At 36.8% G+C, this 72089-nt stretch overlaps 4 protein-coding genes across 4 annotated transcripts; 2 read left to right on the top strand and 2 right to left on the bottom strand.

Moving 5' to 3' along the window:
* The first annotated feature begins 34577 nt into the window (after positions 1–34577).
* LOC140888939 (uncharacterized) lies at positions 34578–35531 on the top strand. Its single transcript, XM_073296633.1, has one exon. The coding sequence runs from the start codon at positions 34578–34580 to the stop codon at positions 35529–35531; it is 954 nt and encodes a 317-aa protein (XP_073152734.1).
* Positions 35532–42544: 7013 nt separating this feature from the next.
* Positions 42545–43397, top strand: LOC140892872 (pectinesterase inhibitor 3). The gene has a single exon (XM_073301905.1). It carries the CDS (start codon positions 42656–42658, stop codon positions 43232–43234), a length of 579 nt encoding a protein of 192 aa, XP_073158006.1. The 5' UTR covers positions 42545–42655; the 3' UTR covers positions 43235–43397.
* A 3279-nt stretch (positions 43398–46676) lies between these two features.
* Positions 46677–49864, bottom strand: LOC140892474 (uncharacterized). Its single transcript, XM_073301374.1, has 6 exons — positions 49406–49864; positions 48670–48763; positions 47586–47704; positions 47375–47482; positions 47095–47193; positions 46677–46997 (listed from the first exon to the last, which is right to left on the bottom strand). Exons 1-6 carry the CDS (start codon positions 49703–49705, stop codon positions 46947–46949), a joined length of 771 nt encoding a protein of 256 aa, XP_073157475.1. The 5' UTR covers positions 49706–49864; the 3' UTR covers positions 46677–46946.
* A 725-nt stretch (positions 49865–50589) lies between these two features.
* Positions 50590–53675, bottom strand: LOC140891150 (20 kDa chaperonin, chloroplastic-like). The gene is made up of 6 exons (XM_073299482.1): positions 53522–53675; positions 53220–53419; positions 52490–52669; positions 52255–52410; positions 51168–51245; positions 50590–51003 (listed from the first exon to the last, which is right to left on the bottom strand). The coding sequence occupies exons 2-6, from the start codon at positions 53403–53405 to the stop codon at positions 50830–50832; spliced, it is 774 nt and encodes a 257-aa protein (XP_073155583.1). The 5' UTR covers positions 53406–53419; positions 53522–53675; the 3' UTR covers positions 50590–50829.
* Between the last annotated feature and the right edge of the window lie 18414 nt (positions 53676–72089).

Below are 72089 nucleotides of genomic sequence, written 5' to 3'. Positions count from 1 at the left end.
TATTGAAACACCAATTCTTGATTTGTATTTGTTTGTATACTGAATAATTATTTTTTAAAAATATTATATATTTTAATTCGTGTAAGGACCTATTGAGATAAAGAATTATATCATGAGTTCATATTTAAATATATAAAAATATTAGATTTGGAAAAGTTATTAATATATATATATATATATATATATATATATATATATATGTGTGTGTGTGTGTGTGTGTGTGTGTGTGTGTGTGTGTGTGTGTGTATGTGTGTGTTAATTAAATAATATACAGATGTTGAAATAAATCAATTCAAATATAGTCAAGTTTTAATATAAAATAATAAAAAAAATATACATCAACACACACATATCACATATATAAAAGTTGAAATTAAAAATTTAACTAATATTTCTTCACATAAAAGCTAAAACCATTATAAAAGAATTATGAGATGGTCTTGCAATTAAAACTATCAGATTTCTAATATTTTATAAAATATTATTTCTAAAGTCCCGTGAAATACCAAAATATTTTTTTAAGTATTTGAAATACTTATTAGTTGCAATGTTAAATATTATATTGATTTCATAACTAAACATGTAATAGTACTTCTTTCAAATAGTATATATATTACCATAATGACAACACTTCAATAAAGTGATGATAATGGACCAGATCTAAACTTAGTCTTGTATTAAACCCGTCCCGGAAAAACGAGTTTATATTCGCCCAAACGTGTTCACAAACAAGTCCAAGTGGATCTTCACGTTTGTCCAGACCCACCATATAAATTGTTGTTAATAAAGATGATAAGAATATTGATTTTTCCATAGAGAAAAAATAATGCATGATAAATGGAAAAAATTGTGAAATAGATAAAAATTCATTATATAGAGGAAAATATTTATTAATAATTTAAATTAAGGTTTAGAATGCATTATATATGTTATTATTTTTATTACATAAATTAATATTTTTAAAAAAAGTAATTAACAAATAAATTAGAACATTAAAAAATTAATATTTTATTTAATTTGATTAACATATCTCATTTATTAGCAAATACATAATAAATAATATATATCGATTCAGAGCAACATACATAATAAAAAAAATAAAACAAATTCATGGTATCAAAAATGTCATACTTGCTCAATATTAATCAACCAAATAATTAAAATTCGAGTTAATAATTGCATAAGAATCAATATCAATATTGTTCCAAAATAAAACTATATTAAAATTTAAACATTATATCTATAGGCTAACATGAGTTATTGATAATGTATTATTTTAATGATGACTGTAAATTGTAACTATAAAATTTTGGTAAAGTGACAAGCGATCGGTCATACAATTGATATCAAAGATAAGGTCATGTGTTCGATTCTCATTGATTACAAGAAGTGCAATGAAGATTGTTGAGTGCAATAATTGTTCTTGTTGTGTAAAACAATCAAACAATGACGCTTGATTGTTGTGCGGTTTAAAAGATTTGAGTTGCATTATTACCGTCAGTTATAACTTTTGGTAAAAAAGCAAACTCTCGGTCCTCTATTTATTAATAAAATCTTCTTTATTTATAGGACAACATTACTTCAAAATAATGCAAAATTTTAAAGGCACTAATTAAAAAGAATATACATTTATTCTCAAAATGGATAAGACAGTTGAAATACAAGATGAAATGTTAACATTTTTAATCAAAAACATTCAAAATTCGAGTAAAAATTTAGCAAAAAAATTATTGCAATAGTGGATTTTAAAAAACTTAACGTTAAATTAAAAATAGAAAAAACGTCCAATAACACATTGATTATTAACGATATTGACTTACAAGTAATAGAAGATAATAACACAAAAATGGAGGTTGGAAACAATAAAATTATTTATACTCTTGCAAAGAATTTTTTCAGCAAAATCGAACAAAATAATCAAAGAATAAAGATATAAAAATAAAAATAATTGATAGAGAAAATATCACAAAAATTATTATCGAAAATTATGAGGAAATTAATTTTTTTATAAATGGACTGTAAACGAAAAATCTTGAAATAAGGAAAAAATTGTTATGTAAACAAGAAAAGACGTTGTAATTTAATTTAAAATTTAGAATGCATTATTTGTATTATTATTATTTTCTCAAAACCAGTAGTTGTAAAATAATTTTCAAAACTATATATTATTTGGTATATTTTTTCTTAAATTTTATTTATTAAATATGTCACGACATCAAATTATATATTTTCATCTTTTTAAAAAAATTATATATTTTGCTTAATGTCTAATTTATAGGAAATTATAGTATTTGTTACAACTATTATTTGCAACAATATTTATAAATTCAATTAGACTTGTGACATAAAAAATCTTTCAACAAAGATTTTTCGCACTCATTTTATAATACATGTTGTAAATATCATATTATATTAAATTTAATATTTACTAAATATCATAAAAATTATTAACTAACTGCATATTTATCTCTTCTAATCTCAACTCATTTATTTAACAATGTTTATCGATAATAGAAAGCATTTTCACGTGCAACGCACGTCACTTTTACTAGTTAATCTAAAAACATCAATGAAAATTGAAATAATTTAATAGTGTATGGATCCAGTCACAGCTACTATAATTGGGCTGGAATAGTAGATAACTGGATTGGGACCCAATTGGGCCGATTCCAAAAACTTCTTTTGTATCAATCCCCACTAATTATTGGCAAGTAAATTATATATGTAAATTGAATTTTGATATAAAAACAATTTTGTATGTAGTAATTTTTTTTACGTAGATTACAATTTACAGTTACGTTGAATTTGAAATATTTTTTATCCCCTAATTTTACATTTGATCTTTCAATTTATTATTATGTTTATATGTATATGTATGTGTGTGTATGTTAAATCACTAAGTTTTGGTGATAATAAACAATAAATCATTGTTGTAGATCTTGCTGTTTTTAATGTAAAACAGGTTATCGATCGCTTACCTTGAAGACTACTCACCTGGTCATTTGAAGTGACTCGCCTGTTTTCAAGTAATTCGACTGGTCACCATAACAAAATATGCTCACCTGGTCCAGATAGTCCCTAGATCGTTCACTCTTACAAGTACATCTGTCACAATGGATTTTAAGAAAGTCTTCTGATCCAAGATACAAAGTTCTCATAGTTGTCTGTTGCATTTCAAAAAAAGTATATTGTCAAGACATGCACAACCAATTGACCAAATTAAAGAGACTGACAACCAGCAGCATTGTGTCTCTCAGGACCAAGGGCCAACCATCTGCCTCAAATGAGGAGGCAATGACTAAAACTGTAGTGACCCTGCATGGAATCACCTACTAACTGGCAACTAATAGCATGCATTAAACTTAATACAGCAAAATACTTAACAGAGTAAAACGTGCAGAAACATAATCCATAAATTACATATCAGCTTAGTAAAATATATCTAGGCTTAATACTGTAGTGATACAACCATATCGAAAAACTTAAAAGTAAACATTATACAGCTATATCGAATCCTACTGTATAATTAACTCCTCAAGGCTCCTGCTCCCTAGTCCTGCCTTGAACTACCAGCTCCGTCCATCCTGCTACCTGCCCCATAAAATAAGGTGTCCAAGATAACAACTAGGACGTGAGCGCTAACGCCCAGTACATAAACATGAGTAAACATATGTATATAGTGCATGCAACATGATGACTGGTAAAGGGTCATCTGAAAAGTCATGCTCAATTTCGCATACAACTGCTTATCTCGTAACGTCTGTAAAACAATCTTCAGATGTTGTGCATGCTCATCCTTGTCATGAGAATAGACAAGAATATCATCAATGAAGACGATGACAAATCTATCCAGATATTCTCGAAATACCTGATTCATCAGATTCATAAAAACTGCCGGTGCATTCGTCAAACCGAATGGCATCACCAAAAATTCATAATGCTCGTATCTGGTCCTAAAAGCAGTCGTAGAAATATCTGAGTCTCGTACCCGTATCTGATGGTATCCAGATCTCATATCTATCTTAGATTAGACAGAAGTACCTGTAATTGATCGAACAGATCATCAATCCGCGGCAAAGGATACTTATTCTTGATGGTGACACGATTCAGCTGCCTGTAATCAATACATAATCGCATCGATCCATCCTTCTTCTTGACGAACAAAACAGGTGCTCCCCACGGAGAAACACTCGGACGAATATATCTCTTATCAAACAGATCCTGCAACTGCTGTTTCAATTCTCTTATCTCTGACGGTGCCAAACAATAAGGTGCTCGGGATATAGGCGTAGTTTCTGGTACTAGATCAATACCAAATTCAACTTCTCGAACCGGAGGAAAACCAGGAATCTCATCAGGGAATACATCAGGAAACTCGCTGACAACCGGTAGCTGATCGATACCCGGACTACTCGTGGACATATCAACTGTATAGATGAGGTAGCCCTCCCCACCTGACTCCAAGACATGACATGCCTTCAGAGCCAAAACAAGTGGCATCGGAGGTCTTGCACCCTCACCATAAAAGTACCAGCTATCACCCTTATCCGGATGAAACTGTACCAGACGCTGATAACAATCCACAGTAGCGTGATACAAAGTCAGCATATCTATTCCCAAAATACAATCAAAATCTGTCATCGCTAATATCATCAAATTAGCCGATAACACATGACCCTCAAACTCTAGAAGGCAACCCATCACTAGACGCTTAGTTACTACCTCCTGCTCCAGCGGAGTAGATACAACTAAATTCATATCTAATGATACATAAGGTAATCTATGTCTCTTAACAAAACGGCTAGAAATAAAGGAATGCGATGCTCCAGTATCAATTAAAACAAGTGCAGGAATACCACATAATAAAAAAGTACCTGCCAACATGCGATCTCTTCCCTCAGTAGCCTGATCCTGAGACAGAGCAAACACCTGTCCTTGTGACTATGGACGGTAACCAGAAGAACTCTGTGGTGCTGGCTACTGACGTGGAAAATTAGAAGCCTGAGATCCAACCTGTGATCCCGATCAACTAGCAGAACTCATACGTTGAGGACAATCTCTCCGCAGATGTCTCTGCTCACCACAAATATAACAAGCACCAGTAGCCTTCCGACACGAAGCTGCAGGATGCTTCCCACCACAGTGACTGCAAAACTCCTCCTTCTTCTTCTTTTTCCCGAAATGAAATGTACCTTGTGAACCACGAGAACCAGATGAAGTAGTAGGAGTAGAAGAAGACATAGTTTCAGATTACACAACAGATTGAGCCCTAGGCTCAAAAGATCCACTAGGCTGTCCTGGCATCATCAACAGTGCCCGCCTATTGTTGTTCACCACTTGACGGCAACGGTTCACCAAAATCTCATAAGATGTCGGATCATCACAGACGACAACTTGTGAGTAGATATCTTGATTCAAGCCTTGCAGAAAGATATCATACTTGGACGCATCACTGTCATTAATATGAGGACTGAAAGGTAGCAGATCAAGAAATTGTTGCTGATATTGATCAATAGTCATTGATCCTTGCCTCAGAGTCAGCAACTCCATAGATCGTGCTTGACGAACAGCTGGAGGAAAATACAGTTTCTGAAACTGCTGACAGAAATCGCCCCAAGTCACCTGTCCTCTCTCAGTACGAGCCTGAGTAGCTTTGGCATCCCACCATAAGTGTGCTCGATCCTCTAAAACGAATTCTAGAACTTCCAGTTTCTGCTCTTTACTACACTCGAAAGCTCGAAACGCACTCTCGAGTTTAGACATCCAGCCTCTTTCCTGTTCCGGATTCTCGCCTCCCACCAAGGGTTTCGGTCCTACCTGCATGAACTTATTGATAGTGTAGCGACGTCTACCCTCATGAGGACGATACTGATCATCACGATGGCTATGATGACGATGATGACCACCTCCCTGGCCAACACTACCGTGACTCTCGTCAGCCATATCCTGAAAAGCATTGCACATTAAAATTCCAAATGCGCAATAATTACTCAAGACTAATTCTAAATCCCAAGTACTAATTCCCAAAATCTATGCATGTTCTGATACCAAAAATGTAGTGACCCTGCATGGAATCACCTACTAACTGGAAACTAATAGCATGCATTAAACTTAATACATCAAAATACTTAACAGAGTAAAATGTGCGGAAACATAATCCATAAATTACATATCAGCTTAGTAAAATATATCCAGGCTTAATACTGTAGTGATACAACCATATCGAAAAACTTAAAAGTAAACATTATACAGCTATATCGAATCCTGCTGTATAATTAACTCCTCAAGGCTCCTACTCCCTAGTCCTGCCTTGAACTACCAGCTCCGTCCATCCTGCAACCTGCCCCGTAAAATAGGGTGTCCAAGATAACAACTAGGACGTGAGCGCTAACGCCAAGTACATAAACATGAGTAAACATATGTAGTGACCCTTACCCGGATTACCTACTAAACAGAACTTAGGCATGCAATTAACTTAATTAACAGAAATCAGAATTCAAGCTGCGGAAACCATAAACAATATACAATCCCAAGAAAAGGAATCTGTAAATATCCAAAATAATATACAACCAAATCGAATAGCTGTATAAATCCAAAACAACAGAATAAAAACCTAAACAAAGCTCCAGCTGATCAACCACTGCCTAGCCCCTCTTGGATCCACCCGCCTTGTCCAATCGCAAACCTGCCCCATGGAATAGGGTGTCTAGAAACACAGAGTACGAGACGTGAGCATAAAATGCTTAGCACGAGAGTATGAGTATACATGCATGCAAATTGAACTCCCTATAAACTCGAGGTCAAGGATCAGAGAACAAAGACAGACCGGGCCCTGGTATGTAGCACGTTGTGCCATCGCTGTAGGAGGTGGCTCCCATACCAAATACCAGTGGATATTCCGGACCCAATTCGATGAAAGTCCATCCACTAACAGGATAGGGTACAATCCTACTAATAGACATCTCGAAGAAGATAACTCAATATGAAAATGTATGCATCATAAAATCATGTAGTCACATAATACATGCATACTCAGTCAGGATATCTCGAACAGTACTTTCGTACCTCAAATACTAGGCAAGTGCTATCAGCCCTAGGTCCACGCCTATAATCCGCGCTACACTGCCAAATGATACTACTATCATTATAGCGCTCTAAAAGCCTTAACTAAGCTAAAGCATACTCCTAAATTTTTTTAGGAAGCAAAAGCTATACCTTCGTCCGTCGTTAGCCCTTTGCTGTCGATTGCCTCAAAACTAGGCCACAGCTCCGCTACGACGCCTGGATCGCTATGCCACTTCCGGATTCCCAACGAGACGCCTAGAATTCCCTAGATCTGAGCTAAAAGGCTAAGGAATCGAGAGAGAAAAGGTGATTGGTGCGTCTAAATCTGAATCTCGGCCCTCCTATTTATAGACGGAGTTCGGATCGTCCGAACTGGACTTCGGAGCGTCCGAACACGATCGGACCGTCCGATCTCGACTTCGGGTCGTCCGAACCCAATAATACGTCATTGCTTACGTCAGCACAATGACATCATCCATGACGACTGTCGGCAGCACGTTCGGAGCGTCCGAACCACTCTTCGGTCGTCCGAACCCTGACTTCGGACCTTTCGAACCCTGACTTCGGAGCCTCCGAACTCGACGACCCTCGAACCATTTTCGAGCGTTCTGAATCCATTTCCGAACTCTGTTAATCCATCTGGGACTCCCTTAATCATGTTTTATTACATCTAAACATGATCGTATTATTAATTACTCATAAATCGTTAATTCTGGATACGGGTTACTACAACATATGTATATAGTGTATGCAACATGATGACTGGTAAAGGGTCATCTCAAAAGTCATGCTCAATTTCGCATACAACTGCTTATCTCGTAACGTCTGTAAAACAATCATCAGATGTTGTGCATGCTCATCCTTGTCATGAGAATAGACAAGAATATCATCAATGAAGACGATGACAAATCTATCCAGATATTCTCGAAATACCTGATTCATCAGATTCATAAAAACTGTCGGTGCATTCGTCAAACCGAATGGAATCACCAGAAATTCATAATGCCCGTATCTGGTCCTAAAAGCAGTTGTATGCAAAATTGAGCAAGTGTGAATTCTGGCTTGATCGGGTAGTGTTTCTCGGTCATGTGATTTCTAGTGAAGGGATATCTGTTGATCCTAGTAAGATAGAGGCAGTGCTGAACTAGTCTCGTACGATGACGGTTGCTGAGATTCATAGTTTCTTGGGTCTAGCTGGTTATTACCGTTGGTTCATCGAGAATTTTTCACAGTTGGCCAGGCCTTTGACACAGCTTACTCGGAAAGATATTTCCTTCATATGGTCCTCGGATTGTGAGGAGTCATTTCACGAGCTGCGTAGACGTCTTACTATTGCACCTGTGCTAGCTCTACCTTCTGGATCAGGAGGTTATGTTGTCTATACTGATGCCTCTGGTCAGGGGTTAGGATGTGTTCTTACACAGCATGGACATGTTATTGCCTATGCTTCTCGACAGTTGAAGACACATGAGAATAATTATCCAGTACATGATCTCGAGTTAGCCGCCATTGTATTTGCGCTCAAGATCTGGAGGCATTATCTTTATGGCGAGAAATTTGAGATATTCACGGACCACAAGAGTCTGAAATATTTATTCACTCAGACGGAGTTGAATATGCGACAGAGACGCTGGATGGATCTCTTGAAGGATTATGATTGTGAAATCAAATATCATCCAGGTTCTGCTAATCTTACTACTGATGCCTTGAGTCGGCAGGTGAGACTTTCTGCACTACAGACTAGTGAAGTATCTCATATGATTCAAGAGTGCTGTTCATTGAGTTTTACGCTCAAGCACAGGAAAGGAAGAAATGGGATTCGATTGTATACTATTCTATCTGAGCCAGCATTGTATTCTCGGATCAGATATGCTCAGATATCTGATGTTAAGACTCAGCGTTTGGCACGTCTAGCCAATGGAGTTAATACATCTGGATTCCATTATCAGGCAGATGGTTTATTGTGCTTATCGAATCGGGTGGTTGTACCTGATATTTCAGAGCACAGAAACAATATTCTTTCTCAAGCTCACAAGAGTCGATTATCTATTCATCCTGGTGTTGGAAAACTGGCGTTCAGATCAATCACGATTGATACCCGGTGCAGCGGAAGTTTAAAATTTTAGTATGGAACAATTCCATAGTGTGGGTATCAACCATACGATTAAATTATTTGTGTGTGTAAAATTAAATAACTATTATTAAATTTTACCTTCAATCTCGAAGCGAGATTATTGGACACCACACAGATTTCTCTGCGCTTCTTGTATCTCCCTGGAACTGATGAACAAGCTTTCCTTCAATCAGGTCCACGAATGGAGGTTTAATCCCTCTGATAGATTGCACTAGAAAATCTATCAGAAGTTTTCTGCGAAGAGAATAAACGAATTTGATTCGCTATTCCAGACTGCAATTCAAAATCACAGACCGGAATTTCTCAGACAGAGAGAGGGAGGGTGTTCAGCCGAAATATTTGAGAGAGAGGCTAGGGTTTCGAAATTTTTCTCTCAAAATTATGACCTGTTGTGTGTAATTTCTGTACTGCAATAACTTATTTATAATGCAGGCCACTAACACCTTAGGGCCCATTAGTCATAAGTTGAGGCCCGACAAGCAAAGCCCGCATGTTCAGAAATTAATATAAAATTCATCGTGACTCCGATTGATAAACCGATTTTACCAATGTGCACAGAAACCATTTCTGCACATTTTAAAGTCAAGATAAATTTTCCTGAATCCGAATTCAGTGGTTTCCAAAAATGTACATCCCTATATCATTTTAGGAAATCCTACTCCCTTACTCTTATTTAAGAAGTCCAACTTCTTTATTCATTAAATTTAACTCTTTAAATTTAACTATCTCAACGGGGATTAAAACTCCATTACACTGTGTGACCCTCAATGGTTCAGGGATACAGCTAGCCGTGGGCTCACAACTCCTTGTGACTCGGAACAACGATTTCCGACTTGCCCAACGAATCATGGTAAAGCGCCTAGCAACATCGCCCCATGATTCCCTAGGTATCACTGATAGTGCCTACAAGAACCAGTAGATTTTGGTTAGCGTACAGTACGGTCCCTTCATCCATATATCCCGATCGAATCAACAACCATTGGTATATCGAGAGTCGCTCAAGATTCGATAACTATGCAATACATCTTGAAGATCAAATTAGTGACATCGCATGTGCTACTAAGAAACCATTTCTTAAATCACATCAAGTACTCTGGCCAGAGATTCGTCACACTAATATCTCCTCAGATCGCATAGGATATCCACACTCGCAAGTATGTGGTGAATCCTTGACAACAATGCATCGACTCCTATATGTGTTGTAACTGTACCCAATCCCGACACCTGATGACCCCCATAGAGTCGGTAAACGAGTCAAAGCACAGTACTAGCATATAGAGTCTCCATGATGTTTCAAGTAGTAAGGACTAATGGTGTACAACCAAAACCGCGGACTTTATCCACTCGATAAGTGATAACCACTTGGAAAGTCCGGATAGGGTAGTTCGATTATTCATCCTATGAATATCCATTTGCATGCTTCGAACATCTCCATGTTCCCTACCAATGAAACGTGGTACTCCGCATCGCAAATGCTAGTCTCAAACTCGAGCGATCCTTATCCTTATTATCGGACGGCTCAATCGACTAGGAACAGTTTAGAATATACAGTGACTATAAGATGTATTTCATGATAGACATCCCCATGTTCTACCACATCTTACATACACTATAGTATATTCAAGGTCTTTATCAAAACAACAATAGTATATCATAATATAACAATATGAAGAAAGATAAAGTCATTGCCATTAATAAAAGTGTAAATTACATTAAACAAAAGATCGTTTGTACAAAGAGTCAGCAAAGCCCATAGCCACAAGTTGGCTCACTGGGCACCCACTCTTTCAATCTTCCACTTGCCCTATAGCCAACTAGTCATACTACATAGACCCATTGCTTCGCGATGTTTGTCAAACAATGGTCCTGGCAAGGGCTTAGTAAGCGGATCAGCGATATTGTCTGCAGAGGCCACTCGTTCGACAGTGATGTCTCCTCTTTCCACAATCTCCCGGATGATGTGGTATTTCCTCAGTACGTGTTTGGATCTTTGATGAGACCTTGGTTCCTTTGCTTGAGCAACGGCACCCGTGTTGTCACAGTACACCGGGACTGGACCAACAAATTCAGGAATGACGCCCAACTCTTGGACGAACTTCCTCATCCAAACGGCCTCTTTAGCAGCAGCTGATGCTGCAATGTATTCAGCCTCAGTGGTGGAATCCGCTGTGGTGTCCTGCTTGGAACTCTTCCAAGAGACAGCACCGCCATTGAGCATGAACACAAATCCAGAGGTTGACTTCGAGTCATCCACGTCACTTTGGAAGCTAGAGTCGGTATAGCCTTCCAATTTCAGATCTCGTCCTCCATATACCATGAACATATTCTTAGTCCTTCGTAAGTACTTAAGAATGTCCTTCACGGCTTTCCAATGCATTTGACCAGGATTAGCCTGATATCTGCTCGTGACACTCAGAGCAAATGCTACATCCGGTCTGGTAGATATCATCCCATACATGATACTACCTATAGCTGACGCATATGGTACATGTGTCATATTCTCTATCTCTGCATCAGTCTTGGGACACATAGACTTGGATAAAGAAACTCCATGACACATGGGTAGATGTCCTCTCTTGGACCCATCCATTGAAAACCGTTTCAATATGGTGTCGATGTAGGTTGATTGAGTGAGTCCTATCATTCTCTTAGATCTATCTCTATAGATCTGTATCCCAAGAATGTAGGATGCCTCACCCAAATCCTTCATCGAGAATCTACCTGATAACCATATCTTTGTTGACTGCAACATCCTACATCATTCCCAATGAGTAGGATGTCATCAACATAAAGTACTAAGAATGTCACAGCATCCTTAACTACTTTCTTGTACACGCACGGTTCCTCCGGGTTCTTGATGAAACCAAAATCTTTTATTGTTTCATCAAATTTCTGGTTCCAACTTCTTGATGCTTGTTTTAGACCATAAATTGATCTCTGAAGCTTGCATACCTTATGCTCGCTTCCCATGGATGTGAACCCCTCTGGCTGCTTCATATAGATTTCTTCCTTAATGTCTCCATTAAGAAAAGCAGTCTTCACATCCATTTGCCATATCTCATAGTCATACCATGCAGCTATGGCAATAAGGATTCTTATGGACTTGAACATTGCAACTGGTGAAAAGGTTTCATCATAGTCAACTCCTTGTCTTTGAGTGTAACCTTTCGCCACCAATCGCGCCTTGTAGGTCAATACCTTACCATCAGGCCCAAGCTTTCTCTGTAGATCCATTTACACCTATTGGAACAATTCCATCAGGAGGATCTACTAAAGACCAAACTTGGTTTGTATGCATTGAATCCAATTCAGACTGCATAGCTTCAAGCCATAAATTTGAATCCGCATCAGAAATTGCTTCCTTGAAGTTTCTTGGATCACATCCAATGTCGGGTTCATCATGATCCCCTTCAAGAAGAAGACCATATCGAACAGGAGGTCTAGAAGTCCTCTCGGATCTTCTAGGTTCAGGCGTGTCCAGTAATGGTTCCTGAGGCGTAGGATCGTTATTTTGTATTTCGGGTTCTTCTCGAACTTCTTCGAGTTCCATCATCTCGCCTTTCTTATCCAATAAGAACTCCTTCTCCAAGAAGGTGGCATTCCTAGAAACAAACACCTTTGTTTCAGCAGGATAATAGAAATAATATCCGATTGAATTCTTCGGATATCCTACAAAATAACATAAGCTGGATCGACTATCCAACTTATCTCCCACTGTTTGCTTCACGTAAGCAGGACATCCCCAAATCCTTAAGTACGAATACTTAGGAGCTTTGTCATTCCATAACTCGTATGGTGTTTTGTCCACTGCTTTAGTGTGGACGTTGTTCAACAACAATACCGCCGTTTCAAGCGCATAGCCCCAAAACGAAGGTGGAAGCTCAGTGAAGCTCATCATGGATCGAACCATGTCCAACAAAGTTCGATTACGACGCTCCGATACACCATTAAGCTGTGGTGTCATAGGAGGAGTCCACTGAGAGAGAATCACATTCTCTTTTAGATAGTCCAAAAAATCGGTACTTAAGTATTCTCCACCTCGATCCGATCGAAGTGCTTTAATACTTTTACCTAGCTTATTTTCTACTTCAGCCTTGAATTCTTTGAACTTTTCAAATGCTTCATACTTATATTTCATTAAATATAAATACCCATACCTTGAATAATCATCAGTAAAGGTAATGAAGTAGGTGTGGCCATGTTGAGTCCCAACTCTAAATGAACCACAAACATCTGTATGGATCAAATCCAACAGATTTTGACTACGCTCAGGTTTCCCCTTAAAAGGAGATTTAGTCATTTTCCCTTTTAGGCAGGATTCACAAGTAGGTAGAGAGTTAATATCAGACATATCAAACATGCCCTCTCCCACTAGCTTGTTCATCCTCCTTGAGGAAATATGACCTAGTCTAGCGTGCCAAAGGTTTGCCGGGTTTTGACTATCGATTTTCCTTTTGTTTGTTGTCGCCGGTTTATCAACATAATTTATTGGAACGTCTTTTAGTTTTAAGTTGTATAGATCGTTTTCAAGTTGTCTATTTTCAATCAAACATTCATTCTTGTAAATATTGCAAATCCCATTCACAAAATTGCAAGAATAACCATCTCTATCTAGCATAGAAACAGAAATAATGTTTTTAATTAAATCCGGAACAAATAAAACATCTCTTAAAAATAACTTAAAACCGTTCTGCAAAATTAAACAAACATCTCCAATGGCTGTAGCTTCTACTCTGGAACCATTCCCGAGCCTCAGCTGGGTCTCACCCATTCTAAGCCTGCGACTTCTTGTCATCATCTGCAAATCATTGCAAATGTGAGATCCACATCCGGTATCCAATACCCAAGAAGTAGTATTAAGTGAAATGTTTATTTCAATATAGAACATACCCTTTGCAGTTCCCAACTGCTCTAGATATTCCTTGCAGTTGCGCTTCCAATGACCGGGCTTCTTGCAGTAATGGCAAACATCCTTGGATTTTCCATTGTTTGAAGCCTTTGTCTTGTGCTTCTTCTCGGGCTCGACTTTCTTGGGTGGGGCAGAACGTTTCTTGCCCTTCATACTTGGCCCCTTCTTAGCAGAAGATGAGGAGCCCACCAAGAAAGCTGGCTTATCCTTCTTAAGTGTGGATTCATATGTCACAAGCATATTGACCATCTCTTCAAGGGTGGCCTCTATCTTGTTCATATTAAAATTTACCACAATCCGTCAAACGAAGAAGGAAGAGACAGAAGCAGTAAATCCACGTTGAGTTCATGCTCCAACACCAAATCAAGGGTCGCTAACTTTTGTATGAGCCAAATCACTCGTACCCCATGATCACGGACCGAAGTCCCTTCACGCATGCGACACGTCATCAGCTCCTTAATAGTAGCGAACCTTTCAGCCCTCGATTGAGCCCCAAAAAGTTCCTTGAGTTGAGCGTGAATGTCAGCAGCATTCACGGTGTCCTCAAATCGCCTCTGGAGTTCATCAGACATCGAGGCTTGCATATAGCATTTGGTCTTGATGTCATGGTCCCACCATGCATCAAGTTTGGCCAATTCCTCCGGACTTACGTCAGCTGGTGCTTTCTTCGGAGGTGATTTCTCTAACACGTAGAGCATCTTCTCCGAAGTCAAGACAATCTTCAACTTTCGGAACCATTCCGTATAGTTTGCGCCAGTCAACTTGTTTTGTTCGAAGATCGAGAATAATGGATTACGCGAATTCATTGTATGAAATACTGAAAAGAAAAACAGACATATATCAATGATTGTTTAAGCAATTTACTAAGACATAAAATAGGCGAATTTAATTTTATGAATCTCACTCCCACTATTTTAACGATTTCACTACCCTCTAGTGAAAGCGGGAAACTTTTTCCTTAGTGAGAACATGGAGTCCAATTGACAAACTTATGGTCCCGAATAATATCAGCCAACCATAATTCTCAAAAGGTAGAGCCCAATTGCTTCCAAAGCAACCCCCATGTATTTACCTCATGTCTAATAAGGCCCAATAATATGACGCGTTTTATAGTGACATGTCAAGATGACCCATCAATATTAAGTTGTGATGGACGGTCGCCATGTGGATCCCCCAATAATATGAGCCGATCCCATGGGAGTTCCACCCAACTTACAACATGTGTCGATCCAATGTACAGCTTTCCGACGGACGGGCCCCCCAATAATATGAGCCGGACCGTATCCGCGGGTAGCATCACATACATTGACCGTTGATGGAAGGTAGGAACATTTAAACAAATTCAAATTTCCTTTATTTATCTTGATATCAATTTTAAATCATATTTAAAATGAGGGATTTTTAATTATGAAAATTTGTCTCATCATTTTTCAATTTATTGTATGCTTGCCGGATTCATACAATTATGTCTAAAACATGCATACAATCATAATATCATATATTATATATAGGATGATCGATTCCATTTCTAATTGACTCGTGGTTTCCAATCACGAGTCTTAGTCCAATCCTAGGTAATATGCAGTATGCAATGCAATCCTATTACATTAGCTTCCAATTTACATTTCTTCGTCTTTATTGTCTGCTGGGCCCACCATCTTCAAATCTTGATCTCCCACTAAATCTAATGTATTTACAATAAATAGCAATGACAAGTAGGGGATACATTTTAGGGGTGGGAACGGGCCATAAACCAAGCCCACTTTTATTACATATGACATTCATATTGGGCCATAAACCAGGCCCATTAATAAAACCAACAACAATAAAACAAATGTAAATTCCTAACATACACCTACAAAATTGGTCATGGCAATCGATCATCCTTATCAATAACATTTAATTCAAAATTAATTTATTGGATATCATGCATATGGCAATTTAAATTTAAACAGGATAAAATCATATTTTATATATAAAATCATATTTTACATATAAAATCATATTTTACCTTTATTAAATAAAATCATATTTTATCTACAGAATCTAATTTTATAGATAAAATCATATTTTACTTAATATATACATAAGATCAAATCTTATCATCAATTGTACCAAAAATAATTGATTTCAAAATTCAATTTAAGGATAAAATATTAAAATTTTCCAAAAATTCAAATTTATCCAAAAATCAATTTTAAAATTTTCGGACTCGAACAATTCGATCCGATGCCTCGTGAACCAATCAAAAACAATTTTTGACCGGACCAAAAATAAAATTTTAACACATTAAAATTAATTTAAATAAAAAAAATAATTTTTCCCGCGGGCCGCCCGGGACACTCCCGGGTTGGCCCGCACCCGTGGGCGCGGGCCGGGGCAGCCCGGCTGCCCCTTTAGGGCAGCGACAATCGCTGCCCTGGCTGCGCCAGGCGCCGCCCGTGCGCTGCCCTGGGCGGCGCCGAGCGTCGCCCCTGGGCGGCGCCGTGCGCAGCCCTGCGCAGCGCTCTGCGCTGCGCTGCGCTCGGCGCTGCCCTGGCGGCGCTGAGCGCCGCCCCTGGGCGGCGGCGCTGTGCGCCCCCTTTGGGCGGCGCCGTGCGCCGCCCGGGGCAGCGACCGTCGCTGCCCCACCGGGCAGCGATCCAATCGCTGCCCGGGTTTTGCCCGAAAAAAAAAAAAAAATTTTATTTAAAATATTTATTTTGTTTTAAAAAAAAAAACAAGACTCAAAAATTTTTGTACAATCGATTAATTTAATCGTTTGATCTGAGCAACCTGGCTCTGATACCACTGTTGGAAAACTGGCGTTCAGATCAATCACGATTGATACCCGGTGCAGCGGAAGTTTAAAATTTTAGTATGGAACAATTCCATAGTGTGGGTATCAACCATACGATTAAATTATTTGTGTGTGTAAAATTAAATAACTATTATTAAATTTTACCTTCAATCTCGAAGCGAGATTATTGGACACCACACAGATTTCTCTGCGCTTCTTGTATCTCCCTGGAACTGATGAACAAGCTTTCCTTCAATCAGGTCCACGAATGGAGGTTTAATCCCTCTGATAGATTGCACTAGAAAATCTATCAGAAGTTTTCTGCGAAGAGAATAAACGAATTTGATTCGCTATTCCAGACTGCAATTCAAAATCACAGACCGGAATTTCTCAGACAGAGAGAGGGAGGGTGTTCGGCCGAAATATTTGAGAGAGAGGCTAGGGTTTTGAAATTTTTCTCTCAAAATTATGACCTGTTGTGTGTAATTTCTGTACTGCAATAACTTATTTATAATGCAGGCCACTAACACCTTAGGGCCCATTAGTCATAAGTTGAGGCACGACAAGCAAAGCCCGCATGTTCAGAAATTAATATAAAATTCATCGTGACTCCGATTGATAAACCGATTTTACCAATGTGCACAGAAACCATTTCTGCACATTTTAAAGTCAAGATAAATTTTCCTGAATCCGAATTCAGTGGTTTCCAAAAATGTACATCCTTATGTCATTTTAGGAAATCCTACTCCCTTACTCTTATTTAAGAAGTCCAACTTCTTTATTCATTAAATTTAACTCTTTAAATTTAACTATCTCAACGGGGATTAAAACTCCATTACACTGTGTGACCCTCAATGGTTCAGGGATACAGCTAGCGTGGGCTCACAACTCTTGTGACTCGGAACAACGATTTCCGACTTGCCCAACGAATCATGGTAAAGCGCCTAGCAACATCGCCTCATGATTCCCTAGGTATCACTGATAGTGCCTACAAGAACCAGTAGATTTTGGTTAGCGTACAGTACGGTCCCTTCATCCATATATCCCGATCGAATCAACAACCATTGGTATATCGAGAGTCACTCAAGATTCGATAACTATGCAATACATCTTGAAGATCAAATTAGTGACATCGCATGTGCTACTAAGAAACCATTTCTTAAATCACATCAAGTACTCTGGCCAGAGATTCGTCACACTAATATCTCCTCAGATCGCATAGGATATCCACACTCGCAAGTATGTGGTGAATCCTTGACAACAATGCATCGACTCCTATATGTGTTGTAACTGTACCCAATCCCGACACCTGATGACCCCCATAGAGTCAGTAAACGAGTCAAAGCACAGTACTAGCATATAGAGTCTCCATGATGTTTCAAGTAGTAAGGACTAATGGTGTACAACCAAAACCGCGGACTTTATCCACTCGATAAGTGATAACCACTTGGAAAGTCCGGATAGGGTAGTTCGATTATTCATCCTATGAATATCCATTTGCATGCTTCGAACATCTCCATGTTCCCTACCAATGAAACGTGGTACTCCGCATCGCAAATGCTAGTCTCAAACTCGAGCGATCCTTATCCTTATTATCGGACGGCTCAATCGACTAGGAACAGTTTAGAATATACAGTGACTATAAGATGTATTTCATGATAGACATCCCCATGTTCTACCACATCTTACATACACTATAGTATATTCAAGGTCTTTATCAAAACAACAATAGTATATCATAATATAACAATATGAAGAAAGATAAAGTCATTGCCATTAATAAAAGTGTAAATTACATTAAACAAAAGATCGTTTGTACAAAGAGTCATCAAAGCCCATAGCCACAAGTTGGCTCACTGGGCACCCACTCTTTCACCTGGAAGTATGAAAATGTATAAGGACTTGCGAACCAGATTCTGGTGGAAAGGGATTAAGCGGAGTATTTATCAATTTGTTTCGAGATGTTTGGTTTGTCAACAGGTCAAGGCTGAACACCGACGATCAGGTGGATTACTGCAGAATCTTGAGATTCCCAAATGGAAGTGGGAGCACGTGACTATGGATTTTGTCACCCACTTTCCTATGACTTCACATCAGTGTGATGCTATTTGGGTCATTGTTGACCGTTTGACGAAATCAGCACATTTCATTCCTTACAACCGGGAGTATTCTTATGATCGCATGGCACACTTATACATCCAGGAGATAGTGCGATTGCATGGGATTCCAGTGAGCATAGTTAGTGATAGAGACCCGCGATTTACCTCACATTTTTGGGATAGTTTTCAGCAGGCATTGGGCACCACTCTGAGTTTGAGCACTGCATATCATCCAGAGACTGACGGGCAGTCAGAGCGGACGATTCGTACATTGAAAGATATGCTACGTTCTTCTGTCATGAACTTTGGCTTATCTTGGCAGAATCAGTTATCTTTGATCGAATTTGCCTACAATAACAGTTATCATCGTAGTATTGATATGGCACTTTTCGAGGCATTATACGGTCGACGGTGTCGTACTCCGTTATTCTGAGATGAAGTCGGGGAACGACAAGTCGAGGGTCCTGAGTTGGTGCAGCAGATTGTAGAAAAGGTAGATTTGATCAAACAAAGGATCAAAGTTGCTCAAGATCGGCAAGCCAGTTATGCTAATATTCACCGCAGGCCACTTCAGTTTGAGCCTGGTGAATATGTGTTTCTACGAGTATCACCTTTCAGGAAGGTGATGAGATTCGGTGTGAAAGGCAAGTTATCACCTCGTTTCATTGGGCCTTTCCCAATACTGGAGAAGATAGGAGATGTTGCTTATCGTTTGGCGTTACCGCCATCTCTTTTCAGTATACATAATGTTTTTCATGTGTCATTACTTCGGCAGTACATAGCTGATGAATCACATGTGATTCGGTCTACTGATGTTCAGCTAAAGCCAGATCTGTCGTATGTTAAACGACCACTCCGTATCCTAGACAGGAAGGAGAAAGTTCTTCGGAATAAGACTATACCACTTGTGATGGTACAGTGGCAGCGCCGAGGCGTTGAGGAAGCAATTTGGGAAATCAAGAGTCATATGCGAGCAGAATATTCTGAATTGTTTGTCTTATACTTTTGATTACCATGTAAAGATATAATTACAGTTGTTGTAATAAAACATGGTTTGATGTTTTATATTGTTATCTTGATTTGTCTTTAGATTTTATTTCGCGGACGAAATGTCTAAAGGTGGGGAAAATGTAGTAACCCAGAACCCATTTTAAGGTAATAATATGTTAAACATGATTAAGGATTAGTAATTAACAAATTTTGGCGCTTAATAAACTAGAAAGATGATTTGACGAACGGAGCTTCCGTTGGCCATCAGACGCAATGATGGAGGGGCAGAACGGACGCAACATTCCTCAACGGACGCAACGTTACTTGAGATACATGCAGGCATGAGGTGGCTTGATGACTAAGCTACGAGTTTTGACAAGTGTCAAACATGCAGGAACGGACGCAACAAACCCGAACGGACGCAACATTCGTGTCCGGAAATTTTGGCTATAAATAGGGGTCTCCGGAGTTCATTTTCAAATACGAATTCCTAGTTTCCTTCTTCGATCAGTTATATAGAGTGAGTTATATACTTGAGGGCCCTATCGGTTATAATAGAGGTTCTGAAATAACCAATGTGTGGTTATAGTCATCCGGGACTAGCGACTCCAAAGGGCTATCTACGGACGAAGGTATGGTCCGGGAATCTATTTAAGTTTTGGGAGTACTTATTAGTTTAGTTAAGGCTTATAGAACTTGTGTAGTGATACGGTGAACTTTTGAATATAGGCTTGGAACCTAGGATCTACTATACTTAAACTAGCCTAGAGGTACGTACACATTGACTGAGATTGCCAGCGAGTATACATGTTTATATGTTGCATTTATTTGGCATTATTATATGGCATGATATATGATTTACCGCTTTCTATACTCATATGTCATGTGCATATACATGTTGAGCCTATAACTTGTTATACCTGATTATAGAGCCGCTCAACTCTATACTCGATAATCTGTCACTGAGAGTACCGCGACGGCGGGGACATGTATGTCTGACTACTCTGGTGTACTATACGAGTGTGGTTGCACCCAGAGGTTGATCCATGTGGTGGCAGCACTCATGTGGCGCCGGTACTGAGCATGACTTTTCAGATGACCCTTTACCAGTAATCATGTTACATGCACTATATACATATGTTTACTCATGTTTATGTATTGGGCGTTAGCGCTCACGTCCTAGTTGTTATCTCGGACACCCTATTTTACGGGGCAGGTCGCAGGATAGACGGAGCTGGTAGTTCAAGGCAGGACTAGGGAGCAGGAGCCTTGAGGAGTTAATTATACAGCAGGATTCGATATAGCTGTATAATGTTTACTTTTAAGTTTTTCGATATGGTTGTATCACTACAGTATTAAGTCTGGATATATTTTACTAAGCTAGTATGTAATTTTTGGATTATGTTTTTGCACGTTTTACTCTGTTAAGTATTTTGTTGTATTAAGTTTAATGCATGTTATTAGTTGCCGGTTAGTAGGTGATTCCATGCAGGGTCACTACAGAAAGAGCTAGAGTACCTGCTACCAAAGCCTCTAAGACCTCCAAAAAGGATAGTTTCCCCCAAGCCTAAGGCTCGTAGGAAACTGATCACTCATGAGAGTGAGGAAGAAGAAGTTGAGGATGTCACTATTCCACCACTTAGAAAGAAGCTTAGAACCACCAGGACCAAGCCCACAACAAAACCCTCTAGACTGATTCCAACAAGTAGGGAACTGTCTTTTAGTAATGCTGGAGCCAGAGATGACTGACTCAGTTGTCGTTCCATATAATTCAAAGGTTGCTGAGCCTCAGTCAAATCACAAAGGAAAGGATGGGAAAGTAGCTTCCAAGGCTCCAATACAAAGTGTTGATTCACCAGTCATTCTACCAGCTCTATGCCCAATTGGTCCAAATATGCTTTCTTGCTGACACCTCTCTATTTGTTTTTCGCTCTGGCAGCATTACTATGTATCTTATTGTCTACGTTGATGATCTCATTCTCACAGAAAATAATTCTGGTGCTCTCCAGGCCTTCATTGATCGCCTCAGCAGTCGTTTCTCTGTCAAGGATCTGGGTTCCTTATCTTATTTTTTAGATGTGGAGGTTGCTCCCTATGAAGGGGGCCTTTGTCTATCGCAACAAAAATATCTACTTGATGTTCTCACTCGCACTAACATGGTTGACTCCAAACCAGTTTCTACTCCGCTTGCCACGTCGACATCTCTGCACTTGCTGGGCGGTTCTCCACCTGCTAATGCTACACTGTATCGTCAAACGGTGGGCAGTCTGCAGTATCTATCTTTTACTCGTCCTGAAATTGCCTTTGCTGTCAACAAATTATCACAATTCATGCACTCGCCTTCTTCCATTCACTGGGGTGTAGTTAAATGTCTCATGCGCTACTTAAATGGTACACGCTTCTATGGTTTACTTCTTCGGAAAAGTTCCTCTCTGCTTTTGCATGCCTACTGTGAAGCGGATTGGGCTGGTGATCTTGATGATCGCACTTCCACTGGTGCATATATTGTGTTCTTTGGCTCTACTCCTATCTCCTGGAGTTCCAAAGAGCAAGGAACTGTTGCTCGCTCTTCTACTGAGGCTGAATATTCTGTCATTGCATCTACAGCTACCAAAATCCAATGGGTTCGATCACTTCTTAAAGAACTTGGGGTTGATGTTGGGTCCTCCCCAGTTTCTATATACTATGACAATATTGGGGCTACGTATCTCTGTGCTAATCCCGTTTTTCACTCCTGCATGAAACATATTGCCTTGGATTACCACTTTGTTCGAGAGCTGGTTCAGAGTAATCAAATTCGATGTTCTCATATCTCTTCTTCTGATCAACTGGCTGATGCTCTAACAAAGCCACTTTCCAGTACACGACTACGTCTACTTTGTTCCAAGATTGGTGTCTCTATGTGTAACGCCGCGATTTTATCTTAATTTACTTTATTTGAGATAATCAGAGATTACAGAGTATAAGAGCCGACTTGATTTTGACCAGGGTCCTTTTTGCAAATTTTGGATTTTTTAGGGACTAAAGTGCAAATTTGGGATTTTTTAGATATTTATAACTCCTTTGACTATTCTATTCACTCAACCCTCCTCCTCCATCGTCTCTCCATCCATTTAAGGCGAGAAAATGCCTCCCAAGCTTTCCAGATTTCACCCCGAGCTCGATCCGTCCGTTGAAAATTATTTCTGAAGAAAGATTAGCGATCACGGCAGCGAGAGCTTTGTTCTATTGTAAGTTTTTCTACGATCAGATACATTCTATTTTTTGGATTTTGTTAGAATCGATTCAGTTTCGAGTATGTTGTTCTTGACAGAGTTCTGATCGTTTATTCTATGTCGATTTTGAAATAGAGCGTCATTTGGAATTGTTATGATTTTTGGAGGGATTTTCGAAAAAGTGAGTTTTGTGATTTGTTGGAATCAGATTGTTTTGGTTGAATGTTGGTTGATTTGAGTTTATTGGATTGATATTATGTTGTCTGCAATTTTGGTTTGATTAGAATATAGTCGTTATGCCGCCGGTTTGAGTTGAGGGCTATAGTTGGGTTGAGTTGATTGAGCCATTTTCAGTCATGCTTGAATGTCGATAGTGATCTCGGGCCTTTATTACTTCTTTTGCAGATTCGTTTGAAGGCCATTGAGTTGCGAGGTTGCAGGAGTTGTATCGTTTTAGAGATTGTAGCCGGTTGGAGCATCGACATTTGAAAGAGGTATAAGACGACTTAGACTGGAATGGAACGAGTAACTTGAATTCGACTTGATTCGAGTGTTCCGAAAAAATCACATACTTGCATATTAACTGAATTACTTGAATTTATTGAATGAGTTATGATTTGCATTGCATTCATCTTGAACCAAAATCCTTGATTTCAGCGGGCAGGACGACCCTTTTATGTTAGATGTTTTGGGGGATTTTAAGTGAGTGGCCTAGGCGTAGAGGTTCGCCTAGTGCTAGCATACTCTTTATAATCGCACCAAAGTCTAAAAGATGGAGATACGTAGCACCACCTCGATCGGGAGAGTCGGTGAGTTGTTTACGTGATCTCATCCTCGGGATCCCAAAATCAAAAGCAGCAACTCTTTTGATTATCCAGACTTGATAATCCCGGATTTTAAGACATTCATTTCATTTTGATTTCTCTTGGAATTGCATGGTTGATATTTGAATATCTGGAAATTGATATATTTCGTTTTGAGATGCTTATCTGATATTGCATGCTAGTCTCTTTTACTGGAAATATTATTCTCACCGGATTATCCGGATGTTGTCTTGTCTTTGTATGTGTGCTTGGCAATAGGTGGGGCATGACCGAGTCAGAGATCGCATGGTTAGGTGGTCGAGTTGAGAGAGTGAGGCCTTGTTGTTGTAGAAGTCAAATATGTAATCGAACTTAGATTGTATTTGTATTGTATTGTATTGTATTGTATTGTATTGCATTGAATAAGCTAGACTGAAGTATATTCTATTAGTTGGAGATTGTATAACTCTAGAACTACCTTGTAATGTAATATGCATGTTGGATATGTTGATGCATGTGTTAGATTGAAGTTTTGGATGGTGTTGGAATGGTACAAAGCCTGCCCTGTTTCTGATTTTTTTTCTGGGCAGAGGGCGCGCTCGATTGCATGTGTTCGTCGGATCGAGCGCGGCCCTCAGTTTTGTTGAGGCAGAGAACTTTGCAGAATTGGTGCGCTCGATCCCATGAGTTCATGGGATCGAGCGCAGCACCTGAGTTTTTCCGGCAGAGTTTGAGGCATGGATGGTGCGCTCGATCGCACGAGTTCATGTGATCGAGCGCAGCCCTTTTAAAAAAATTTCTTTGCTTTTAATCGTGTATGCTTTATTATTGTTTATCCCGAGATTTGATGATTAGAATCGAGGTCTCACACTATGAGATCACCATCTTGAGGGGGTCTATTGAATATATTATATATCTTGGAATATATTCTATATTATCTTTTGTATATTTTGTAATTATATTTTTCCTTTTATCTCTTAGGTTTTCTAGTTGTATGGCCCTAGTTGTATATAAACATTTTTGTATTCATTCTTGGGAATATATTAGAGAAATATTATTCCATCAGTTTCTACATGTAATTGACGGGTTAGTCTATGCTACATCGGGAGTGTTTCTCCCCCTATTTCAATACCATTAGATCACGTGAGACCCTTATAGTTTTATGGAAATTGACATTTGTGTTGATTATCCAATGGTTATTATTTGACCACATCATGGGAGGAAAAATACTCCAGATGTAGCATAAAATAATCCGTAATGGACTAAACATATGAAATATTAGTACTGTCGAAATAAAAGCCAGGTAATTAATATTGTTAGATATGTACATACGTAAAATAATATTAATTAGTAATTACCAATGACTCAATGATGATTTCACATATCCAGTATAGAGATTTTCTATGAAAATATACAGATTCCAGTAATTAATTCTCATTACAAATTTCATATATCAAGTGAATTTTAAATTTAAAAATTGAATTATGAATTTTGAGACTTTCCATCACAGATTTACTCATCATTCTAGATTTTTATAATATTACTGATATTTATATATTGCATCAACAAAATCTGTTTTTTTTTTTGTAAGTTTTGAAACGAAAAGTTTACACATATTAAAAAAAATTGAAAAAAATGGTTGAAAAATAAATTTTCCAGAATATATATATGTTTTTGCTTTACTTTTTAGCTTCTCTTCAAACATAAGTCCGTTTATTTTCATTATTTTTGTAAAATACATTAAAACTTTATCTATATTATTTTTAAAATTAAATTAATAAATGGAAACATAAATGATCGGATCTCGCCATTTGCCATCCAAAATCCTACGAGTTGTTCTTTTGTGCAACAATTTTCATGGATCTTTATCCGTGAGACGGGTCAAACCACTCATATACACAATAAAAAGTTATATTTTTGACAAAAACTTATATGAGACGGTTTCAAGAGGTATTTTTAGAGACGGGTCTCTTATATGGGTTATTCATTAAAAAATATTACATTTTATGCCAAAAGTATTACTAATTATTATAAATATGGGTAGGGTTGACCCGTCTCACGGATGAGATCGTCTCACACGAGTGCTACTCTTTTTGATTATATTTTAAGCATAAAAAGTTATACATTGTTATAAGGTAACCCAATTAGGAGATCTGTCTCAGAAAGTTTATTCATGAAACTATCTCATAAGAGTTTTTGTGAAACCGTATATCTACAGACAATTGATAATTTTTATTATTTTCAAATTAATATTTTCTATATATATCAAACACATATTTATTTTCAAAAGAATAATGAATTTTTAACGTAACTCATTTATATAAAATTAACTATAATTATTGTATATTTGATTACTTCAACAATTAGTTGTTTTACAACTTGTTTAGTTAAATAATCTACCAATATAATATTTTAAATTGAAATCTTATAAATCATTACTGCTTTTTCCAGTTAAAAAGGTTGTACATACCTTACATAATCATAATTATTAATTACCAATGAGTCACTGAAATTTTCACATATCCAATATGTATAGATTTGCTACGAAAATATATTGATTCGAGTAATTAATTCTCATTACAAATTTCATACGCACAAATTGAATTTGAAATTTAAAATCAAATTATGAATTTTAAGACTTTCCAGCATAGATTTACTCATCATTCTAGATTTTTATATTAATACTGATATTTATGTATAGTATTAATAAAATCTGTTTCATTTTTTATAAGTTTTGAAAAGAAAATTTTGCACACATTAGAAAAATATATATAAAAATTGTAGAATGATTTCTAAAAAAATGGTTGAAAAATTCATTTTCATAATATATATGTGTGTGTGTTTTCGGTTTACATTTTAGCTTCTCTTAAAAAATAAATATATTTTGTTTATTAGTTTTGTATAAAAAACATTAAAATTCATATATATTATTTTGAAATTAAATTTAATAAATGGTAAAAAAATTTAAAAAAAAGATTGGAGTCTGACCATTTTCCAACCAAAATCCTACAAGGATTTGGTGAATAATTAATTAGTTGTGCTTTTTCAATAATCAATCCAGAGAATATTTCACTAATCCTAGCTCTATAAATAGTCCCCTCGCATTCTTTCTTTTCATCGCAAAACATTAACTCACATTGAAATCCATATATCATATATCATTTTCTTGAAGAAATTAATTAAAATTTTGTGTTAATTCAACAATGGTGGGTGCATCATGCATGTAGCTCTTCTTCGTTGCAAGCAAACTTGATCGTAGAAGAGAGAAACGAGCTGATGATTCCATGGGAGACGATCGGCCATTTTCTCCGGCCATCAGCGGCCTCCGATCCATTGATGGCTCCGGCTTTCCTCCGGTCATTCCACAAGAACCGAGGTGAAGTTTCTTGGGTGGAATCAAAATTGGCAAACATGGATCGAAAAGATGCATGCTTTGCACCACTTAACATGGAAAGAATCTGGGATTTACGAAGCTCCATCGATCATGAGCTCAAAATACAAGATTGAGTCTGAGGGTGCAGTTGGCCCGAAACTTTCAATGGAATAACCAACTTGGAAAAGGGATTTATCGATCTTGAGAGAGATATTAATTAATTATTTCCATAAAGAAGCGGATTCCTCCAGTGCTTTACATGAAGGGGATTCCTCTTCTGAATGAAATCTTACTTCCCGATACGCAACAAAAGCTGCAGAGGGACAGAGTACCTTCATAACGGTATTGTACTATCACAACACAGTTTCAATTTGAATTTAAGAGTCGTTACACTCAATTGATATATAAAGGATATGAATATCAGTATTCAAGATATAGAAGTGATCGAGATATACGTAATAAACATACGTGTGATACAAGTGAAACACGCATAAGAGAAAATCACACAAAAAAACTTACATCTGCATTCAAGAAGTCTCAACTGAAGAGAACTGATCAAGCACACGCATATTGGCATATTTGATCAAGTGGAGGGTCACTTTGTTCAAAGCTTATCGAGTTTTAAATCTTGTAATAAATCAGTTTAGTGAACTGTAAACACTACTGTTGTAACAAAAATCAGTCGACGATTGAGTTTTTTATTATAGGAGTTCTGAGATAGGCAGTTGAGTATAAATTTTAGTTTTGGAGTGGACTGTTGCAAAGTGTTGTAATAATCAAACTCTGAATCTTTTCGAGGAGGAAGAAGGGGTGACGTAGGAGTTTTAGCTTCGAACAACCAAAAACAAACACTTGCGCATTTTACTCTTCAGTTTTTCTCTTATATCAGTCGAGCACCTTCATTCATTCACTCACAAACTCAGTCTAGTCATTTGATTATTGGTTCTAATCTCTTAGTTGGCATCATTTCGCACATATCAATTGTTTGTTAATTAGCATCGACATACGAGAAGGAAAGAGTTCAGTTGATCAACCTCAACTAAACTCAATCAAGTATTTCAAGGGTCAATTACTACAGTAATATCAGTCAAGGAAGACCACCCCAAAACTGATCCTGTCATTATATTTATTATATCTATATATAATCGAGTAACTCGCGAGCTACTAGAACACATACATATAATACTCGAGCTCGAGCTCAATTATTAATACGAGCTACTCAAACTCGATTCAAGCTCAGTCAAACCGAGCTCGAGTCGAGTTTTGACCGAGTCGCTCTCGAGTTGCTCACGAGTAGCTTGACTCATTTGCATCTCTATTTAGAACTGATTGGGATAGTGGAGTGGCCCTTGACATGAAGAAACTGAAGAGGGGGAAGGTAGAGCCATCTTTGAGACAAGGTGGAGATTTGTTGAAACTGGAGTGTCTGCAAAGCTGGTTGGTCTCAGTTCAGTGGATAGAAACTGAAGTGAGGAAGCGGGACTGGAACTGGAAACTGAATGTCGATTCTAACTAAAGTCACAAGATCAACTGAACACCAAAAAAACTGATGGAATCAGCTAAGGAAAGTCTCAACTGGAGACGGAAGCTCAACTGAATGAAGTAGTCGAGAAAGCCAAAGCTGAAGTCAGTTGAGTATGAAGTTAGTCGAGTATGCTCAACTAAATATCTACGCAACTAGGTGGTAAACTGGTCAGTGGTCATTCAGTCGTCCGTACCAGTTTGTTAGTTTGTTAGAGATGTTTTTACGCGGTTACGCATGAACTTACATGGTTAAGACCAGTCGTCTATAAATACGTCGGTCAGCTGGAAGGAGAGAGAGAGAGAGAGAGAGAGAGAGAGAGAGAGAGAGAGAGAGAGAGAGAGAGAGAGAGAGAGAGAGAGAGAGAGAGTTTTTGCAAATTTGCGAGTGAGTTCAAGAGCGATTATACATAGATACTGATGGAAGATTAGAGTGGTCTTAAAATTTGATTTCAGTGAAATTTGTGTAGAGTTCTTGAGTTGTAATCACGGGTTGTAAATCTCAGTTCCAGTCTCTTAATAAGATCTGTTCCACCTGTGGACGTGGACGTAGGCACTTTTGTGGCCGAACCACGTAAATATTTGTTTCCTTTAATTTCTGCATTTTCGTTCTTGTGTGTGTGTGAATTATCGAAAAATGATCATATCAGTTATGACGGTGATATATTAAACTTTATCACATATTCGGGACCATCTCCAGCAGTTAGCACTAAAATAGTGAAATATTTACACTATTATTGTGTTAAATATAGTGCAAATAATATTTTATCTCCAGCAGTCTTCACCAAATTTTTACACCAAAAAAATATTCCATAATATTCTTTATTTTTTACATATACTTTATAATTTATTTTTATTATATAAATTAATTTATTTATCATATATGCCACGAATTATTTTTAAAATAATATATAAAATATTATTAATGTTATTTGAAATACAAAAATAACAACAAAATGCAGTCATTTTGGAAAATATTTTACACTATTTTTGTGTGATGCGGCTATTGTCTTACAATTGAGGGAATGGTAAAACATAATATTTGAACGGTTCAACATATTAGAAGATTTAAATTACTTTTTGATATTTTTGGTAAAACTCTTACCGCTTGATTTATGAGACCATTGTCACATGATTTATTTATTGGATATGTCATTTAATTTATGTTTTCTTTTTGGCTCCGAGTTAAATTTTTTGTCCAAATAATCCATTATTTACTGAGTAACACTCCTGTGCAACGGTCTCATTCGTGAGACGGGTCAACCCTATCCATATTTATAATAATAAGTAATACTTTTTACATAAAATGTAATACTTTTTAATGGATAACCCATATAAGAGACCCGTCACACGAATATGACCCGTGCAACGGTTGCATACAAGTGTTTGCCTTATTTACTCATCTAACATTTCGCCAAAGTTGCTTTTTCTCTTTCTGTTATTTTAACAAAACAAAAAATATATATATTATGTATGAGACATTAGCTTGCCCGTGGTAGATTTCAACCTTGCCCGTAACTTTTGGTACGATTATTTCAATTTTCAAAAGAGGAAGCAATTGCTACAAAATTATTTCAGTTTCCATTATCCCAAAAATTTCCTGCTGAAAAAAGAAACTAATAAATAAAATAGAGGAAAAATATCTTTGAATTTGGATCCAAAAATGTCAAAGAAGTGGGGGCCTTAGCTTGACCACACCTGTATCTCTGCAACTCGCACATGTCTTGTTGCATATTATTTATCATTTATACATATTTAAAATTAGCATCCAATACATTAAAATTGGCGCCCAATATCTATTGAACAGAAAAAGTTGGGAATTTTTTCTTTTTCTTTTTGGGGTGAGGGGGTATTTTTTAATAATTATGTTCAATTAATATATCAAAAATATTATTTATTTAACTAAAAACAACATAAATGAATTACTTTGATCTATTTAAAATTTTAAATAATTTAATGGTTTCTCTGACATAATGAATTCTAAAAGAATGTGCACATTGGTGCATGTAATCCGTAAAAAAAAATATAAAGCCTAAATTATTTTTTTAAAAAAAGTTAAAATAAAAGTTATTAATTTTTAAATTTTTTTTTTTACAGTTTAATTTTTTAAATTGAACGATAGGAAAAAATGGTACAAATACAAGATATTTGAGCACTAATTGTTCAAGATCGAGTAGAAAAAATACAATTTTGATATAAAATCTAAATATATTTATTAATGTGAACTTGCAACATGTGTTTGAGTACTCAAAAATCATATATTTGTATCAGATCTAACACATTGGGTATTCAAAAATCACATATGCGTACCATATTTTCAATATTTTGTACCGATTTTCATCTAAATAAGATAAATGTGTTATTAATATCAATATTTTTTAGTACTCGAAAATCATATATTTATACTAAATCTAACACATTTGATACTCAAATATCATGTATTTGTACCATATTTTTTATGTTTTGTACCAAATTTCATCCGAAACAAAACATGTGGGCCCAGGGAGTTTAAACAAAAATTTTTTCTAACAATGACTGATTATCAATTTAAATTTAGATTTGGGGACTGAATTATAAATTATCGAAGAAAGTAAGCATAAACTTATTTGTTTAAAATGATACCACTAAAAAAATAAAATTTTGACTGGTATCACTTCAATGTTTCAAGTACAGCACCAAGGCCACTTATCAATAAATATTGATAAATTAAAGTTATCGGTTTTATCAATAAATTAATAAAACTTTATAAAAGTTGGAACCAAATTAAAGTTATCGGTTCGATAATCTATTTTAAGTTTTCAATTTATTTTTTCTTTCAAATATAATATCTCTACAATATTTTTTTTTTGAAACAAATATCTCTACAATATATACATCTATACATACAATATAATAATACATGAACCCCTTAAAATAATTAACTTGATCAAATTAATGGATGTAAAAAAATGTAATTGCTATTTATAACTACCATCTTTCAATTATATTTTTTAATTTAAAAATATAAAAAAACTTCATTATTTTTAAATATAATATAACTATTTAGGCACACGAATTTTCGCATGCGTACATTACTAGTTTTGATTATCATTAAACATATATTAACTTGTCTAATATAGTTATAAATATGGAAAATATAAATTTTTCTGAGGATGAAAATTAATTCTTAAACAAGACTGAAGAAAGTAAATAAAATATTCGAGAAAAAGGATAGAAATCAGTTACTCATGCGAATGTTCGTTTTTTTTAAAAAAAAAAAATCCAATCAAATATGTATTTTCTCCGTCCCAATTATATAATTCACGTTTTTTTTGTTTGTCCCAAATATATATATATATATATATATATATATATATATATATATCATATTTAGTAATATTTTTTTACACTATTTAATTAATATACATCTATTAACTACGCCTTGAAAATTGTGTAATCACTTTTGAATACATTAAATAGGGATAAAATAGGAATCTTGTATAAAATTTATTTTTTCAATGATTTTTTTTAATCTGTGTTAAAAAAATATAACTATATAATTGAAACGGAGAGAGTAATATAACCGATTATTATTCATCGCTATGAATTGTTTGAAAAAAAATAAGGTTATTATATTTGTTGTGGAGGATTTAAATTTTATATGTAAGAATAATGATGGTGCAACTCTAATATTTTAAATTGTATAACAACCAAGCATCAAAATTCAATCATTTTTCAATCAAAGCATTGTACCACAACAATCTTGTCCTATTAATGGTTCGTCTCCTCGCAATTTTTGATAATCAAACCTGTAAGCTTGAATCAAATACCAATTTTAGGACGAAACTCTTGTCATTTTATCAAAATATATAACTGGTGGTAATAGTGTAATTTTATTATTTCAAACCGTACAACAACCTAAGGATCATGGTTCGATTCTTCGCAAAACAAAAACAATTAGGCTCCGTTTAGACAAGTACTTCAAAATTTTTTAGTGTTTTATAAGTGAAAAAACTTAAATTGTATGTTATGATAACATTTTTGTAAAATGTTCTCCGAGCATAGTTTTAAAAACACAATTGTGAAGTAGCGAGCGCTTGCCACTTTACCAAAAGCTATATCGATCCGATAGTAATGGTGCAACTAAAATCTTTTTAATCGTACATCAACTCAAACACCGTGGTTCGATCGTTCTACCTGCAGGGACAATTATTGCACTTCAACAATCATCCTCCCGATAATTACACTTCTTTCAATCAATATAGCTTTTGATAAGGTTGCAAGTACTCTGTTTTACAATTGGTATCAGAGTCAAAGATTGGGTTTTTACAAATGTTTGTATAAATCAAAGTCTTCTAGTGGAATCCCACTGAAAAGTCCTCCCAAAAAATTTCTTTTGCACTTATCTAATGCATTTATTTATATATGATCAGCTCACTTTTTTTTTCAAGTAATTTGCGCACTGATAAGTTCAGTACTTGGAAAAATAACTGTCAAGCAAATACAATTATTGAGCTGATAACTCAGCTTAATAATCATCAGACCGAAAATTTTGAAAATTTTTAAAAGTTTTTATTCACCTCTTCTAAACACATTTTTCGATCCTTACAAATTGAAAGATTTTTTTATGTTTTTAGAAATGAAGACAACGATAAAAATCAAAATATATTATTTTTTAATTGTAAAAACGCATTTTTATATAATAATTGACCAAACATATTTTTTGTTGAAACACTTTTAAAACATTTTATAAAAAAATATTTTTATAAAAACATTTTATAAGTATTCATTCAAGTGGATCGCATGATACCCAACAAATTTTTAGGCAACGCTTGGAACATGTGATGAGATAATTGAATGATTAATAACTAGAATGATTAGTTGTTGAAAGAGAAATATATATAATATTTATGGTAAATAATATTATGTATGATGTGATTTTTAAAAGTGAGATAAATTTTAGATAAAAAATTATGGACAAATATACTTTCACTTTTTTTATATATATTTTTCTTAATTGAGCAATCTCAAGTAGGCAAATACACAAACACTTGAATCTCGCCTAGCAGCAATGTGGATCCTAAACCAATTCCAAAATCACTCTAAACAACTCAAATTCAATGTACAAAGTGACCGCCAGCAGGCCTCACAAGTCACAACTCAGAATCACGCAGCAAGTCAAAAACCCCAAACCGAGCACACAGATTGCAATATGCTCAAGCTCGAAATGCAGCAGCATGGGCAACAAGGCTAGAGAGAGAGAGAGAGAGAGATTGGTGTTTTGTCATAGGTTTACAGAGTCGACCTAAACGATTTACATATGAGCACGACTTCGAGTCCATCTGGAACAAGAATCACAGATCGAAGAAGAAAAAATCTAGTTAGTACGTTATTTTTTGTTATTTTTTATTTACATATTAATTTTTTTCCCCCGATTTACAGAAGAAATCGAAGTTCAAATGTCAACCTTATTAAATGTTAGCTTACGTATCACTTACGTGTCACTTAGTTAGGCTTAGTCATCACATTACTATAAATAGGCATGTTTGACTCTCTGTAAATAACTTCTTCAACATATATGAAATTCCTTTTACATATCAATCTCGATTCTATGAGCTATGAATATTTTTCTGATATGGTATCAGAGAGGCTAGATCCACAACTCTGATTGTTTGAAGATTGTTCCAATTTCAACTTCGATCGGCTCACGATGGCGAGAGGAGGAGGAGGAAATCAAGCTCCAAATCCAAATCCGATTGTTCGCGCATTTTCAGAAGATTCAAGCAGTCCTTATTTCCTCCAAAATGGAGATCATCCTGGTTTGAAGCTCGTATCTCATCTTCTTGTAGTATCGAACTACAATACTTGGAGTCGAGCTATGATTGTGGCTTTAACAGCAAAAAACAAGCTCGGTTTTATTGATTTCTCAATTCAATGTCCTCGATCTGATGATTTGCTATATGGATCTTGGATTAGATGCAACAGCATGGTGATATCTTGGCTTCTGAATTCTATAACACGAGAAATTGCTGATAGTCTTATGTACATGACAACTGCTAGTGAGATTTGGACAGATCTGCGAGATCGATTTCATCAGAGCAATGCTTCGCGAGTATATCAAATTAAGAGGTATCTTAGTGAACTACAACAAGGATCAATGGATGTTACTTCATATTATACCAGGCTGCGAACGCTTTGGGATGAGTTGCGAGACTATCAACCAAATTCAGTCTGTAATTGTGGTTCAACGAAGGAATGGGTGAACTATCAAAATCAGGAATGTGTGATGCAATTTTTGATGGGGTTAAATGAATCTTATGCACAGGTTCGAGCACAGATATTGATGTCAGAGCCTCTACCGATAATTACAAAAAAAATTTCACTTGTAGTGCAAGAAGAGAGGCAGAGATCCATACATTGTAGTATTCATAAAGTAGCTGTTGATTCTCCAACTGGTATAAATTTTGTAAGTTCACCAGTTACCATTGCTGCTGCTACATCTACGAAGCCACAAAATTCATTATTTAATGTTGCTGTTGCTGCATACATGAGACCATTTCAGAGATCAAATGGAGGAAAATTGGATAAGATGATGTGTTCTTATTGTCACTTCACAAATCATACTGTTGATAAATGTTTTAAGCTTCATGGATTTCCACCTTAATGAAATCCACAATATGGACATACCAAGATACAATCAGAATTCTACTTCAAATAAGCCACAAGCTCATCAAATATCAGGGACTGCAGAGTTATCTTCAAATACCTCGATAGACACTTTGACTCAAAATCAATGTCAGGAGCTCATAGAGTTTCTGAGTACTAAGCTCCAAGCTGGGAATGGTTCCAATTCGACAGGACAACAGCAAGAGCATATTGTGTCCTGTTTTGCTGGTATACACTCTTCATCTTCTTCTTATTTTTCCATTTCAAGAACAGATTGGGTAATGGATACAGGAGCAACTCATCATATATGTTGTTCCATCTCCTTATTTAGTTCTTCCAGGGCAGTTAACTCTACTGTCACATTGCCTAATTGTCTAACTATTCCAGTAAAACTTTTGGGTTATGTTCGTTTAACCAAAGATCTCATTCTCAATGATGTTTTATATGTTCCTCATTTTCAATTCAATTCGCTATCAATCAGCTCTCTTACTCGAGTTCTCATGTGCTCCGTGTCTTTTGTGTCCGATTTTTGTCATATCCAGGATATCAACAAGACCAAAATGATTGGGACGGGTGGGTAAAAGAGTTGGAAACCTATATGTGCTACTCAAACCAGATATGTCTTCTTCTTCCTTAGTTTGTAGTGTTCTTAAAACAGAATTATGGCATTGCCATATGGGGCATCCTTCTTCCACTAGAATCTCTGTCATAGGTGATATCTTACAATTTGATCCAGCTGCTACAGAAATAAAACATTGTTCAATATGTCATTTGTCTAAACAAAAGAGATTGACTTTTGTTTCTCTCAATAAAATCTGTGAGCGTTCCTTTGATCTCTTACATATTGATATATGGGGACCTTTTACTCCAATTTCCGTTGAAGGTTATCGATATTTCTTTACCATTGTTGATGATCATACAAGGTTCACATGGATATATATGTTTCAAAATAAATCTGATGCGTCTAATATTTTTCCAGTTTTTAGTCGCATGGTCAAAACTTAATTCAATGCTTGTATTAAATCCGTACGGAGTGATAATGCTCCTGAGCTTGGTTTTGTTGATCTCTTTAACAAAGAGGGTATTGTTCATCATTATTCCTGTGTGGAAAGACCTCAACAAAACTCTATTGTTGAGAGAAAACATCAACATATACTTAATATGGCAAGGGCTCTCTTGTTTCAGTCCAATATCCCACTTGTCTATTGGTGTGATTGCGTTAACACTGCTGTGTATCTCATCAATACTCCTTCTCAAATCCTTGATAATCAAACTCCTTTTGAAAAATTGTATGGCAAACATCCTATGTATTCTCACTTGAAGGTTTTTGGGTGTCTTTGTTATGCTTCCACTCTTTTGTCATCACGACATAAATTCTCCCCACGAGCTGTCAAATGTATATTTCTTGGTTATCTCCGAGGATATAAAACCTATAAGTTGTTGAACATCCACACAAATGAGGTGTTTATATCTCGGGATGTCATTTTTCATGAAGAAGTTTTTCCATTCAAGGAATCTTCTTCTTCCCTTGTTCTTCCTGACATATTCCAGGATACTGTTTTATCTTCTTCTGAGTCTCTTCCCTCACTTCTTCCTGTCCAGCAACAAACCACTCGTTCTGGACGATCATTACAAAAGCCTTCTCATCTCACTGATTACCAATGCTATATGGTTCAGTCTTCCTCCAATTTTTCCACTGCTAATCCTTTGCATTTTGTTCTTAATTCTTCCAAATTATCTCCTTCTTATTGTGCCTTTGTTAATAACATTTCTTCTGTTCTTGAGCCTGACACTTTTGCTCTAGCTGTTGTTCTGCCTGAGTGGAGACAGGCCATGGCTGAAGAGCTTAAGGCTTTGTAGCTCAATGACACATGGTCTATTGTGTCTTTACCTGCCACCAAGACCGCAGTTGGTTGTCGATGGGTCTATAAGGCAAAGTTTGGTGCTGATGGCCGTTTGCAACGTCACAAAGCTCGTTTAGTGGCCAAGGGTTATACTCAACAAGAGGGTCTCGATTATCTTGAGACTTTTTCTCCTGTTGCCAAATTGGTTACTGTCACGACATTACTTGCTCTTGCATCTATTCGTGGTTGGTTTCTTACTCAACTTGACGTTAACAATGCTTTTCTTCATGGTGATTTGCTTGAAGAAGTCTATATGACTTTACCTCCTGGTTATTGTCATGAGGGGGAGATGTTACCTGTAAATGTAGTTTGCAAACTTCATAAGTCACTTTATGGTCTTAAACAAGCTTCACGACAATGGTTTGCAAAGTTTTCTTCCACATTGTTAGATATTGGTTTTTCTCAGTCCCATGCAGATAACTCCTTATTCACAAGAGTTCGTGGTACTATTTTTTTGGCCTTGTTAGTGTATGTTGATGATATAGTGATAGCTACAAACAGTAAACAAGAAGCCACTGAGTTGACAGAATTCCTTAATGGCAGATTTCGTTTGAAAGATTTGGGGAGTTTAAAGTATTTTTTGGGCATAGAGGTGGCACGATCTTCTCTTGGCATCTCAATCTGCCAAAGAAATTATGCTCTAAAGTTGTTAACAGAAGCAGGTCTCTTGGGATGTAAATCACGAAGTACTCCTATGGATGTTAATATCAGAATTAAGCAAGATGATGGTGATTTAGTTGATGATCCTACATCCTATCGAAGATTGATTGGAAGATTGTTGTACCTTACAATTACTCGGCCAGACTTAGCTTTTGCTGTAAATAAGCTTAGTCAATATGTTTCTAAGCCACGAACAACTCATATGGAGGCAGCACTTGATATACTCAGATATGTGAAGGGAAAAATTGGTCAAGGTTTACTATATAAATCGAAGTCTAATCTGAAACTTCAGCTGTTCTCAGATGCGGATTGGGGTGCGTGTGTAGATACTCGACGCTCAGTAACTGGATTTTGTGTATTTCTTGGAGAGTCTATGATCTCTTGGCATGCCAAGAAACAACAAACTGTTTCGAAATCATCAGCTGAAGCAGAATACAGATCAATGGCATCTTCTGTGTGTGAAATACTATGGCTTCGTTCACTTCTTGCTGATCTTGGAGTCATTTGTGATGAACCAGCTGCATTGTTTTGTGATAACCAGGCAGCCATACATATAGCGTCTAATCCTGTTTTTCATGAGAGAACAAAGCATATTGACATCGATTGTCATATTGTACGAGAAAAGGTCCAAGCTGGAATCGTGAAGTTAATGCATGTTTCTTCGGAGCTTCAACTAGCAGACTTGTTTACTAAGCCTTTGTTGCCTTCTCGTTTTCTTAGTCTTTTGTCCAAGATGGGAATGCATAATATTCATTCATCATCTTGAGGGGGAGTATTAAATATTAGCTTACGTGTCACTTAGTTAGGCTTAGTCATCACATTACTATAAATAGGCATGTTTGACTCTCTGTAAATAACTTCTTCAACATATATGAAATTCCTTTTACATATCAATCTCGATTCTATGAGCTATGAATATTTTTCTGATAAACCTGGCATGCAAAATTTTGAAAAACTTCGCATTTACGTTTGTTCTGTGGAGAGAAGGGATTTCTGGTTCTACGGTGGATTTTGAGATTTCTAGGTTTGAGATTTTTGCCAGGAAAAAGGGGTATTATTGGAATTAAGGAGATGATAAAAATAAAAATTGTTAATAGTGGGATGGTGTGTGGATTTATTTAACCTACTCTAATAAAGGCTAGTCCTTTGGAGAGTGGATAAAATTTGTTTAATAAAAAATACACCAAAAAAAAGAGGGATAATTCCCAATTTGATCCCTCATTTTAGACCTCATTCCTGATTTGATCCTTCGTTTTTACATCGATCCAATTTAGTACCTCGATTTTCGCCGTGTTTCCGCAATTGGTCCATCCGTCCAATTAAACGTCAAAACCAACGTGGATGACCTGCTAAGCTCATTCTAGCATTACTTTTGACTAAATGATTTTTTTATCAGTTATATTTATAAAAATATTTTTTACCTAAATAAACATATTTTATAAAAATTCAATACATAACATATTAATATTATTTTTTAAAATTTAAACACATAATAAAAAATCTCGTTTATATATAATTAAAATATGAAAGTTAATTTTAAAAATTTAAAGTATACTTAGTAAAAATAAATAAATATTTGTTAACAAAAATCGAAATTTTACAAAATAAATATTAATGATGACAATATGTTTTAAATATACATTTTTTTCAAAAATAAAATATTTTCCGAATAAACTCATCTAGGTTTGTTAATATAATTGAAAAACTTTCATAAATCCAAACAAATTAAAATAAGTCAACAACTGATATAACAACTTTGTAATTAAAAAATAAAATTTATAAAAAATAAAATAAAAAATAATAAAAGATATTTTTATTTATGTTAACCAATATTTTTATAAATATAACGGATCAAAAAAATTTCATTTAATGACACAACTTTTTTTTTAATTTTCGTCTCCTTAATAATTTTTTAAATGAACATCAAAATCGAAATGTAAAATTAAAATTTATCAATTTTGAGATAAAAAATTCCACAAAAATATTTTTATAAACTTATAATTTATTTATTATAAATGTAAAATTTTGTTTCTCAAAATTGATAAATTTTAATTTTAAATTTCGTTTTTGATGCCCATCAAAAAATTATTAAGGAGACGAAAATAAAAAAGTAAAGTCATTAAATGAAATTTTTTTGATCGGTTATATTTATAAAAATATTGGTTAACATAAATAAAAATTTCTTTTTATTATTTTTTATATTATTTATTATAAATTTTATTTTTCAATTACAAAGTTGTTATATCAATTGCTGACTTATTTTAATTTGTTTGGATTTATGAAGGTCTTTTCAATTATATTAACAAACCTAGATGAGTTCATTCGAAAAATATTTTATGTTTGAAAAAAGTGTATATTTAAAACATATTGTCATCAATAATTAATATTTATTTTGTAAAATTTTGTTTTTTGTTAAGAAATATTTATTTATTTTTACTAAGTATACTTTAAATTTTTACAATTAAACTTTCACATTTTAATTACATATAAACGAGACTTTTTATTATGTGTTTAAATTTTAAAAAATAATATTAATATTGTATGTGTTGAATTTTTATAAAATATTTTTATTTATAGCATTTAGGAAAAATATAAATTGATGGAGACCGGTTGAAGAAGTTAAAAGTAATGCTAGAATGAGCTTAGCAGGTCATTCCGTTAGTTTTGACGTTTAATTAAACAGATGGACCAATTGCGAAAAAACGACGAAAATCGAGGGATTAAATTGGGTCGATGTAAGAACGAAGGACCAAATCAGAAATGAGGTCTAAAATGAGAGACCAAATTGAGAATTATCCCAAAAAAAGATTAACAAGGAAATGTACTCACAATCATGCTGAATCCATGATATCAAACGGGCCCTAAAAAAATCTAACAATGGTGTATCGCGACTTGAATTTGAATATATATATATATTTTTTTGAAGAATACTTGAATTTGTATATGGAAATGCATGATTTGAGTCCTCTGGCAGAAAAATTAGGTAAAAGGAGTTAATGGTTGACAAATGCCGACATTGCATAAGCCAACCTATGAATACGACCACTGTACTTCTGCAACCAAGCCCACCACTGCATTTATTGTAATGAAACTTATATTATTATTAATTTTGTTTCTTAAAAAAAATATGTTATATTACTATTATTATTATTTTATTAAATAGAAACTTTGCAACAAATTTAATGGATAACTTAATATTGTTCAATATATAATTTGGTCCAAATTTACCAAAATATTTGGTTATGGAATAATGTAACACAACTTGGTGTTTTGATTCACATTCTGATCAAGATTTGTACCATCACCTTCAACCTATGGTTCAGCTTTTTTATATTTAGCGCCAAGGTAACACAGATTTTTTAGGTGCAAATTGCTCAAAAATTCCCAATGCAAACATGTTTTGCTCTGCACTCCCTAGCCATTTTTTTGTACCATAATTTTTGTTATTTTGTACCACATCTTGTATTGTTTTGTATCACATTTTATGACTAGGGACCCCAAAGCAAAACATGTTTGAATTTGGAGATTTTTGAGCAAATTGCCCGTTTTTTTAGCTACTTTCGAACATAGAGAATGGATGTCCCTATTTAAGTATTTCCTCGTTAAAAGTTTAAAAAAAAATAATTTATTTAAGGAAATTTGTACCTTTTTTGGGTCCTGTATTGTTTATTTTTTGTGATTTGGGTCTCTTACATTATCAAATTTCCGCCTTAATTATGTATATTTTGATTTTTGATAGTGTTAGTCATTTTTTTTAATCTGAATTGTGATCCTTTGCAGCAACGCAGAATTGTTGAATGTAGGACCTAAACGAGGGTCCACTTGATCCAAGTGGTGCATGATGCTATGTACAACGCTAGATTCAAAAGCTTTTAATCGATTGACCTAATATTATATTAAAACTGATTAAAACTGAAATTCGAGTCGAAAAAAAGCTAAATAGACAGTATCAAAGATGTTCGGTATTACTAATATATGTATAACTCATCACATCACATCCCACGTTCTTCTAATCATATTATTTATTTATATATTAACTATTTATTTTACATCAATCAAATCATTAATTATTTATCTCACATATTGAATTCAAATTACTATATTATCCCTTATAAATAATATAATTTTTATTTTATTTATTGTTAAAAAGACAAAATAGTCATTTAACATTTTTATATAAAATTTAATCAATCAAATCAAATAAAACATAATCTATCAATCAAATCCAATACAATTTTAACTATAATTTTTTTATTTATTTTTTATTACATTATACTACTTATCTATATATTATTTATATCATACGTCAAACCAAACGGTATCTTAAAAAATTTAAAATGGGGGCATATTTGATTTTATTTTTGTGAAAAAAATATGCAAATTTTTATTGTGATGAATAAGAAATATAAAAAGCCCTGCCAAAAAACAAAGGTCCAAACTCTTCAAACTCTCCCATATGAATCTTTGACTCACAGGGCACACTCTCACATACTGCACACCCAACTCCCACCACCGTCTCGCCGCCAGTAGCATTGTCTCCTGAAATCTTCAGCCCACCATGGCAACAACCCTCAATCCCTCTTCCTCCATTCTCCTCCTCCTCCTCCTCCTCCTCCTCTCGCCGCCGCTGCTTCAGACGAGCCACGCAGACAATCACGACCTAGTCCGCTCCTCCTGCGTCCACGCCAGCTACCCCGACATCTGCCTGCGGACGCTCTCCTCCTACGGCGGCTCCGCCAGCACCCCGCGCGGCCTCGCTCTGGCGGCGGTGAGGGTCAGCATCGGCCGCGTGCAGAAGGCGTCGGATTTCCTCTCCACCCTCAAGGGCATCGCGAGGAGGGAGCGTGGGGCCCTCACCGACTGCGTGGAGCAGATGGGGGACTCGGTGGACGAGCTGAGCAAGACGCTCTCCGCCCTCAAGAGCCTCCGCCGCGGCGGGGATTTCCGGTGGCAGATGAGCAATGCGGAGACGTGGGTCAGCGCCGCCTTGAGCAACGAGGAAACTTGCCTCGACGGATTCAAGGAGATCGGCGGCGACGTACGCTCCGACGTGCGGCGGAGCATCACGAACGTCGCCAGAGTCACCAGTAATGCGCTCTATCTCATCAACCTCATCGACGATAATCGCCGCCGGTGAAATTACGCCTGAATATTGATCGGAGCTTTACCACATATATATATTATATATGTACGGAATCTGAAACTCTACTGTGTGTTCATGTTTCTGTTGCAAGGTTTCATAATATCAACGCCAGATTTTGATTATGATATATATAAAATATAATATTTTAGTGTACAAATTGTTAAATTCTGTCTAATTTTTATTTATAAGTTTGTTAATAAGTTTAGTTTTAATGGTTTACTCGATTTGATCTATTTAATTTAATTAAATATTTAACTTAATAGTGTAAATAAGTTATTAAATTGACATCAAAGATCATAAATATGCCTTTTATTAAATAAAGTAACCGGAAATAGATACAAATTAATTATTTGAACTACCATATTGGAATAGGAAGTGATCAATTAATGCATTTCGTTGCGCCATTGGGTGAAAAATCCTTGAAATTAAATCTGTTCAATTTTTTAGATTCTTTAATTTTTTGACTTGGGAACCCGCGTACCTATTGGATAAACCCCTGCATTAACGCAATAGCCTGCAAACTACGTTAGTCATGTAAATCACACTAGGCAAGCCCTGTGTGACGTGCTAGTCCAAAAAGGTGTTGGTAAGAGAATCAAATTCCTGACTTCTGACCAAGAGTTCACCTACTCCATCAACTTGAACACCCCTTAAGGGCTTTTTTGCATCTTGTATTAGTGCACTTAAATAATCAACTTGTGCATTATACTGTATGTATCTATAATATTAGGCAAATGTTTTTTTTTTCCTAATAGCATAGCGATTGAAAATTCCAAACACATATTCTACGTCTTTTCTAAGACTTGTATAATTGCGAAATATTATGATAGATCGTTATTTTTCAAGTATTTCAAAAAATCAAAAATACTCTTATCGTCTAATAATTAAATTTTGTGAAATAAATTTCGAAAAAATTCGTGAAAATGTATTACTTTTTATGTCAAAATATGTTGCTTCTCACTGCAAATTGGACGAGGTCGACACATCAAATATAGTTCCATGAGACTATCTCATGAGAAATCTATTATTCCAAAAAAAGTTGGCACATATTAGGTTTAGACTCACAACAATCTTAAAACCATCATGTATTATTTGTTAGAATATTTTTCAGAATATTTTCGAAAATTTTGTTGCCGATGACGAATAAAGATTTCCGCAGCGAAAATTACGAGGATCGATCGACCTGTTCGCGAGTGGATGCTTTGGTTCGTGAACGGATGTATTGATTGACTAAGAATCACACCCGTTCAGATACATCTTTCTCTATAAAAACATCTCTTAAAAGATAGCGTAATAAACGTGTCTTGGATCCAGTTCATTAAATCCTTTCTATATTTTTTCGAAATTCTTCAACATTATTGTCTTGTTGCAAGGCAAATAAGAACGCTGAGATAGTCACGTAAATAAATATTCACCCTTAATTGAAATACGCATTATATTATTGATATCACGTGACACAGCTTCCTTGGACAATATTTGGCAGTTGGAGCTAAACTGGTGAAGTCATTTTTCCCAAATGGTCCTCAATAATATATATAGTTGAATATTAAATGAGAACTTTTAGAGTAGTTAGCAGTTACCACTTTTAATGAAAGAAAGGAGTAGTCCCACGGGATCAGCCCACAGTTGTACACTATCGACAATAAATTCAATGCTATACCGAGTGTGCAAGCACGTTCTATGATGTCCTTATGAGAAACTAAATGCAACAATTTCCATTAGACAAAAACTTGAGGCAGAGAAATGTTTACGGAGCTTGAGAACCCAATAAATTTGTACAAGGCTTGGTTCAGAATTCTAGCAACTTTATCTGGTACTGCTGAAGATTAATATAATATACTTGTGTGCATACATACATACATACATAATGGTTTGAACTGAAAACACTACTATTGTAAGTGCTTTCTTGTTCATATAACATGTTCACTCATGTTACAAACCGTGTGACTAAACAGAGTTAACCAAAACACGTGCCTTCTCGACTCACTTCAATTCAAAAGAAATAAGAAATTTTAGAGCATAGAATACTCATTTTTGTGCATGGTTTCACATGCATAATTCATTAAATTCGTTCCAATTCCGACTTTTCTGATGTTGTATGTCTGTGAGGCGTCCTAGCTAGCTCTAACTGAAACATTAATTGTTTTTTTTTTTGCTGTAAACAACTTGCATTGATGTAATGATAGATAAGAAGCATTTGTAGTAAACAAGTTAAGGATCTTCAGATGACAATAACAATATAATTAATATGCTACACATGCACAACACAGTAATTCTTTGCTCGTTGAGAGGGCGGCGGGAGGGGGACTCACCACGCCTTCATCTGGATTTTCAAGATTGGGATTTGGATGAACCCAGCCGCTTCAAATAACCTACAAAAATATAACCATATTGTAATATTGAATTATATATAGCCTCCAACATATATATATTGACAACGCACACGCAACGGATGTGCAACATAATATATAAATATCATGTGTGGTGTATACATAATATAATATTTATTTTTAAAAATATTTGATTTTAATATGATATAAGACCATATTCTATTTGCCCTATTTTTTTTGAAACAAATATTTGATTTTAATATAATATATATATTATAAGACCATACTTTTTTTTAAAAAAATCAAATATTTCCTACGCCTTATATAGATAAAGTTTCAAAATCCAAGGCTCATTGACAAGTTGGTTAGCCTTGAAGAACTGCTTGGATCTCCGCAAGATGTGAGGTGAATGAAATTGGCCATGCATGAAGGCAAAAATGACAGATCCTAAAATCTGACTGCAACATCCACATCAATCTTTTTTTTTTAATGACGTGGGAACCCGCAGCCGTTATTTTTCGGTGTGCAGTGGATAAACCCCCGAACCAACGCAATAGTCTGCAAACTACGTTAGTCAAGTAAACCACATTAAGCAAGCCTTGTGTGACAGACTAGTCCAAAAGATCGTACTCCAAGTGAAAATATTGTGAGGTAGGGATGGGCAATTACTTAACATTGATGAGAGATGGCCTGGATTACTTTGGAATCGAAAAGTGGACATTGTGCAAGTTTAGAAGAGGTAGATTTAATAATATACTATCGATTTGGCACACTTTGAAAGATAATCAGGCCATCTCTAACGGGAGGTTCTATGCTCAAATGTGTGGGCCCCATGCCCAATGAAGGGCCAAGATCCACCGGGTGAGAGCACCCACCTGGTGGAGCATAGAACCTCCAACCTAGGCAAGTCTACCATGAAGTAACTAACACTTCTCTGAACAAAAATGTTTTCAATTTTTTTTAATAAATTTACAATGACCAGATATTTTGTGTTCTATTAATGAGTTTAATAGAGGGGTAAACCAGCAATTTATGTTATCGATTGAGCCCCAATTATTAACATTACTTGGTTTTCGAAATAAGGGTATTCAAATTGGGCTAAAATATCTTTAAAATACCGTGAACTAGATTCAACAGAATTATTTACACAAGAACGTGTGATATACTCGTGAATTTCGAAATATTCATTACAACAATTCTTGAATGCAAGCTCTCAAGCTCGAGTCAATTTCGAGATGTTGCTCCGTTGAATGAGACTGGGCCTGCAAGCGTTGACCAACCCATTCAGACGGTTTTTGAGGATTAGGCTCTGGGTTCAAGTCAGAAGAACCCACGTACGAGTCAGAATTCGCAAAAGGAAAAACACGGGCGAATGCTTAATTTGCTGGTGCTTGAGGGTTCTGCTCTTCAATCAAAGCTTGAACTCTCTGCACGAAACTCTAAATTACTAGCATGTGGCATAGAAGGGGGAAAAAAAAAGGCAAACAAAACGTGGTACTACAGGCTACAGCAATCCCAACTAACCTTTACTGAACTGCTAACTTCCTCCAGTTTTTGCAAAATCGTAGCATCACCAAGCTGAGAAAAATAATCATACCCTGGGGATTTTGAAGGTGGGGACATCTGCGAAATGAATGTAAATTTTAAAACAGAGATGTCTTTGATTATGTAGGAAGGCTTGCCAGGATGAGAGAAATGTGAGCAATATTGCAGCCGACTTTTCTAGTGATCCGAGAAAAGCTGATACCGATTCATATGCAAATTAGTTGCTAGTGAAGTTCATTATATAAGAATTTAGGCATACCAAAGTAACGGAAGAAGGACCCATTCTTGGAGTTGACACTTCTTCGATCGCGGAAGCTTGCCTAGAGAAAACTTCTTCTCTTATGTTAGACAAGTGTGAGAGAACAACCTGGCGGAGGTAAAGCCAGAAAGGGCGTAGAAAAAAGTTACTCGACTTTAGACGTGGCCAAGCAAGTAATTCTCACTGAGGATGATTCGACTATAACTAATACCTTTCTGAAAGCAAGAGGATTGGAAACACCTTGGATTTTAACATCATCACTTGCAGGCCTCCGCACTCCAACGTTCTCTATTCTGACCGAGTATACGCCAAACAGGGACTGAAGGTATCCTGATAAAGTACAGAGTTTGTACCAACTTAGATATGATGAGAGCAAGAGCTTTCCAGCTAGTTCAGGAAAACTCAAGGCAGTCTCTCTTAGAAACATTTTATAATACGACATAAACATGGGGAGAACTTCATAAAGGACCAAGTTGTAAACTTACATATTATATGCTTTCAAAATCAAGGTTTGGCTCAAGAATGATACACCTATCAACTGGAGTCGATTGCTCTAGCTTCAACTTTAAATATGATCCCAAAGAGACACCAAGGCAACGTTTGTTTACGTTTCCCAGAAATAGATTCATTCTTTTCGAAACATATTGCAACATATCACACCCACCCGATTAAAACTCTTTTAAAACATACACCTCTCCCACGTTTTTATTCCATCTACGATCATTATTTTAAATTCTAACTTTTCACCACTTTAAAAAAGAAAATTTTATTGTTTTACATTATACATTAAAATAAAAGAGACTGGTATACCATAAGAAAACTAAATTACACAACACATTTTGACATGACATAATGTAAAGATAACAAAATAACTCTTTCAAAAAATATGACCAAACATGCATCACATTTTTTATTTTTCAGTCTCGCTTATATAGTATATTCCTAAAGCAATCTATAGGAACGCGAGAAACACATTCAAGCATTACCCAAGTGTCTTAAACAAACACAGAAAACCAGTGAGTGGTGCTATATCAATGTCTACAAACTTCAATTACTTACCTTCACAAGAAATGAACTCAAAACAATAACAATTAATCAGTTCACATCAAAATTCAAAAGGTTTAAGGTAATTTGTGATTTTCACCTGTTGTGATGAAAAAGCCAAATGAACGGAATCAAACCATCTTTGATCGACCGACTTAAATGCATATTCAAGACACAAAATGTAAATATCGACCAAACTCCTTTACGTATTCCCAAAAAAAAAGGGAAATAAATGTATGGGCTAGATTTACCCTGTTCAATTACAATATCTGCCACAGAAGGCAGCAGGACATACTTCTCTTTCTCCAGAAAACCGAAACATGGAAATGCCACTGGCTTCTTTACCTGAGTCAAAGCAGGTAGTGAAAATTAGAACCCCAAAAATAAAACAATGCTATGAATCATGTAAAACTACGTGCGCTGGTTGATAAACCTTATTCTCTCCTATTTTCTTTCATCCATGCATTCAATAAACCACCAAAAGCTGAGTGCCTTATCAGAATATTGAATGTATCAGACATCAGTCATTTTTTAAATGGGTAATCCAATTCAAAATAAAAGAGCATACTAATGTAGCAGGAGACATAAGGTGTCAAGCTGTTTCTCAAACGAAAATATGACAATGGAATTGCTTTCAAAGATCTTTTCCCTCAAAGTGTATCTAACCAACCTCATACCCCATCGTCAAATTGACATCGATTTCAGGCCCATAGCAGCAATAATATCAAATTTGCTTAAACCAGACAAATACCCATGAACCATTGACCTTATGATGTATGATTGCACATGAAATTTATGCTCTCTCACACATGTTCTGGTATATAATTCAGCATATCCAATACTCAAGAGACTAATTAGCATAAAAAATTACATTATTCCTAAAGCTACCATCCATGGCAATAATATCACCAAAACAGGAGTGATAAACAGAAACCACGCAATCAAGTTCAAAACTTCAGAAAGAACAAAGAATGATAGTTGAATTACTTTATAAACAATGGCATTGGGAGTGACATATAGTTTCCTGGAGCGGATATCTTTGCGTAAAATGTACCTCCGCAGGGGCAAATAAATGAGCATAAATAAGCCAAAGCCCCAGGCAAGTACCAACAGCAACGAATACAAAACCCAGTAAGCCGTCTGGTAATTCACGAAATTCTCCTCGGATTCGTCGAAAGACGCCGCGTAAAGAACCGGATCTTGGTCATCAATGTCGGTATCCACCTCGTCCAATAACAAACCCTGCTCCAGGCGGTCGATTTCAACCACCCCATCTGCCGATTCCATGAAAAAATGCTGGTAATGTGGATAGTTTACCCCGAAATTGAGCTAATCTGAGGATTTCCGCAGCCGATTGAAATGAATGGGAGTAGTGTAGAAGTGACGAGAGAAGACAACGGGCTGATCCGGGTTCGTAAAGGCTCGGGCCTTGGGCCCGTTTAAGAAAGTATTTTAGATAACATATGATAAATCATACATAAATGTGCCGTGTTTAATATGAAGTAATAAAATAAATAATATGTATTTTGTCACACTCTTTCACCATTCAACCGATTCCGGTAAAAAATTATATTATTTCATATAAAAATAATATTTTTAATGAATCTCATCACATAATCATGTCACAAAATTAACCCATAAAACTCAACTCATAACAATTTTTACGTCATTAACTTTACAATTTTGATATTCTAATTTTTATATTATTTATCTTCAATTTTAATTTTCTATTTTTGTCTTCTTATTTATATTATCAAACTTCAGTTTTAATTTTCTATTTTTTGTCTACCTTTATAATTTTAGTTTGTTTTTCGATACAACATTGAACTATAAATTATTGACATGACGCTGATGTGTCATATCACATTAGCAATTTCAATTAAAGATTAAAATAAAAAAATACAAGAATAACACGTCTATAACAAAACTAAAATTGCAACGTGACAAAATCCAATAAAAAAAATCCACTTTCCCCGTAAATTAGGGAGGAGAACGACATGCACATGCGATTATCATATGCAAATTGTCAGTATTATATTCCAAAACAGTGGCTAGATTCAAGCACACCTTTGGTCCCTTGTATGATCTTGCCTATCGAAAGGCTTGAATTCAAAGATGCGTAAAATATTCGGCAAATAACACCATTTCACACACGTAATCTGCTAAGAAAATGCTAAGAGATTGCTCTACTTTATTAGCTCGATCGAGAAATATTGAAAACAGATACACGAGCCCCGGAGAGCAAGAAACGAGCAACTCTTTGTAAACCAACAAAATTTATGCCAAAAATCTGAAGACTGTTACGTTTCATGGAACCATAAATAAGCCGTGTTCGGCACTAAATTACAGCAGTGTCTCTATTTTCACCATTTGCAGGATACTAAATCGCTGACAAAATACCAGATGGGAACTCAGGAAAGGATAGCCATAACATCAGATGCACGCAGTGCTATGTATTCGGAACCATCACTACCTTTGAAATCGTTGCCTGCATATTTTGAGTACAGAACTGTATTTCCTGGGGCGATTGACAATGGCTTCCTCTCACCATCTTCGTCAAGGCGGCCAGGCCCAACTGCTACAACCTGTAATTTAAGAGTACAAAGTGTGTACAGTTTGTATGTCCAATATCCTAAACTTCCAGCCCATGTTATTAATTGGTCGAACCACATCAAGGAACAAAGAACTTCGACCGACATTGAGTTATCAGGCATTCATATTAAAGAAAAGTTCAACACCCGCCACTCACCGAGCCAATTGAAGGTTTCTCCTTGCTCGCATCAGTTAAGAACAATCCACCGGCAGTTTTCTCTTCAACCTCTGCTAACTAGAAATAAAAAAAATGTTCAGTGTACTAGATGTACAGCACACTAAAACGGAGGTAGGGTGAGCTTGCTTGTACCCAAGATTATGATGTTAAATGAAATGGCGTAATTTCATTGTATCGCTACTGGGGATGGCATAATCCAAGAAAAATCAGGCATATTTTAAATCCAATTTTAAGACGGACAACAAACATTCAACCACGTTTTTGCAGGATGAAGGAGACCATCTATCTATCTATTTGTTGTTATATCTCATACAAGGACCACCCAACAATTATCCATGTCAGTAAACATAGAGGTACCGTTTGGTACATGAGATTAAAGTGGGATGAGACACAAATTTTTACTCATCTCATGTTTCTCTCATTTTTTTGTTAACCCAATGATATCTCATGGCCCGGTATGATATTAGATGTAGGTTTGATGACAAATACCTCTCCACCCATAATATTAGTGGATGATGAGTGTCATATAAGTGACATTGTGTGAAATTGACAATGACAATTAAGAGAATAAACACAATAATCCTACAAAATAAAAAACATGCAAAACAACATATTATTCATAACTATGTCTTGCTTATCCATATCTCATCATGTTTTTATTCATCTATCGTACATCTCATCCATGATACCAAACGGTATCAGAGAGTTCCATGTTGGTCTCTTAATACACCCATCGCTTATAATTACTAAAATGGCTATACTTCTCTAATCAGCAACATGAAATTTTTTTAATCAACAATTTTATCATTTTAGTAAATTCAAAGAATGATATTCTAAAAGGATTCAAACTCGAATTTCATGTTGCTGATTAGATAAGTATAGCCATTTTAGTAAATATAAGTGATGGTGTATTAAGAGACCAACATGGAACTCTCTATGTTTACTTTAGATACACAAAGTATTGGTTCGAATAATCGATAAACACAAACTGTGTGTGCTACAGCCTAGAATGGAAAAAATATAAATGGATTACAAGTAGAAATAGGGAGCTGGATGAATAACCAACCTTTATGAGAACTCTGTCATTCAAAGGCTTCAAATCCTTTATATCATCAGTATTAAGAGTACCAACAATATCATCCTCCTTCAGAATGAGATGATTTGAACCATCAAACTCCACTTCTGTACCCGCATACTTCGAGTAAACCACTTGGGTACCAGTCTGAACATGGGTATCAATCCATAAGTCTGAGCATTCACCGTTGTAAAACATAAAAACACCTAAAAGGGTCGGATCATACCTTCAAACTAATCTCCACCTTATTTTTTCCAATTGTACGACCCTCTCCAACAGCAACCACCTCACCGCCTTGTGGTTTTGATAGCGCGGTGGTTGGTAACAGGATACCACCCGAAGTTTTCTCCTCAGCCGCCTTAATTTTTACCAACACTCTGTCACCCAAAGGTTTGAGCGATGTATACTGAAGTCGGGAACATAAATATTAGTCAGCGGTAGCATTGTCATTCACAAAAAACAAGACCACGCCTATACATTTTGGTGCAGAAGTAAATAGTATACTTCAATCAACCTAGAGCTTAGTGCGCATATCAAAATCAGGTGTTGCCGTATTTTAGAGCTCTAAATAATCCACCTTCAAGTTCAGTTTACACCACCTAAGAAAGACGCCGTCAAAATTAACGAATACTGTGTGAAACTACAGAAATGAAACACACAAGAAACATAAACGACAATTTAATCAACCAACCCAAAGAAAAATTTTCTTCTCACCACAAGCACACAGTCAACAAGGAAACGATTCAGTGTATTTTAATCAAAACAATCCCAATCCAATACTGCACACCACATAGGTTACACAACATCCAGCTATCTTACAAACACATGAATAATTCATAAAACAACATTCAAGAATCGATGAAAGCATGATAAGAAATTCAACAAAATAACAGCACCAAGAGCTATAAAAGGAATGGACTAACAAAGAACCACTTAAACGAACTCGAAGATTATACCTTCGGCGCAACAGTCGTAGCAGCCTTAACAACAAGACCACGGAACGACCTACGGGCCTCAGCGTTCAGCTTCAAAGGAGAAAAAGAAGACACGTTAACTGCATTTGACGCCCTTAGCCCTTCAAACGAGGTCAACCCTTTTGCTGAAATCGAAGATGCAGCGGAAGTCAGCTGAATAGTCGCCATTTCTTGCAAAAAATCTGAAGAAAATTAAAAAAAAAAAAAAAAAAAACCCCATCAAATCAAGAACCAAGAAAGTTCCAACAACAGCTACTTTGAAGGGAAAGAAAGCCAGATAATACCTTGAGTAGGGAAGTTGATAGCAGAGTGAAGAGAAGAGAGTACGAGTTAAAGTCTGCTTCTGGTAGGTGGGTTTGTGAATTACAGTGTATAAATCGTTGGAAAAGAGGATAACAAAACCCTAGGTGATAGAGGTTTTCGATTGAGGGGGTTATATGCAATTTCTTAGAGGTTTCTAGAAATTTTATTTATGTACTTAGCTCGCTCATCTATTTTGCACCACCAATTGCCAACATCTACTACGTGCCTAATTCCGTAAAACCATTTCATAATAAAAACTTATTTTTAATATTTGTGTTGGTCATTTAAATTTCAAACAAATAACATTATTTATAGGATATGTGAGATGAGTTTTTTCGATTTATATATATAATAAAAAATAATAAATTTTTATCATAAAAAAAAAATATTTTTCATCTATAGGATCGGTTAAAAATCTATCTCAAAAAATTAAATTGTAAAACAATCTCAAAAAGTTTTTGTAAAATGCTAATTCTTTCATTTAACAAAATTATAACATAAGCTGGGGTTGATAATAATATTTTATATATATTTTTATATTGTCTTTCTGATTTTACTATTACAGTAGGTTTGTTTGGTGCCATGTATCTTCATACTTTGCGAAGTGACACTTGCGTGCTTATATCAATTTGCTATTTTCAATCGTATCTTCGTTACCATTGATAGGGGTTAGATGCTCGGCATTGGATTGAGAGCACAAAACTAGTTGTATCATACAATGATCTGAATTGAAATAATCCAAATGATGTATTCTTGGAGTACTAAAATTATTCGTTACAATGATATGTTTATCCCAATACAAAAAGACGCTCAGTTCATATTATTAGTCAACCTATGCAAAAGGATTCTGTTGATTCTCAGGCTATCTGTTCATCTCAATTATAGGCGGAGACGTGTTACAACCTTGCCGAGCTCCATATGTATCCTTTGCTAGAATGTTCAGGGTTTGGGGGGATCTCCGAGCATTAAATCGTTTGTAGAGTATTATTCACCAGTTATCCCCCTAATTTAGTTTTTGTTTCCAAAACTAAGTTATCAAGAAATCATAATTCTATTTTGCGGCGTACTCTGGGTTTTTGTAATTGTGAGACCTCGGTTCTAAACAACTAATTCCGGATTAAACAATTAAAAGCCATAAATTTTTTTTTAAACGCCTCGCGCGTGCGCGATATAACCATCTCGCGCGCGCAAGCTCTAATTCCAGCAACCTCGCTGCATGCTCGCGCGCGCGGGCTAAATAACCCGAGGCTTGGGAAATACTTCCGCACGCGAGTGAGGTACAATCTCGCTCGCGCGCGAAAGACCTGGTCAGAAACGAATTCAAGGCCAACAAAATCTTCCATGCTCGCTTCCGACATGCATTCAAACCCATAAATAAAACGAGGTGTAGAGAATACACGCAATAACAATATCAATACTAAGCATGCTTTCATAATATACCTAAGATCAACATAAAGTCTAGATCGATAAAAGTCCTAAACATGCTTCGTTCCAAGTTTTACAACTCCAAAATACAAACGAGTTCGAATACAAAACATAACAAGTTCGAATCACATGAAACAACAACCAACAGTCCAAACTAGCATTCTAAACTCGCTACAAAACATAAACTAGATTGAAATGTTGAATTCGACTTCTAAACCGAGTCTCACTTCTATCCCTTCCAATTCGATCTAATCATGCAGCTTCTGACTCGAACCTGCCCCACCTGTTGCCAAGTACACATACAAAACCAGACAACAGCCGGATAAATCCGGTGAGAATACAAATCCCAGTAAAAGAGACAAAACATGCATATCAAATAATATATATCTAACACGATATATGAAACAACCAAACAAGCAATTCCAATAGCAAGTCAATAACTCCAAATCAAAATGCATAAAATACAATGCATGTCTTTAAAACCAGGATTATCAAGTCTGAATAATCACAAGGTAAAGGTTCTTCTTATCTCATTTGGGATCCCGAGGACAAAATATCACCAACACACCGACTCTCCTGATCGAGGTGGACGATGCATATTTTACTCCTCTAGACTATGGGCGCCTATAGAGAGTGTTTCTCGACAATTGGTAAAAAATTCTGCTAACCAATGTCACTCAACTATAGTCCACAGAACATCTAACTTCTTTGGGCCTCTCTTGCCCGCAAAACAAAGGTAATTGGCTCAATATGAATGCAAGTGAAAATCAAACAACAAACAACATAAACTTCAAGTAGCATGCAAGTATGTGATTTTCCCTAGGACACTCGAATCAATACGGATTCGAGTTAATCGTCCTATTCTATTCCAAAGTCATCTTTTACCTCTTCTTTGATTGACGTAGCTGCAATCCGGACAAGCTACAAGCACAAAAGGCTCAATCAAAACATCACTCGATACAAGTCAAGAAAATAGAGTAACCTCGATACCAAACCTTGATCAATTCTTCAACGATTCGAATTCTGTCAATTCCGGACTCCACGATCTGCAACTGAATCTGAAAGGAGATATAAAAGAATTCCAAAGTCAATCCATCCAATTCAAACCATTCAAACTCAATTTCAACTCTTAAATCCAAAATCTCATCAATATAAACGATTGATATTCCAAAACTCAAACTGGCAGCATAACGACTATAACTGATCAAACCGGATGTACAGACAGCAGTACAGCATCTCAAACAACTTATATCAATGCTAAAACCACAATAAAGGTTCAAACCCAACAAATATCAAAACTCAATTTTTAGAATAAACTTCCAAAATTCCTAACAATTCCGAACGACGCTCAAATTCAAAACCGTCTGAGAATAAACGATCAGAACTCTGCCAAAAACAACATACTCAAAACTCAATCGAATCTAACAACATCCGAAAAACAAAATGTATCTGATCGGAGAAATACTTACGGTATAACAGAGCTCTCGCTGCAGTGATCGCTAATCTGTCTTCAGAAATAAATTCTAACGGACGGATCGAGCTCGAGAAGAAATCTGGAAGCTCAAAGGGACGTCCATGGTGGTCTGGAGATGGAGGAGGCATGAGGAAGGTGATGAAGAATGAAGAATACCAAGTCAAACATGCTTAAATATCTAACAAAGTCCAAAATTGCGTTTTAGTTCCTGAAAATTCTGAAATTTTCAAAATAGACCCTGATCAAAATCAAGTCGGTTCTTGAACTCTGTAATCTCTGATTATCTCAAATAAAGTCAATTAAGATAAATTTGGGGCGTTACAATTCTCCCCCTCTAAGAAAAGATTTCGTCCTCGAAATCAAACATGGTTCCAACACGAACTGTGTCTCTCAAATTACTCCTTCAAGTCCGTCAATCAAAGGTCGACTCATCTGATCTGGCTGTCCATCGTTCTGAGGATATTGAACTGAAATAAGTTGTAATTAAAACAACAAAAGTCTCTTCGAAGTCCTTGCCGAAAGAACGAGTGCAACGAGGATCTTTATCTAAACTGACGGACTTCGGCAAAACAAGACATCTGACGACCTATGACAAAAATATCAATCCTCTGATCCTGACTAAAAGTCATTCTGTACGGAATACGGTAGCAGATTTCATCAATCAGACAACCATAAACAGATAGTAGATAAAATAAGATCAAATCCTACGGTTCAAGACATCAGCTGTTGCATTCAATTCTTCAGGTAAAAGATTCGCAGACGGAATCTCATACAATCTAATCTTCTTCTATGTCCTCATAATCGGTTCCGTCTGCGAAACAATTACTCCAACTCTAAAGATTAGAGAAGATCACGGAAATCTCCTCATAAAACAATAGATAACAAACCCTCTAATCAATAAGATCGCTGCGAGCTTGAAGTTCAAATTCAGACATTGAGTCTCGAGCATCTTCAGTTGTCTCGATGTCTAGACTAGAGAGTGATTTCTCTGAACAAGAATACATCCAAAATCTCAATAAGAAGAATAGCCAAGTACTAAAAGATCATCAGTACCGAAATCAAGAATACTGAATAACTGCAAAGTGCCAATCTCAAGATACTCTGCTTTCCCCGAAACATCTGGCATAACAGAATCACTTACTCACAACAAACGATCTCGGCACTGACCTGAAACTCGAACTGCTATCCCAATCTGAATTCCTTCAACGAATTCTCATATCTGCTTCAAACTCTAAACCAGAACTGCATCAATTATCATTCAGGAGAAATACGGATAGTAGATAACATAAGAACGGATCTACACTCCAACCAGAAGTGAAGAAATCACCAGTCAAGAGAATAATTGTAGTAGATAAAATAAGAATAAATCTTCTGGTTAAACAAACTGATCTCCAAAGATTTGGTTCAGACAAAAGTGCATTCTCTGGAGATAGCTGAGAAATCGGCTCCACGACGATAAGAATCTCTCGAATAATCTGTTATAGAACTCATAATCTTCAACTCTCCGGTACAGACACGATAAGATCAAAAAGAATTCTAAATTCATCTAATACCTCTGATATATTCAGTTCAAGGGATATAACACTGAAGACGAATTTACAATCCGAACGGTACTACAACAAAATCAAAGCGGCCATACCTCATTCCAAATCCAGTATTCCATACCTCTTTCTTACTAACTCTCAGCTGATGATGTCTGATCTCAAGTCGTTGCTGAATCTAACCTCATAAATCAGAGGCAATCCCGGAATCTTATATGGAAAATACCAGCAAACTCTCTAACCACTGGTTTATCAACCAATTTGGGCTAGATCCTAGGACATCAACTGCATACAAAGAGAATTCCTCCGTACAATTCTGAAATCAAGTGGTCATACGACAGACAATAGCAACTGCGGAAAGTAAGAACTCAAATGGCAGATTGTGCATCATAGTAATATCCTCAGTTAAGAAAGTAAGGAGCATAACAGAACTATCAGAAAAGAGCATAAAATCATATTCAACGGTTACCTGATGTGTCATCATCGGGTGCAACACAAGTCTGCGGATCCTCTTGAGAGCAAGATTCAACATCTGTTGAATCGGAGGTTGATTCATGATCGAAGAGCCTCTAAGTCGATTCTGGTGCGGCGTCTGAAATGAGTGAACCACACGAGCTTGTCTCTCCTGTTGAACCATTGGTCTAAAAGAACTCCCCGACTGGGATCCACTGGTATAACGTCGAGGACATCTCCTAGCAAAGTGTCCTGACAGATGGCAGATATTGCAACATCCAGAAATTCCGAGACAATGCTCACTGAGGTGTTGACCTCCACAATTATTACAAGATACACCGGAAGATCTTGAACTATGTCCGGAACCAGACTGTTTCGATCCGTTGGAGCTAGAAGAACTACTCCCATACTTCTTGAATGACTGTCCTCTCGGTTGCAAAAGACCCCTAGTGGTACTTCCTCTGTACACGGTCGATTTTTGGAACGGAATCTGCCTAAGAAATTCAGCTTTAAACAAACTCCACAAAACAACCAAGCCTTGATTCTCTAATGCCTTCTTCCTAGAAATCCACCAATTTTTAGCAGTCCCTTGCAGTTGGTACATAACTAACCGAATTCTACGGTCGTCGTTGTATTCCAGAGAATCAAATAACTGGTCGATTTCTTCTAACCAATTTACACATTTCACCGCATTTTCTGTACTCCTCAAGGTTGGGGGTTGAAAGGTCTGGAACCTCATCAACAAGGCTTCCATCGGCGTCGGAGTAACGTCCATTCCTCAGTCGTGAACAACCTCGTTCAATCGGATTCCGATGCGGAAAGATTCCTGTTCAAAATTCATCGAGAAACACATATCTCAATTTCGAGAGCATTAGGACACAAACATCTCAATCTCAATCTCAATCTCAATCTCAATCATCTCATGTCCATAATCTCTATTCAACAATTTTCTTCTATCTAAAAAATATTCAATTGCAATTGAGAAACAATTACAGTTTATATACCAGATAATTCATGTTTTACAATTTAAATCACAAATCATGCAATTCAAATAATCTTCACATAATAAAGCATGCTTGCATGATATTTAAATAAGTCAAATAAATAATTCAAACACATGCGAGAATTCAATTCATGCGGACTCGAACTACCCCGCTCACTCTAGTTCAACCAAGAACTTATCGCTCTGATACCACTTAATGTGAGACCTCGGTTCTAAACAACTAATCCCGTATTTAAACAATTAAAAGCCATAATTTTTTTAACGTCTCGCGCCCGTGCGAGATAACCATCGCGCGAGCTCTAATTCCAGAAACCTCGCTGCATGCTCGCTCCCGCGCAAGATACCTCCCTCGCGCGCGCGCGGGCTAAATAACCCGAGGCCTGGGAAATACTTTCGTGCGCGCGAGGTGCAATCTCGCTCGCGCGCGGAAGACCTGGGCATAAATGAATTCAAGGCCAACAAAATCTTCCGTGTTCGCTTCCGACATGCATTCAAACCCATAAATAAAACGAGGTGTAGAGAATACACGCAATAACAATATCAATACTAAGCATGCTTTCATAATATACCTAAGATCAACATAAAGTTTAGATCGATAAAAGTCCTAAACATGCTTCGTTCCAAGTTATACAACTCCGAAATACAAACGAGTTTGAATACAAAACATAACAAGTTCGAATCACATGCAACAACAACCAACAGTCCATACTAGCGTTCTAAACTCGCTACAAAACATAAACTAGATTGAAATGCTGAATTCGATTTATAAATCGAGTCTCACTTATATCCATTCCAACTCGATCTAATCATGCAGCTTCTGACTCAAACCTGCCCTACCTGTTGCCAAGTACACATACAAAACCAGACAACAGCCGGATAAATCTGGTGAGAATACAAATCCCAGTAAAAGAGACAAAACATGCATATCAAATAATATATATCGAACGCGATATATGAAACAACCAAACAAGCAATTCCAATAGCAAGTCAATAACTCCAAATCAAAATGCATAAAATACAATGCATGTCTTTAAAACAAGGATTATAAAGTCTGGATAATCACAAGGTAAAGGTTCTTCTTATCTCATTTGGGATCCCGAGGACAAAATATCACCAACACAACGACTCTCCCGATCGAGGTGGACGATGAATATTTTACTCCTCTAGACTCTGGGCGCCTATAGAGAGTATTTCTCGACAATTGGTAAAAAAATCTGCTAACCAATGTCACTCAACTATAGTCCACAGAACATCTAACTTCTCTGGGCCTCTCTTGCCCTCAAAACAAAGGTAATTGACTCAATATGAATGAAAGTGTAAATCAAACAACAAACAACATAAACTTCAAGTAGCATGCAAGTATGTGATTTTCCCTAGGACACTCGAATCAATCCGGATTCGAGTTAATCATCCTATTCCATTCCAAAGTCATCTTTTATCTCTTCTTTGATTGACGTAGCTGCAATCGGACAAGCTACAAGCACAAAAGGCTCAATCAAAACACTACTCAATACAAGTCAAGGAAATAGAGTAACCTCGATACCAAACCTTGATCAATTCTTCAACGATTCGAATTCTGTCAATTCCGGACTCCAAGATCTGCAACTGAATCTGAAAGGAGATATAAAAGAATTCCAAAGTCAATCCATCCAATTCAAACCATTCAAACTCAATTCCAACTCCTAAATCCAAAATCTCATCAATATAAACGATTGATATTCCAAAACTCAAACTGGCAGCATAACGACTATAACTGATCAAACCGAAAGTACAGACAGCAGTACATCATCTCAAACAAATCATATCAATGCTAAAACCACAATAAAGGTTCAAACCCAACAAATCTCAAAACTCAATTTTTAGAATAAACTTCCAAAATTTCTAACAAATCCGAACGACTCTCAAATTCAAAACCATCTGAGAATAAACGATCTGAACTCTGCCAAGAACAACATACTCGAAACTCAATCGAATCTAAAAACATCCGAAAAACAAAACGTATCTGATCGGAGAAATACTTACGGTATAACGGAGCTCTCGCTGCAGTGATCGCTAATCTGCCTTCAGAAATAAATTCTAACGGACGGATCGAGCTCGGGAAGAAATCTGGAAGCTCAAAGGGACTTCCATGGCGGTTTGGAGAGGGAGGAGGCATGAGGAAGGTGATGAAGAATGAAGAAGACCAAGTCAAACATGCTTAAATATCTAACAAAGTCCAAAATTGCATTTTAGTCACTGAAAATTCCAAAATTTGCAAAATAGACCCTGATCAAAATCAAGTCGGTTCTTGAACTATGTAATCTCCGATTATCTCAAATAAAGTCAATTAAGATAAATTAGTGACAGTAATGTTTTTGGTGTTGATAGCAATGACCGAAGTGGCGATTGGCCATTTTTTGGCATTCTAATTAAATGGTAGATAGATTTGAGGAGTTATGGCCCGGGATACACCGATACTATCATTACTCTTGAAGATGAGGTTTCATGGCGCTTCGCAAGTTTCTATGGGAACCCGGTCGTGGTCTGCGATATTACTCTTGAGAACTGTTATGCGGGCTTCATTCTGTGAATTCTCTTCCATGGTTTTTCAGAGGATATTTTAATTAGATCACTCATATTTTTGAAAATATTGGTGGCATCGACATCTCTTATTCTTCCATGACTGCTTTTAAAGATTCCTTGAATGAATGTGGTCTTCAAGATTTAGGATTTTACGGACTTCATTTAATTGGTTTAGCAAACAAGCTCTCCCGTTCAATATTCAAGAAAGACTGGTTCATGCCCCAAGGGGTGTCATAGCTGGTGGAATATGTGAACATTTAGCCAAGAGGTCAGATATTCGATTCCTCCAACTAACATCTTCTTGGACTAGCCTGCAGTCGCATAGGGCTTGCATAGTGCGGTTTACCTGGTTAGCGTAGTTTTCAAGCTGTTGCGTTAGTCCGAAGGTTTATCCAGCGCGCATCGAAAGACAGCAGCTGCGGGTCCCCGCGTCATAAAAAAAACGAATAGTCTTATTGCAATCAATCCTAAAGAGCAATTTTTTGGGACGATAACATGATAGATCATGGATATTTTGGTTCTGATCACCGTGTAATCCAATTGTATCTTAAGCCATCCACGTTTATTGAAGCATATTCAAACCAGCGGCGATGATGATTGTTTTTTCTTTTACGTTTGTCACTTTATATTTTGGTCCTCTATATTATCAAGTTTCAATTGTAGTTCGCTATTTTTTTTAAAAAAAATATCAGTAAAATTTTTGACTTGACGCTGATATGAAACTAATGCAGTGTTGGTATGACGCTGATTTGTATAATGACACGTCAGTTCTTCTAATAAAAAATGACAAATTATAAAAAAAATCAGAAAGTGCACTAAATCTAAAATTCGATAATATAGACAACTAAATTTTGAAAAATACAAAAGCAAAGAACAAAAAATCACAACAAAAAATTTGTTGGGTAGTAACTGTAAGAGTGGGTGCCCAGTGAGCCAACTGTGTGGCTATGGGCTTTGTTGACTCTTTGTATAAACAATCTTTTGTTTAATATTATTTACACTTTTATGGCAATGACTTTATATTACTTCATATTGTTATATTGTGATATACTATTGTTGTTTTGATAAAGACCTTGAATATACTATAGTGTATGTAAGATGTGGTAGAACATGGAGATGTCTATCATGAAATACATCTTATAGTCACTGTATATTCTAAAACCGTTCCTAGTCGATTGAGCCGTCCGATAATAAGGATAAGGATCGCTCGAGTTTGAGACTAGCATTTGCGATGCGGAGTACCACGTTTCATTGGTAGGGAACATGGAGATGTTCGAAGCATGCAAATGGATATTCATAGGATGAATAGTCGAACTACCCTATCCGGACTTTCCAAGTGGTTATCACTTATCGAGTGGATAAAGTCCGCGGTTTTGGTTGTACACCATTAGTCCTTACGACTTGAAACATCATGGAGACTCTATATGCTAGTACTGTGCTTTGACTCGTTTACCGACTCTGAGGGGGTCATCAGGTGTCGAGATTGGGTACAGTTACGACACATATAGGAGTCAATGCATTGTTGTCAAGGATTCACCACATACTTGCGAGTGTGGATATCCTATGCGATCTGAGGAGATATTAGTGTGACAAATCTCTGGCCAGAGTACTTGATGTGATTTAAGAAATGGTTTCTTAGTAGCACATGCGATGTCACTAATTTGATCTTCAAGATGTATTGCATAGTTATCGAATCTTGAGCGACTCTCGATATACCAATGGTTGTTGATTCGATCGGGATATTTGGATGAAGGGACCGTACTGTACGTTAACCAAAATCTACTGGTTCTTGTAGGCACTATCAGTGATACCTAGGGAATCATGGGGCGATGTTGCTAGGCGCTTTACCATGATTCGTTGGGCAAGTCGGAAAGTGTTGTTCCGAGTCACAAGGAGTTGTGAGCCCACGGCTAGCTGTATCCCTGAACCATTGAGGGTCACACAGTGTAATGGAGTTTTAATCCCCGTTGAGATAGTTAAATTTAAAGAGTTAAATTTAATGAACTAAGGAGTTGGACTTCTTAAATAAGAGTAAGGGAGTAGGATTTCCTAAAATGACATAGGGATGGACATTTTTGGAAACCACTGAATTCGGATTCAGGAAAATTTATTTTGACTTTAAAACGTGCAGAAATGGTTTCTGTGCACATTGGTGAAATCGTTTCATCAATCGGAGTCACGATGAATTTTATATTAATTTCTGAACGAGCGGGCTTTGCTTGTCGGGCCCCAGCTTATGACTAATGGGCCCTAAGGTGTTAGTGGCCTGCATTATAAATAAGTTATTTCAGTACAGAAATTACACACAACAGGTCATTATTTTGAGAGCAATTTTCGAAAACCCTACCCTCTCTCTCAAACATATTTCGGCCGCCCCTTCACTCTGCCCGAGAAAATTCCGGTCTGTGATTTTGTATCGCAGTAAGGAATAACGAATCAAATTCGTGTATTCTCTTCGCAGAAAACTTCTGATAGATTTTCTAGTGCAATCTATCAGAGGGATTAAACCTCTGTTCGTGGACCTGATTGAAGGCGTTCATCGGTTCCAGGGAGAGACAACAAGAGCAGAATTGTTCTGTTGGTGTCCATTAATCTCGTTGCGAGATTTGAGGTAAAATTTATTTAACTGTTATTTAAATTTTACACACAATAATTCAATCGTTGTATGGTTGATACCCACACCATGGAATCGTTCCATGAGAAAATTTTTAAACTTCCGCTGCACCGGGTATCAATCGTAATTGGTCTGGGAACTCGCCAGTTTTCCAACAGTGGTATCAGAGCCAGGTTGCTCAGATCAATCGATTGAATTAATCAATTGTACAAAATTTTTGAGTCTCGGTTTTTGAAACAAAATAAATATTTTAAATAAAAAAAAATTTTTTTTCCGGGGGGCGAAACCCGGGCAGCGATTGGATCGCTGCCCGGAGGGGGCAGCGATGGTCGCTGCCCCCAGGGGCGGCGCACGGCGCCGCCCAAAGGGGGCGCACGGCGCCGCCCAGGGCGGCGACCGTCGCCGCCCAGGGCGGCGCACGGCGCTGCCCAGGGCAGCGCTGTGCGCTGCCCAGCGCAGCGCTGGGCGCTGCGCAGGGCAGCGCTCGGCGCTGCCCAGGGCGGCGCACAGCGCCGCCCAGGGGCGGCGCTCGGCGCCGCCCAGGGCGACGCACGGCGCCGCCCAGCGGCGGCGCCAGGCGCCGCCAGGGCAGCAAACGTTGCTGCCCTAAGGGGGCAGCCGGGCTGCCCCGGCCCGCGCCCCGGGTGCGGGCCAACCCGGGAGTGTCCCGGGTGGCCCGCGGGAAAAATTAATTTTTTAATATTTTTATTAATTTTAATATTTAAAATTTTATTTTTGGTCCGGTCAAAAATTGTTTTTGATTGGTTCACGAGATTTCGGATCGAATTGTTCAAGTCCGTAAATTTTAAAATTGATTTTGGATAAATTTGAATTTTTGGAAAATTTTAATATTTTATCCGTAAATTGAATTTTGAAATCAATTATTTTGGTACAATTGATGATAAGATATGATCTTATGATATATTAGATAAAATATGATTTTATTTGTAAAATTGGATTTTATAGATAAAATATGATTTTATTTGATATGAAGATAAAATATGATTTTATATGTGAAATGTGATTTTATATATAAAATATGATTTTATCTTGTTTAAATTTGAATTGCCACAGCATGTTATCCAATAAATTAATTTTGAATTAAATGTTATTGGATAAGGATGATCGATTGCCATGACCAATTTTGTAGGTGTATGTTAGGAATTTACATTTTGTCTTTATTGTTGTTGGTTTTATTAATGGGCCTGGTTTATGGCCCGATATGAATGTCATATGTAATAAAAGTGGGCTTGGTTTATAGCCCGTTCCCACCCCTAAAAATGTATCCCCTACTTGTCATTGTTATTTAATTGTAAATACATTAGATTTAGTGGGAGATCAAGATTTGAAGATGGTGGGCCCAGCAGACAATGAAGATTGAAGAAATGTAAATTGGAAGCATATGTAATAGGATTGCATTTGCATACTGCATATTACCTAGGATTGGACTAAGACCCGTGATTGGCAACCACGGGTCAATTAGAAATGGAATCGATCATCCTATATAATATGTGATATTATGATTGTATGCATGTTTAGACATAAATTGCGTGAATCCGGCAATGCATGCAATAAATTAAATATGATGAGACAAATATTTTTATAAATAAAATCCCTCATTTTAAATATGATTTAAAATTTATATCAAGATAAATAAAGGAAATTTAAATATTGTTTAAATGTTCCTACCTTCCATCAACGGTCAATGTATGTGATGCTACCCGCGGATACGGTCCGGCTCATATTATTGGGGGGGCCCGTCCGTCGGAAAGCTGTACATTGGATCGACAAATGTTGTAAGTTGGGTGGAACTCCCATGGGATCGGCTCATATTATTGGGGGATCCACATGGCGACCGTCTATCACAACTTAATATTGATGGGTCATCTTGACATGTCACTTTAAACGGCGTCATATTATTGGGCCCTTATTGGACATGAGGTAAACACATGGGGGTTGCTTTGGAAGCAATTGGGCTCTACCTTTTGAGAATTATGGTTGGCTGATATTATTCGGGACCATAAGTTTGTCAATTGGACTCCATGTTCTCACTAAGGAAAAGTTTCCCGTTTTCACTAGAGGGTGGTGAAATCGTTAAAATAGTGGGAGTGAGATTCATAAAATTAAATTCGCCTATTTTATGTCTTAGTAAATTGTTAAACAATCATTGATATATGTCTGTTTTTCCTTTTCAGTATTTCATACAATGAATTCGCGAAATCCTTTATTCTCGATCCTCGAACAAAACAAGCTGACTGGCGCCAACTATACGGAATGGTTCCGGAAGTTGAAGATTGTCTTAACTTCGGAGAAAATGCTCTACGTGTTAGAGAAAGCACCTCCGAAGGAAGCACCAGCTGACATAAGTCCGGAGGAATTGGCCAAACTTGATGCATGGTGTGACCATGACATCAAGACCAAATGCTATATGCAAGCCTCGATGTCTGATGAACTCCAGAGGCGATTTGAGGACACGGTGAATGCTGCTGACATTCACACGCAACTCAAGGAACTTTTTGGGGCTCAGTCGAGGGCTGAAAGGTTCTCTACTGTTAAGGAGTTGATGACGTGCCGCATGCGTGAAGGGACTTCGGTCCGTGATCATGGGGTACGAGTGATTTGGCTCATACAGAAGTTAGCGACCCTTGATTTGGTGTTGGAGCATGAACTCAATGTGGACTTGCTGCTTCTATCTCTTCCTTCTTCATTTGATGGATTCGTGATAAATTTTAATATGAACAAGATAGAGGCCACCCTTGAAGAGATGGTCAATATGCTCGTTACATATGAATCCACACTTAAGAAGGATAAGCCAGCTTTTTTGGTGGGCTCCTCATCTTCTGCTAAGAAGGGGCCAAGTATGAAGGGCAAGAAACGTTCTGCCCCACCCAAGAAAGTGGAACCCGAGAAGAAGCAAAAGACAAAGGCTTCAAACGATGGAAAATCCAAGGATGTTTGCCATTACTGCAAGAAGCCGGGTCATTGGAAGCGCAACTGCAAGGAGTATCTTGAGCAGTTGGGAACTGCAAAGGGTATGTTCTATATCGAAATAAACATGTCACTTAATACAACTTCTTGGGTATTGGATACCGGATGTGGATCTCACATTTGCAATGATTTGCAGGTGATGACAAGAAGTCGCAGGCTTAGAATGGGTGAGACCCAGCTGAGGCTCGGGAATGGTTCCAGAGTTGAAGCTACGGCCATTGGAGATGTTTGTTTGATTTTGCAGAATGGTTTTAAATTATTGTTGAGAGATGTTTTATTTGTGCCAGATTTAATTAAAAACATTATTTCTATTTCTATGCTTGATAGAGATGGTTATTCTTGTAATTTTGTGAATGGGATTTGCAGTATTTACAAGAATGAATGTTTAATTGGAAATGGACAACTTGAAAACGATCTATATAATTTAAAACTAAAAGACGTTCCAGTAAATTGTATTGACAAACCGGCGACAACAAACAAAAGAAAAATCGATAGTCAAAACCCGGCAAACCTTTGGCACGCTAGACTAGGTCATATTTCCTCAAGGAGGATGAACAAGCTAGTGGGAGAGGGCATGTTTGATATGTCTGATATTAACTCTCTACCTACTTGTGAATCCTGCCTAAAAGGGAAAATGACTAAATCTCCTTTTAAGGGGAAGCCTGAACGTAGTCAAAATCTGTTGGATTTGATCCATACAGATGTTTGTGGTCCATTTAGAGTAGGGACTCAACATGGCCACACCTACTTCATTACCTTTACTGATGATTATTCAAGGTATGGGTATTTATATTTAATGAAATATAAGTCTGAAGCATTTGAAAAGTTCAAAGAATTCAGGGCTGAAGTAGAAAACAAGCTAGGTAAAAGTATTAAAGCACTTCGATCGGATCGAGGTGGAGAATACTTGAGTACCGAGTTTTTGGACTATCTAAAAGAGAATGGGATTCTCTCTCAGTGGACTCCTCCTATGACACCACAGCTTAATGGTGTATCGGAGCGTCGTAATCGAACTTTGTTGGACATGGTTCGATCCATGATGAGCTTCACTGAGCTTCCACCTTCGTTTTGGGGCTATGCGCTTGAAACGGCGGTATTGTTGTTGAATAACGTCCACACTAAAGCAGTGGACAAAACACCATACGAGTTATGGAATGGCAAAGCTCCTAAGTATTCATACTTGAGGATTTGGGGATGTCCTGCTTACGTGAAGCGGACAGTGGGAGATAAGTTGGATAGTCGATCCAGCTTGTGTTATTTTGTGGGGTATCCGAAGAATTCAATCGGATATTATTTCTATTATCCTGCTGAAACAAAGGTGTTTGTTTCACGGAATGCCACCTTCTTGGAGAAGGAGTTCTTATTGGATAAGAAAGGCGAGATGATGGAACTCGAAGAAGTTCGAGAAGAACCCGAAATACAAAATAACGATCCCACACCTCAGGAACCATTGCTGGACACGCCTGCACCTAGAAGATCCGAGAGGACTTCTAGACCTCCAGTTCGATATGGTCTTCTTCTTGAAGAGGGTCAAGATGAACCCGACATTGGATGTGATCCAAGAAGCTTCAAGGAAGCAATTTCTGATGCGGATTCGAATTTATGGCTTGAAGCTATGCAGTCAGAATTGGATTCGATGCATACTAACCAAGTCTGGTCTTTAGTGGATCCTCCCGATGGAATTGTTCCAATAGGGTGTAAATGGATCTACAAAAGAAAGCTTGGGCCTGATGGTAAGGTATTGACCTACAAGGCGCGATTGGTGGCTAAAGGTTATACTCAAAGGCAAGGAGTTGACTATGACGAAACCTTTTCACCAGTTGCAATGTTCAAGTCCATAAGAATCCTTATTGCCATAGCTGCATGGTATGACTATGAGATATGGCAAATGGATGTGAAGACTGCTTTTCTTAATGGAGACATTAAGGAAGAAATCTATATGAAGCAGCCTGAGGGGTACACATCCATGGGAAGCGAGCATAAAGTATGCAAGCTTCAGAGATCAATTTATGGTCTAAAACAAGCATCAAGAAGTTGGAACCAGAAATTTGATGAAACAATAAAAGATTTTGGTTTCATCAAGAACCCGGAGGAACCGTGCGTGTACAAGAAAGTAGTTAAGGATGCGGTAACATTCTTAGTACTTTATGTTGATGACATCCTACTCATTGGGAATGATGTAGGGATGTTGCAGTCAACAAAGATATGGTTATCAGGTAGATTTTCGATGAAGGATTTGGGTGAGGCATCCTACATTCTTGGGATACAGATCTATAGGGATAGACCTAAGAGAATGATAGGACTCACTCAATCAACCTACATCGATACCATATTGAAACGGTTTTCAATGGATGGGTCCAAGAGAGGACATCTACCCATGTGTCATGGAGTTTCTCTATCCAAGTCTATGTGTCCCAAGACTGATGCAGAGATAGAGAATATGACACATGTACCATATGCGTCAGCTATAGGTAGTATCATGTATGGGATGATATCTACCAGACCGGATGTAGCATTTGCTCTGAGTGTCACGAGCAGATATCAGTCTAATCCTGGTCAGATGCATTGGAAAGCCGTGAAGGACATTCTTAAGTACTTGCGAAGGACTAAGAATATGTTCATGGTTTATGGAGGACGAGAACTCAAACTGGAAGGCTATACCGACTCTAGCTTCCAAAGTGATGTGGATGACTCGAAGTCAACCTCTGGATTTGTGTTCATGCTCAATGGCGGTGCTGTCTCTTGGAAGAGTTCCAAGCAGGACACCACAGCGGATTCCACCACTGAGGCTGAATACATTGCAGCATCAGCTGCTGCTAAAGAGGCCGTTTGGATGAGGAATTTCGTCCAAGAGTTGGGCGTCATTCCTGAATTTGTTGGTCCAGTCCCGGTGTACTGCGACAACACGGGTGCCGTTGCTCAAGCAAAGGAACCAAGGTCTCATCAAAGATCCAAACACGTACTGAGGAAATACCACATAATCCGGGAGATTGTGGAAAGAGGAGACATCAGTGTCGAACGAGTGGCCTCTGCAGACAATATCGCTGATCCACTTACTAAGCCTTTGCCAGGACCATTGTTTGACAAACATCGCGAAGCAATGGGTCTACGTAGTATGACTAGTTGGCTATAGGGCAAGTGGGAGATTGTAAGAGTGGGTGCCCAGTGAGCCAACTGTGTGGCTATGGGCTTTGTTGACTCTTTGTATAAACAATCTTTTGTTTAATATTATTTACACTTTTATGGCAATGACTTTATATTACTTCATATTGTTATATTGTGATATACTATTGTTGTTTTGATAAAGACCTTGAATATACTATAGTGTATGTAAGATGTGGTAGAACATGGAGATGTCTATCATGAAATACATCTTATAGTCACTGTATATTCTAAAACCGTTCCTAGTCGATTGAGCCGTCCGATAATAAGGATAAGGATCGCTCGAGTTTGAGACTAGCATTTGCGATGCGGAGTACCACGTTTCATTGGTAGGGAACATGGAGATGTTCGAAGCATGCAAATGGATATTCATAGGATGAATAGTCGAACTACCCTATCCGGACTTTCCAAGTGGTTATCACTTATCGAGTGGATAAAGTCCGCGGTTTTGGTTGTACACCATTAGTCCTTACGACTTGAAACATCATGGAGACTCTATATGCTAGTACTGTGCTTTGACTCGTTTACCGACTCTGAGGGGGTCATCAGGTGTCGAGATTGGGTACAGTTACGACACATATAGGAGTCAATGCATTGTTGTCAAGGATTCACCACATACTTGCGAGTGTGGATATCCTATGCGATCTGAGGAGATATTAGTGTGACAAATCTCTGGCCAGAGTACTTGATGTGATTTAAGAAATGGTTTCTTAGTAGCACATGCGATGTCACTAATTTGATCTTCAAGATGTATTGCATAGTTATCGAATCTTGAGCGACTCTCGATATACCAATGGTTGTTGATTCGATCGGGATATTTGGATGAAGGGACCGTACTGTACGTTAACCAAAATCTACTGGTTCTTGTAGGCACTATCAGTGATACCTAGGGAATCATGGGGCGATGTTGCTAGGCGCTTTACCATGATTCGTTGGGCAAGTCGGAAAGTGTTGTTCCGAGTCACAAGGAGTTGTGAGCCCACGGCTAGCTGTATCCCTGAACCATTGAGGGTCACACAGTGTAATGGAGTTTTAATCCCCGTTGAGATAGTTAAATTTAAAGAGTTAAATTTAATGAACTAAGGAGTTGGACTTCTTAAATAAGAGTAAGGGAGTAGGATTTCCTAAAATGACATAGGGATGGACATTTTTGGAAACCACTGAATTCGGATTCAGGAAAATTTATTTTGACTTTAAAACGTGCAGAAATGGTTTCTGTGCACATTGGTGAAATCGTTTCATCAATCGGAGTCACGATGAATTTTATATTAATTTCTGAACGAGCGGGCTTTGCTTGTCGGGCCCCAGCTTATGACTAATGGGCCCT

The sequence above is a fragment of the Henckelia pumila genome, chromosome 3 (genome assembly GCF_033568475.1).
Source record: "Henckelia pumila isolate YLH828 chromosome 3, ASM3356847v2, whole genome shotgun sequence".
NCBI classification, from domain to species: domain Eukaryota; kingdom Viridiplantae; phylum Streptophyta; class Magnoliopsida; order Lamiales; family Gesneriaceae; genus Henckelia; species Henckelia pumila.
Note: the sequence above shows the minus strand (reverse complement) of the source record. Positions and strands in the feature narration are given on the sequence as shown.

Excerpts from the sequence above, each read along its gene's own strand:
- LOC140888939 (XM_073296633.1), top strand. The coding sequence starts at position 34,578 with ATGGCGAGAGGAGGAGGAGGAAATCAAGCTCCAAATCCAAATCCGATT.
- LOC140892872 (XM_073301905.1), top strand. The coding sequence starts at position 42,656 with ATGGCAACAACCCTCAATCCCTCTTCCTCCATTCTCCTCCTCCTCCTC.
- LOC140892474 (XM_073301374.1), bottom strand. The coding sequence starts at position 49,705 with ATGGAATCGGCAGATGGGGTGGTTGAAATCGACCGCCTGGAGCAGGGT. Across the intron at positions 48,764-49,405 it reads CCAATGCCATTGTTTATAAA|GTAAAGAAGCCAGTGGCATT; the intron begins GTAATTCAACTA and ends GCTTTGACTCAG. Across the intron at positions 47,194-47,374 it reads GTCCTTCTTCCGTTACTTTG|ATGTCCCCACCTTCAAAATC; the intron begins GTATGCCTAAAT and ends TTCATTTCGCAG.
- LOC140891150 (XM_073299482.1), bottom strand. The coding sequence starts at position 53,405 with ATGGCGACTATTCAGCTGACTTCCGCTGCATCTTCGATTTCAGCAAAA. Across the intron at positions 52,670-53,219 it reads CTACGACTGTTGCGCCGAAG|TATACATCGCTCAAACCTTT; the intron begins GTATAATCTTCG and ends TCCCGACTTCAG. Across the intron at positions 52,411-52,489 it reads AGGTGGAGATTAGTTTGAAG|ACTGGTACCCAAGTGGTTTA; the intron begins GTATGATCCGAC and ends ACCCATGTTCAG.